The sequence below is a fragment of the Apium graveolens genome, chromosome 7, assembly GCF_009905375.1.
Source record: "Apium graveolens cultivar Ventura chromosome 7, ASM990537v1, whole genome shotgun sequence".
NCBI classification, from domain to species: domain Eukaryota; kingdom Viridiplantae; phylum Streptophyta; class Magnoliopsida; order Apiales; family Apiaceae; genus Apium; species Apium graveolens.
Window position 1 is genome coordinate 250,157,012 of NC_133653.1, and position 72,089 is coordinate 250,229,100.

Below are 72,089 nucleotides of genomic sequence, written 5' to 3' on the forward strand. Positions count from 1 at the left end.
AGAACTCTGACTGAAAGGTTATACTACCCATCCTTGTTTCCTTTGGATTATATATCTGACTTCCAACTCCAACTTCTGAAATTCCATAGGTAATTCTTTTCAGTGCAGTCTCTATGTTTACTTTCTTCTTTTTGCTTATCATTTGCCACTATATTTGCTTTTCCTTGTAAATACATACTTCAAAATCTTATGGTCCGTATAGATCTCGCACATTTCTCTATACATTTCATGTTTACCAATCTTTCAAAGTGAATATTATTACCGCTAGTTCCAAGTTATGAGTAGGGCACTTCTCATCATAAGGTTTCGGTTGTCTAGATGCATATACAATAACTTTATTGTGTTGCATCAACACATATTCTATTTCCTTATGAGAAGTATCACTATAGACTACAAAATCTCCCTGATACTTTCAAAGTGATAAAGTAGGTGCTGCAACAATTCCCTCCTTTAACTCCACAAAACTTTCTTCACCCTTCTCCATTTCATATAAACTTCTTGCTTTTCCTGGTTAGCTTCGTCAAAGGTGTTGCAACTTTTAAAAAAAAATCTTGAACAAATTTCCGATAATAACCGGCCAATAATAAAACTTCTTACTTTTTTTGGTGCTTTTGGTCGTTCTTCATTCATAGTAACTTTAATCTCTGGATCCCCTTTAGTCTCCTCCTCACTGACTATTTATGCTTAAAATTATACTTCCTACCATCAAAGCTTTCACCTTGTAAACTTTTCATACAACTTCTTTCTTCTTCGACTTCCCAGCTATCATTAAATACTTTACATGGTTCTCCTTTGACTTTAAGTAATATAAATACAACTTATTCGGATCTTCCTTCAAGATTCTGTTCATCAAGTTTAAATATTACTGGTATATCGGTTAATCCAAATGACAATACTAGAATTTTATAACAACAGTACCTGGTTCAAAAAATTATCTTTGATATGTCCATAGGTTAAATCTTCAATTGATAATACCCAAATCTTAAATCAATCTTAGAAAATACTCTGATTCTTTCATCTGATCAAACAAATCATTAGTTCGAGGTAACGGATACTTGCTCTTGATAGTAAACTTGTTGAGCTTTTACTAGTCGACACATAATCTCCTACTTCCATCTTTCTTATTAACAAATAATACCGGTACACCATATGGGGTACACTAGGTCTAATCGCTCCTTCTTCTAACATCTCTTGCATTTGCTTTGCTAACTCCTTCATTTTAACTGGCGCCATTCCGTGCGGGGCCTTGGACACTTGTTTCATTTCAGGTGCTAAGTCAATCACGAACTCAATTTCTCTATCTGGAGGAAATGTTGGCAACTCGTCTGGAAACATATCTTGAAACTCATTAATTTCTATAAAATTTTCAAATTCTGTTTACTCCTGACTTCTATTCATAATCACGGTAGTGCTTACCTCGTGGTCACCACAAAAGTCATCGTTAATAAATTCTTTACCTCATCATATTCTCTTTTGGCGTCTTCAGAACTATCTTTTCATCACGATGGTCTATCTGGGCATCACGCTTAAATAGTTAATTCATTCCTTAGAATAATGTCAAATCCTCTTATCTTAAATGATATCAATTCTTCACAAACTTATTGCCATAAATCTCAATTCTACCATTTATACTCATTTATCAATTACACGTTCTTGATTTGCTAGTCCTTTAGTCATAATCTTATCAATTCAACAGGGTAATTCATCTTATCAACCAAACCTTGAGAGATAAACAATCAAGTTGCTCCCACATCTTTTAATACTTTAACACGTAAGGTATTCACAATAATCATTCACGTCATCACATCCATATTTTGAATAACATATTTCACAAACAAATTGTAAACTCTCGTCCTTGGAGACGTATTCCTTATCGGAGTAGATTCTTGTTGTGTATATGTTATAAACTTGATGATTACATTAACAAAACACCTTGGTAGATTTTACTTAGTGAAAATGTAGCACTCGACGGACAAGGATTATAGTCCCGACGGATGACTCAATATAGTCCCGACGGATGATGATTTATTATCCATCGAGTGAGTAGCTTATGTAACAATAAGTCTGTAGCACATTTCTGCATACACATTATTTAGAATCTGTAGTAGTACTTAAGTCATGTTGACTTTAACTAGATATGCAGAATAGGTTGATTAATTGTACATAGATGATGTCTTGTAATTATGCATAAATGAAATGAAGTCTAGTGCCTGATTGCTACCCGACGGATAAACAACAATGAATTCGACAGATGATCAACAACCCGACGGATGATCATTAACTCGACGGATGATCATGAACCCGACGGATAAAGAATTTAAATATCTGTTGACAGTGACAACACAGTCACATGTGTCGAGTGTATGCAAATGGTTAGTGGTAGCCTATTCAACTGAGTTTTCGAGAACAAAGAAGCATTGCCATTTCCATGCTATTATGAAGATATTCAAAGATGCTGGAATAGAGTAATGAAGTAGCATTGTAATAGACTCGATAGTTTTTATTTTATTATCTTGTCTTATTGCTTTGTAATCTTGGTGATATATAAACCAAGAAGCAGCAAATAGAACAACTAACAAAAAAACTAAGCAACCAAGAGAGAAATATTTGTATTCTGAATTCTCAGTATTTCTCTGTATTCTTAGTTGTTCATTTGTAAGCAGCTGTGAGCTTTTTGCATACAGAGTTCTCTCGATATATATTATATATCTCTGGTGGAATCATTCAAATCCACCAGAAAGTTTTTAAAGACTCTTGTTTTTAATTACTTGTGTTTTGATTCATTTCAAGTGATTATTCCAGATTCTGCTAATCAATTCACACTGATATATATAATTGAGTTAGAACAATTTGTATTCAAGAAAAAGTTTCAAGAATTTCATTCAACCCCCCTTCTGTAATTCTTGTTATATTGTTAAGGGACTAACAATTGGTATCAGAGCAAGCTCTTGAAGAACAAAGAGTTTAAAGATCAAAACAATACAGCAAAATGAACAAGAAGGATGTTGGAGTCAAGATTCATTTCCTGGATAAAGATAATTACCATCATTGGAAGGTAAATATGCATCTTCATTTACTTTCTCAAGATGAGGCCTATATAGACTGCATAGAAAGATGTCCTCATGTACCTATGAGAGCTGCAACTCGAAATGAGCCATATGTCCCCAAGCCAAGGCATGAATGGTCTGATCCTGATATTGAACAAGTCAGGAAAGATAAGAAGGCCATGAATATCCTGTTCAATGGAGTTGATGGTGACATGTTTGACAACATCATCAATTGCAAAACTGCCAAGGATGTTTGGGATACTATACAGATTATCTGTGATGGCACTGAGCAAGTTAGAGAAAACAAGATGCAGCTACTGATTCAGCAATATGAGCATTTTCATAGTGAAGAAAGTGAGTCACTCACTGACATTTTTAGTAGGTTTCAAAAACTACTAAATGCTCTAAAGCTGCATGGAAGGGTCTATCAGACAAAAGACTCCAATCTGAAATTCCTTAGATCTCTTCCAAAGGAATGGAAACCAATGACAGTCTCATTAAGAAACTCTCAAGATTATAGGGAGTTTACTTTGGAGATACTGTATGGCATCCTGAAGACTTATGAGCTTGAAATAGAGCAAGATGAGAGGATGGAGAGAGGAAAGAAGAAAGGAGGATCCATTGCACTAGTTGCTGAGTTAGAAAAAGAGAAGGAGATGAAGATGGAAGCTGTTGAATCAACTTCAAGGGTCTGTGAAAACAAGGGCAAGGGGCTTACAGCAGAAAATGAAGATTCTTTGAGCCAAGATGACATGGAAGATATTGATGAATATCTAGCATTTCTTTCCAGAAGATTTTCCAAGCTCAAGTTCAAGAAGAACTTTGGAAACCAGCTTCATTCGTCGGTACTCTAAATTCATCATCCATCGGGTTATCAAGAGAAGCTGAAAATCAGTATAGATCACCTGTAGAAAGTTCCCCTTTCTCAAATCAAAGATCCACAAACTCGGGGGGAGTTTCTAACAATCAAAACTCAATCACACATCAAGACAACAATGAGGCCTCTTCATCTAGAGCTAATCTACCTCAACAAAGGAAATGGACAAAAGATCACCCATTTGAGCCCATAATTGGTGATGTTTCTTCTAGAGTTCAAACCAGGAGAGCAACTCAAGAAGAATGTCTATACAACAACTTTCTTTCCAAGGAAGAACCAAAGAAGTTAGAAGAAGCTTTGTTGGATCCTGATTGGATTTTAGCTATGCAGGAGGAGCTAAACTAATTTGAAAGAAATAATGTATGGAAGCTGGTCCCCAAGCCTTAAGGAAAAATTCCAATAGACACTAAATGGGTATTCAGAAACAAAATGGATGAAAATGGCATAGTAGTCAGGAACAAAGCTAGATTGGTTGCTAAGGGCTACTATCAACAAGAAGGAATAGATTTTGATAAAACATTTGCTCCTGTTGCAAGACTTGAAGCCATCAGAATCTTCTTAGCCTATGCAGCCCATGCCAATTTCAAGGTCTATCAAATGGATATCAAAAGTGCCTTTCTGAATGGAGATTTGGAGGAGGAAGTCTATGTCAGTCAACCTCCTGGTTTTGAAGATCCAAATTTTCCAGAACATGTCTATTATCTTTTGAAAGCACTTTATGGAGTGAAGCAAGCACCTAGAGCCTGGTATGACACCTTATCAAAGTTCCTTTTGGAAAATCATTTCACAAGAGGTACTGTAGATAAAACTTTATTCTTTAGTATACTTGTTCAAATTTATGTAGATGGCATTATTTTTGGCTCTATAGATGAGAAACTTTGTAAAAAGTTTGCCAAATTGATGCAAAGTAAGTATGAAATGAGTATGATAGGAGAACTAACTTACTTTCTTGGTTTGCAAGTTAAGCAAGTTAGTGATGGAATATTCATTAGTCAAACTAAATATATTTTTGATCTTTTAAAGAAGTTTGATCTAATGGATTGCACATCTGTAAAAACTCCCATGGACACTGCAACTAAACTTGAATTAAACACTACTGAAAAGTCTGTGGATATTTCAAGTTATAGGGGCATGGTTGGCTCACTTCTGTACTTAACAGCTAGTAGGACAGATATAATGTTTGCTACATATTTATGTGCTAGATTTCAGGCTGATCCTAGAAAATCTCACTTAGTAGCTATTAAGAGAATTTTCAGATATATCAAGGGAACACCAAAACTTGGCATTTGGTACCCTAGAGATTCTGGTTTTGATCTAACTGGTTATTCAGATGCATATTATGCAGGTTGTAGAATTGATAGAAAAAGTACAACAGGAACCTGTCAATTTCTAGGAAACAAGCTTGTGTCCTGGTTCAATAAAAAGCAAAATTCAGTTTCTACTTCTACAGCTGAAGCTGAATACATTGCTGTTGGCAGTTGCTGTGCACAGATTTTATGGATGAAAAATCAATTACTAGATTATGGTCTGCAAGTTGAAAGATTCCTATTTTCTGTGATAACACAAGTGCAATTACCATCACTGAAAATCCAGTACAATATTCAAGGACAAAGCACATAGACATCAAGTACCACTTCATAAGGGAACATGTAATGAATGGTACTGTGGAACTACATTTTGTTCCAAGTGAGAAGCAGTTTGCAGATATTTTTTCCAAACCACTGGATGAATCCACCTTTTCAAGGTTGGTGAGTGAATTAGGTATGCTCATTTATGAGATAATTTGCAAGTTGTAATGCAGCCAGAAATTTAATTGATTTTTTAGTCTTGGATGAAATTTTGGCTAAGTCAAAATTTACATCTCGACGGATGATCTTTATCCATCGAATTTGATCATCCGTCGGTATACAATTTGCTAATTAAAATCAATTATTTTTCTAGAATATTTTATGACTCGACGGATAACAGTTTATCCTCATCCGTCGAATTATCTTAATCTTAGCCATTAATTTCCTGAACATTATCCATCGAGTATATTTACAGTTTGTAAGCATAACACGACGAATAATGGGTGGAATTTTTACAGTTTATTTTTAAACGGCTATTTTAGGCAATTTTCATTGGTTACTTTATTTTACTTTATTATGTTTTGCAGTTATTTTTGAGATAGTATAAAAGCCTATTTCATTTCTATTGCTTTTCTTTTATCACTCTCAAATTATCTGCTCCAATTTCTTCTTCTTTCAAAGCACTTACTCTCTCTCTCTCTCTGCAAGCTCTTATTCTCTAACAATGGCGCCTGTAGTAAAGATTATGTCTCAAACTGGGTTCATTTATGAGAAGAATAACTTCACAGCCTTAGTGAACAAGGGGATTCAGCATTCTAGTGACTACCACAAAATGATGGATTTTGTGAAGAATTGCAAGCTTAGCTATGCCATGCTGGAATCACCCACAATCTTTTGTGAAGTTGTTGAAGAGATGTGGACCACTGCTACATACAACTCAACAGATAAGACAATCACACTCACCATTAAAGGTAAGGAATTATGTATCAATAGTGATGTTATAAAAGCATATTTCAAGATTCCTGATAACACTGTGACCTCACCACACACTGACACTGACATAATCAATATGCTTAATTCCATGAGCTATGCTCTTTCTACTTCTAAGTTAAGTGACATTAGGAGATTGGGCCTTAGGAAAGAATGGATTTTTATGTGTGATGTAGTGACAAAGGTCTTTTCAGGTAAAATCAGTAATTTTGATTCAGTCAATATCTACATGCTTAACATGCTCTACATGCTAGTTACATATAGGTTCTATAATTTTAGTGACCTTATTTTATTTGAGTTGGGATTCAAACTAGGAGAGTTAAATAAGAGAGGTAAGAATGTGTATTATGCTAGATTCTTAATGATGTTAGCTAACCACCTCTCTGAGGGAATTGTGCTTGAGAACCCTAACAACAAATTAGATTGTTGGGTTCAAGAGAGAAGGATCATTGCAGATTTGAACAGGGCCAATCATCACAAGAAGGTGCCACTGTTTTATTTCCCTGGAATGGAAGCACCTCAGGTAAGTGAGGTAAGTTCATTTATCCCTGCTATTCCAAACTCACAAGTTTCTTTGAGTTCCAGTGTAGTTATGGCAACTGTGTTAATGACCCAACAGTTGCCTACCCAAGCTACCAAACCAGCAAAAATTTCTAAATCCAAATCAAAGAAAACCCCCTCTGGTATCTCTCAAATGATGCCAGTTGCAAAATCCACCAAAACCAAATAGGGGAGTGTGCAGGTGGGTGTGGCAGGTGAGGGAAGGGGTGAACATAAAAGAAACCCTAAGGATAAGGATGGAGAGTTGAGTGGTTCCCAGCCTAGCCACACTGCAGTTTCCCAAAAATATGCAGTGCTTAAAAAGGATAAAAGCTCATTTCTAGCTGCATCCTCCCAAAAGGATGTAGCTATTGAACAAAGCTCTCAACCAACAGCACAGGTCAAGAGGGTTAGGGACACAAGCTCACCCCAAACTTATGCCAGAAAGAAGAAATCTAAAACCCTTGGGGATGCACAGGGTATACACACTGTGCAAACGGGTGCTAAAGACACAATCACTGCATTTCACAAATTCGGTTTGATGTGGCTCCAATAAATGTGGAGTCACAGCCAAAATCTCTAGTAATATAAGCACCTCAAACACTAAACTCACCCACAAACTCTGATGTGGATATGATAAACACATCAATTCCCGATTCCCCCTTTTTAACTTTGTTGGGGAAGCCAAAATCTAGTGCAAGTGAGCATCATCTTTTAAATGATTTGTTGGCTCACCTGCCAATTCTTTCAGGAACTGTTGAATCATCTGTGCCCAAAATATCATCAATCAGCATAGAGTCCACAATAGTTTCTATTCCAAGTTCATTCATTTCTACTCTCTCGATGGATATTGCTCATTCGTCGAGTAGTGACTGTATCCCGACGGATAAGCTTATCCGTCGGTTAGCAAAATCACTAACCCGATGGATTATAGTCCCGACGGATGACTCAATATAGTCCCGACGGATGATGATTTATTATCCATCGAGTGAGTAACTTATGTAACAATAAGTCTGTAGCACATTTCTGTATACACATTGTTTAGAATCTGTAGTAGTACTTAAGTCATGTTGACTTTAACTAGATATGCAGAATAGGTTGATTAATTGTACATAGATGATGTCTTGTAATTCTGCATAAATGAAATGAAGTCTAATGCCTTATTGCTACCCGACGGATAAACAATAATGAATTCGACGGATGATCAACAACCCGACGGATGATCATTAACTCGACGGATGATCTTGAACCCGACGGATAAAGAATTTAAATATCTGTTGATAGTGACAACACAGTCACATGCGTCGAGTGTATGCAAATGGATTGTGGTAGCCTATTCAACTGGGTTTTCGAGAACAAAGAAGCATTGCCATTTCCATGCTATTATGAAGATATTCAAAGATGCTGGAATAGAGTAATGAAGTAGCATTGTAATAGACTCGATAGTTTTTATTTTATTATCTTGTCTTATTGCTTTATAATATTGGTGATATATAAACCAAGAAGCAGCAAATAGAACAACTAACAAAAAACTAAGCAACCAAGAGAGAAACATTTATAAGCTGAATTCTCAGTATTTCTCTGTATTCTTAGTTGTTCATTTATAAGCAGCTGTGAGCTTTTTGCACACAGAGTTCTCTCGATATATATTATATATCTCTGGTGGAATCATTCAAATCCACCAGAAAGTTTTTAAAGACTCTTATTTTTAATTACTTATGTTTTGATTCATTTCAAGTGATTATTCTGCATTCTACTAATCAATTCACACTGATATATATAATTGAGTTAGAACAATTTTTATTCAAGAAAAAGTTTCAAGAATTTATTCAACCCCCCTTCTGTAATTCTTGTTATATTGTTAAGGGACTAACAATTCCCTTGACTCTTACTGCATTCCTGACTGGGGCTGGTGATTTGTAATCCTTGCCATATGCCCTGGTTTCCCTCCCATGCATAAGAGGTAGCTGGAACTTTTCCCGCTTGATTCATGATAGGTTGAATTTTGCTTGAAAAGCTTTTGCAAAGAACGACAGTATAATGAAATGACTAGAAGAATTCACAATTTAATAAACTCAGAGTTGAATAGAAAGAAGAAGTAATGATTTAAATATGAATGAGACAACCACATTGGTACTTAAGATGCCTAGTCTTTCATACCATATGGCATACAACACATGATTAGGTGGCGTCCCACCCGACTCTTCGTCATTCTGACAAAGTGTCTCACCATAACACTGTTTGTCCTAATCAGAAAGCAAAACTTGAGGGGAACAATTAAATTTGAAATAAATGCAATATCCTCCTTTTCTTATCACCGCAAAGAATTTACTAAGGAAAGAAGTTCATGCATATTTAGGAACCCAAAAAGAATATACACTGTATTATTGGAGAAAAGAACGATACTATTGGTCGCCATCCTCATTTCATTTATATAAATCTTCTGAGCTTGTTCGATCAATAAATTCCATTCGATTCATTTAATAACTTCAGAAAGTCCGCTGAAATGTCATCGTAATTTAAGCACTAGGATAAATTCTTACTTATTTATGTCTTTAGCTTCATACATGCACGTATAATACTTTAACAATTCTATCATAATTGCGCTCTTACCGGATAACTTCAAGTTTTATCTATGCCGCTTAGAATGACGATTCTTTTGTTAATAAAGTTCCTCTCTTAGAAAAGTCTGGGAATTTGCTCATCCTCCTTCGATCATGCTCAGGCTTCTTTTAAGTCAATGAATCCTTTAATCTTTAATGGTCATGGAAATTGGACAAATAGTTTATCCGTACACTGATTATGTTGTTCATCAAACAAGATTCACACTCTTCTGTTAGGACTAATCAAAACTTCTTCGTAATAGCGGGTCCACTTGGGCCTCGAAATCAACTGTACTAATTCCTGGAACACGTATTTTCTAAATAATCTGGTCTTATAACAAACAAGAAACTCAAGTAGCAACTTGACAACCAATTTTTAAAACTTATTTTATTCAAAAAGGCTTTTAGAAATTTTGTAAGGGAAAATCTTTTTCGAAAACTTGTTTAAAAATTTTGAAAGTTGTACATCTGGTCGTCATTACAATATGAGTTGGTTGTTGTCCTTCCTATCTATAACAAGGTACCAAGTTAAAGAAACGATCACTCAAAAGTCCATTCACTTCAATTTATCTCCTCTCCTTTATTAGGTCCATTTATCTTTCTTAATCTATAAAAAAAAACTCTGGTTGTCGCTGCACATTATCTTATTCGTAGCTTCATATCAAAGCTTCCATACTGGTAATACTCCCGTCATCATCTTTGCAGTTGTTAAGTAGAATAGGCTATCCAATAGTCAACAAGTCGGCAGATGTCATCTCACATTTTTACCATAAATATCACATTCAGAACGCCTTCATCTAATACCAAGAAAACTCAGATCTATATTCTTCTCTAATTCTTTCAAAACTCGCCTAGTCCATCCCAAAAACTAATCATGGGTGGCCTATTCACTAATGGCTCCATTTAACCTGCTAGCAGCTCTCATCCAGAACACTTGAATCTTTTTTTTTCTAAACTTCTTCTCACCTTTATTTATTCTCAAGTAATCACCATTTACTGTAACTCCCGAATCCATCATCGTAGGTACTGTTGCTTCATAGAACAAGTTTTAAACTGAGGGTATAGAATATGGTGTAGGGTAAACTAAAAAGATACACTCACAGCTGAATGTCCAGTAGAACAAAATAAACAGATGAAGGTTCTTAAAAAAATAGGATCATATCAAGAGGTGGTAAAACAACGTAGAATAGCTTGAAGGGGTGCAGCTGTTATAACAGAAGGTAATACCATTAATACTGATCGAAGAACAAGGTGCGAATCAAATCTGGGAGAAGATGACGATCCTCGAACGGAAGGCTCCGAATGATCAGATGATACAGGGAAAATAGGATTTGCCATTGCCGTTATCTGGAAATCACATCACAAGCTAAGAATCTCAAATCGCAACACGAACCTTATCGAAGACCTACTATACAGTCGCACTCAACCTCACGATGTCTTATCTTTCTATTTCCTATTCCTAATCCTAACCCTCTACCCAATCCCGACAATCTAGGCTTGTTTCAGTGACTTATAACCTGTGGCTCTAATACCAACCCGTGGCGCCCTCCAAACCCGGGTCAGAAGTTTGGGGTCCACAACACATATACAATATATAAACCTGTATATGAAACTTTATTTGCAATGATCTTGCTTTACATAACCACAGATCGCAACAGGTTAAAGTATGAAAATAAGCCACAACCTTAACTTTTATTACAACGTACCAAATCCTAACTAATTTAACTTACAACTGATAATGAAATTATTCTTACAATCTTACTATCTCACTACCGTGATAAGCTCCTGCTAGCTCGATCCAACTCAATCTGGAATCCTAGCTCGTATATTAAACTGGAAAACCTCGCTATCAACCGTATTCTTCCTAACTGTAGAATACATAAAAAGATTCGCAAGAGTGAGCTAACTAGCTCAGCAAGTTATAATAACAATAATTGAGGTTAAACAATGTTCAAATGGAATGATTCAGAAGAATCAAGTTTATTGTTAAACAATCGTTAGAATTGGATATTCATTTTAAGTTTTAAAACCAAGGTTAGGTTGCTGATCAGTCACGCACTAACCCCGAGCAAGACACGCAGTTTTGCTCTAATTACTGGATCCAAGGCACACATTGGCCTACCTTGACCACGAATCTGGTCTGACCACGAATAATAAAACTATCCAATTCTAAAACAATTCAGTATGATAAACAATATACTTCAATAAAACAAGATCATAATCAATGATGATAAAACACTTGAATAAAAGCATAATGCAATTCATGGGTATCACAAGGGTATATCAAGGTATGTATGAGGAATGGTTTTCAGCCTGTAAGAGAATCAGGGATTAAATGAGCAATGATTTCACAAAGTTTAGTCATTTGATGTTATAAGGTATGATTGAGTATAAAAGTTTCTGTATGTTTAGCAAGTATGTTCCAGTGTTTGGTGTGTGGTGGATATATCTTTGTTGGGTAGTATTGTATTTGTGTGGTTTAGTGTCTTGTAGATCAACAATGGATGGTTTACAAAGAATAAGGCTTACAGCTCAAAGATCAAATGATGTGATCGGGATACAGGCTGAATCATCCAAAGTACTTAACATAAAACAGGACTATTTTGAATGCTAGCAATGTCACTAGAGAATTTAGAAATATTTGCAATATATCTCGAGAAAGGTTCAAAAGTACTTGCCTTGCAGGGCTTTACAACTATTACTATTTGACTTCGACCCGACTCGAATGCTCAGGCCTTATTGTCTATCCACTAGATCACCCTGGATTCGACCTCAACACTTAAGTCCTTCGATGGGAACCTTACTGAGTTTACCGACTGTCCACCAAACTATCTTTCGTCCAATGCCAATTCTCGGGCCTTCCGGCTAGAACCTACAGAGTTGAAATATCCTAATTTAGACTTTCGATTATGTTTGACATATCCTCGCTAACAATCTACCCGTGCGTTAACAAAATCCGACTCATAACACATACATTATTGTAATACATGCATCAAATACGGTTCACGTTCTCAAAAATCGGTTTGGTATTTGTTTTCCAAAAATACCTATACTCATTCTTGTACGAAATTAGGGTTATTGGTTTTGGTAAAACGTTTCATCACAACATACAATCAGGTTTCGCATATAACATAAGTATATATTTACATATACTCGCTCGACGTCCCGATAATTACCGGATATGCTCCCGTATTTCCGTAGTTCGACTTTCTGGAAATCGGGCAACACTTCCTTTATATATCAGCTAACCCGTCGAAGCAATCCAACGTCAATCACAATAATCAACCAATCCAAACAATTAATTCAACAACGATCGCATCCACTTCACAAGTTCCAACCACAATCAATTACGTAACCAAAATTTAGATACAATCTTTATATACTCGATAAATACTTTTCATTTTGAAAATAGATTTATGAATTAAATTAATCTTTTAAAATTTTAAGACTCAGAATTAATTCATCACAGTCCACCGTCCGCTCGTCGAAATTCATCGCGGACGGCGGTAAAATCCGCGGGTACCCATTTATTTCGGGTTTCCAACACGAATCCTACCGATTAACTATTATAACCCCACAAGAAATATTTTGTTTCACGAAACTCAGTCAAGCAATTTCCTGCAGTAAATTCAGTAAAACAATTAAAATCTAATTATCAACACACGTATATAACACGCGGCCCAAACACATGACCAAAATTTTGGCCGGAAGAATAATAAAACCGGCGGCAACAGTACCATATCAACAACACACACAACAACAAATGGATATACACACACACGCATACACGCGGGTGTATGTATATACATAAAAGCATAACAACCAGAGAACAAGCAGCGAAACACTGGCGATTACCGAAATCGGAGTCGCGGCAATACTGGAAAAGCAACAGGGATCAATGGAGGAAGATTGAAGACCGAGAAAGAGAAATAAAAGGGGAGAGAAGAGAGTGATGCGTGAGAGAGACGAGAGGAGTGAGAGAAAGATGTGCGAGAAAGTTGAAGAGAGGAGAGGGAGTAAACTGTGTGTGTTTTATTCGAGAGAAATGGGATTAAACAGAGTCAAGACACGTATCCAGCCAATTGCTAATAGATTAACATGTGTCCACGAGAATAAATATTAACCGTTTAAGGCCCGATTTGTTCTGAAACTCGCAATTACGAACCGAGTCGCATTTAAAATAAATTCAGAAATTTATCAGAATAGTCTTAAAATTTTAAAAATATCCTGAAGTTTATAAAGACATAAACTTTGAAATTTTAATATAATTTTTGAAGCGCAATTTATACCCGCTTTTTAACAATTAACGAAATAATGCGCGGGTGAAATTAATCCCAAAAATTTCCGAAATAATTTTAAAATTTCCGGAATAATACGAACTCAAATATATATGAGTTTCATAATTTTTGAAGAATTCTGGAATTAAATACGGATTTTACAAATAAAAGCAATCAAAAAATCATTTAAAGATAAATAATTAATAAAATATTGATTTCTCAATTTTATAAAATCTTAAAAATAATTATTGTAATTATAAAACCATAAAAATGATTTTAGAGATAATTCAAATATTTATGCAAATAAATCTGTATTAAATCCACTTTTAAAAGTGAAACAAAAACAATATAGTTCAATAATTACTTACGCGGAGAGCCCTGAACACCACAAATCACCAATAGATAATAATAAAACAACGCATAGCTAACAGAACCTATACACATAATTCATTTATTAACAAAAATAATTACATGTCGTATTTCAGATATTACATCTAGGGGCCATGGTAGATGATCGGATTATATCATTGTCTCAATTGTGATGTCCTCCACAAAGATGATTAAGATATGAAAAAACGTTCTTGTAGTTAATCCCTTGAACTTTTATTTGTTGCATTGTCACGATATTTGAGTATAATGTATGCAGCTATGAATATGGAAGAAGTTATAGCGGGAGGTGGTAACAGTAGCAATGGTGAACTAGATTAGATGCAAGTATCGTCAAGGAAGGAGTTAAATGGTATTGTTGGCTTCCATCTTGTGGGCACGAAAGGACTAGGTTCAGAGCAACCAATTTTAGCTCTTCTGGAGTTGGACTATCATGAATTTGTAGTATTCTGGTTAATAATATAGACTAATGTCTTAGAACAAGTGCAGTACTAAAATACAAAATAGTTATAATTATTGCTATAATTTGACATCAAAAAGCATTTTTTTGGTGCTAAAACAAAACTTTAACTCTAATGTTAGATGTATTTTGAAACCAAATATTTCCTTATTTGCCTAAATTTTGTCACTTTGCCCTAAGTTTCATTTAAAGTATAACAACATACATCTCATTTGTAGTAGTATGATGATATGACTAGATACATAAATGCATGTTTTAAATTTAGAACATCCTTTGAAACCAAATATGCATATATGCATATTTGCATCCAGGTATAGAACTCCTTTTGAGTGCATCCAGGTATACAACTTTTTGGAGTTGAAATTTTTTAAATTTAAATTTAAATTATAGAAATGACATCATTTATCCCTTAAAAATGTGGTAGAATAGATTGTAAGACTATTCATGTTGTGGCAGTGGGAGGTGTTGGTATTACAGTGTGTATTATTTTGTTTGAATTTGCGGATACTTTGAGAAAAAGCTTAAACCTTGATTTCAGATTAAATAATTTGTTAAAATGGGCATAAGATTAGTTTATAAAACAAAATTAAATAATTTTATTTAATAAATTATTTAGCTGAAAGGTAATAATTTATTCATGTTTGAAAACATAAATCTTTTTCTTTTTTTAGAAATATAATAAAAATATATGTTTCAAAAGTACAATATATAATTCTTTTGATCACTACAATAAGTTGAACAAAATGTTCTACAAAAATTTTCATTTTAAAAAAAATAGCATAAATACTAACACGTAATTGAATTATAGAAGTTATTTCAAGACTATAAAATATTCATTATTATATTACCCGTATTATTATTTTAGTAAAAATCTTTGTGCTAAACAAAAAAACGGATTTTTTCCAAAAATACCCAATTTGTAAAAAGTATTTTAAAAACTAAAAAAAAAATCTCAAAAATATCCGGGTTGCAAAAAGTGTTTTAAAAATACGTTACAACCTTTTATGTAACACTAAATTCAACATTTGAAAGCTTATATACAATTTCGAGCAATCTATTATTCAATATCACGTATAATTATAAATAAGTTTGAAAATAAGAATATTTTTGATAAAGTTTCAAAAATAGTCAAAACTATTTATTGTTTTCATATTTTTTAGGGCCGAGCAAAATCAATTCGTAACCGAAAAATTGAACCGAACCGCCTTAACTGGTCTGATCCTGATTTTTCACAAATTTAGTCTATTCTTTCCGAACTAAATATACCGAAATAAAATTTGATTCAATCTATTTTTTACAAAAAAAAACTAGTCTGAATCGAATATACCAAATCTAAATAATATATTTTATATTATATACAATTTCTCTATATTTTAATTTTATATTCGCTTCGATCAGACTCAGACGTGATCCCGTCTATAATATATGTGCGTATTTGGGTATTCACGTTCTCCCCATTTTTGACGTAAAAGTCCGTTATATATTTGGGCTGCTGTTTGGCAAAAAAATTAAATGCTCATGTTCTGCTCAATAAACGTAATAAGCAGAACATTAGATTTCCTAGCATTCACCTTTTCATATTTCATGTCCCAGTTGTATCATGTGTGTATCAGTGTATGTATCGTAACTGTGCAAATTAAAATCCATTTAATTACGAGTAATTTGTAATAATTTGATGCCTAGTGAGAAATACATATCCGAGATTAAAATATTAAATTAATATTTACAGAGAATTTAAACTATTAATTCATGTAATACAGTGACCGAAATTAGAATATTAATTTCAATTATTAAATAAATTATATATTAAACTTTTTAATATTAGTATTTGTAGAGAATTGAACATGCCGAAAGTGTATAATAAATAAAACTCATGCGATATACTAAATATTTTTAATATCATATGTTTTTTTTAAAATTTAATTTGATAAAGTTTTTATGATGTAAAATTTGTTTATTTAAAATTTTTAAATGATGCTTACTTATCTTTTGATTTTAATTATGTTTTAACCCATTTTAATTATACAATTTTATTTTAACCCGAGACCATTTATAACCATAAAAAAAATCAATTTAGTTTTATTTTTTAACCCGGAAAAGTAGTATAATTTATTTTTTTCGAAATGAATAGTGTAAATTATATAGTTTTATACTAAGTCGTTATCCTTATTTTTAAATTTTCTCTTTTTTATTTATATTCATGTATTAAAATTATTAAATCTCAAATTTCAAAAAAATATAATTTTTAAGTTATAATTTACCTAACACATTATCAACTTATTAGTAAAATTATCCAAACAGCTAAATAACTTATAAGTTACGATGTTCATATTACTTATATGATAATTTTCAAACTTTAAGTTATAAGCTACAACTAGCTTAACAATCCGTGCAAGTCACAAGTCATTTTTTAGAATTTACTTATGCATCATACAATTATAATGTTTTAGCTGTTTTTTTATTTGCAAATATTTTACAATATTTAACGTATATCAAATACAAGTTGATTGTTTATGAATGTGTATTATTTTCATACAAAACATTACCAAATTACACAACATTTCAAATATAACTCATTAAGCAACATATATATATATATTCTTGTTTGTGTTGTATAATTTGTATTTAATGAAAGAATATAAATAGGGTAGTCAGTTTACGTTTAAAACGAAGCGATTAGACTTAATCTATAGAATATCACTTGTATGTTTACAAAGAAAAAACTAAAAATAAACATATATGTCGTATACACAGTTGACCAAAAAATTTAAATTTTATTTAAATAAACTATATGTAGTGGGCTATATTATTACCGAGTTCACTACTAACTTATAATTAACTTACTTAATTTAAAAAGATAAAAAATGCAGAACTGAAGTTATAATGACTTGCAATCATAATATACAATAATATAAAATTTACGATACTGTTAATATAAAAGTTGATTTTAATGAAAAATGTTAGTTTTTAAAATTCGACATATGTATGTATGGAAAAATGTTAATTTTTTATTTACACTATTGTTAACAAAGTAAGATTAAGTTATATGTGTGTGTGTCAAAATGTAATAAATAGATTGCAATAATATATATATATGGTATTCACATTATTATTGACAAACAATTCATATATATTCTTTACGCAACAGAGTATCAATCATGGTTATAACTTAAAAATAAATTATAAATTGTAAAGACTTATTATTAATATTCATGATTTTTTTTCAAGAATTTGAAGGAAAAATTGTAATCATATCGTTATTTAAACCATTTTTAAGTTTCTTTCATTACGATACTATTCTCCTAAAATTAAATATTTTTCAATTCGATAAAGTTTTATAAATATCAGTTGAACTGGTTAATTTCTTCAAATCATTGAAAAATATATTTTTTTTCTTTAAATAGCATAAAATGCATTTAATCAAATGTTACAATATATTATATATATAACTTTTATTTGAATAATTCAAAATTTTAAAATTATTCAAAATATTTGTACAATATTATCTTGATCAATGAATATTACTTATCTAAAAGAATTCTTTTTAAAAGTTAGTTTTTTTAAAATGAAAAATAAAAAATAAATCGATTTAATATATCATTATAGTTTTAACAAATCTCATTAGATCTCATATCAAATTTTGAATATTTTTAAAATCGGGACAAGTCTTAAAAACAATAATGTGCTACCGGTGAATTTAGTAATTTTAATACAAATAATCAATTGACTTGATCCTATAAAGACCTCAAACTCATTAATTTATATTAACATAAGATATTAAAAAAATTCACATTATTGATAAGATATTCTCGCCGAGCTTGTAATTTAAATCATTATAATTCGAACTTATCTAAATATGTAATACCAATAAAGATTATTTATATATAAGCGATTTTATTTTCAATATTTTATTTAAAAATTATATATGTACATTTTAATTACTTTTTATAATAAAAAATATGTTAAAAATATATGGGATATATTTTCAAACTAAAAAATGATTAATAAATAAGATAATAATCCATTTATGTACTATGCCTAACTTTATATGTGGAATTCAATTTTTTAAAATTAACAGTACAAATATTCAAGTAATTATCTTTTTTTTTTCTAGAATTCAAGTAACTATCTTAAAAGCTACAAAAATATTCACTTAGCACACTTACATATTATTATGATGTGTGTGATAAAAAACACATGTGGTAGGAGGTTGTATAGGTGAATGAAATATCTCAAGTTAGGCACGGGTTATTTTCTAGAGTTTTTTTATGCATGCAATTATAATGTTTTTAGTTGTATTCTTATTTGTAAATGTTGTATAATGTCTAACGTATTTATTTCTGTATCATTTTCGTACAAAACATTACTAAATTACACAAAGTTTCCAATATAGATCATTAAGAAATATATATATATATATTCTTGTTTATGTTGTATAATTGTATTTAATGAATAAATATAAACAAGGTAGTCAGTGTACGTTTAAAAATGAAACAAATAAACTTAATATGTAGAATGTCGTTGGTATGTTTACAAAGAAAAAGTTAAAATTAACATATATGTTGAATATAGAGTTGACCACAAATTTTGAATTTTATTTAAATAAACTATATAACTGATCTATATTATTACTGAGTTTTCTACTAACTTACAATTAACTTATTCAATTTAAAAAAATAAAAAATGAAAAACTTAATTGAGAATTACTTGCAATCATAATATAAAATTTACATTACTGTTAAAATAAGAGTTGATTTTAATGAAAAATGTTAGTTTTTGAAATTTAACGTATGTATGTTTGGAAAAATTTTAGTTTTTTTACACGACTCTTAACAAAATAGGATTAAGTTATATATGTCTATGTTAGCATTTGAATCATCGTATATTACATTTCTTAGGAAATTACAATGGTTTCAATTATTTATATGCTAAATATCTGATTTATGTACATGTATAATCATTATTAATATCTAATGAGGCAATTGATTACTTAAATAACATGTATTTATAATTATTCAAAAATTAAAATTATGTAATAAATAAATTGCAATAATTTATATATGGTATTCACATTATCACTTACAAACAATCCAAATGTCTTTTACGCGACCGGTATCAATCATGTAACATAAAAATAAATTATATATTGTAAGACTTATTATTGATGTTCATGATTTGTTTCAAGAATTTGAAGGAAAAATTGTAATTATGTTTTTTCATTACAACTCTAATATTTCTTCAAATAATAATTTGATAATATTGTATACTATTCTCCTAAAATTAAATATTTTTTAATTCGATAAAGTTTTATAAATATTAGTTGAACTGGTTAATTCCTTCAAATTATTGAACAATATATATATTTTTTAAATAGAATAAAATGTATTGAATCAAATGCTACAATATAGTTTAGATATAAATTTTATTTGAATAATTCAAAATATTAAAATAATTCAAAATATTTGTACAATATTATCCTGATCAATAAATATTGTTTATCTAAAAGAATTCTTTTTAAAATGCTAATTTTTTTAAGTGAAAAATGAAAAATAAATTGATTTAATTTATCATCGTAGTTTTAACAAATCTCGTGAGATCTTATATCAAATTTCAAATATTTTTAAAATTGGGATAAGTCCCAAAACACATCAATTTATATTAATATAAGATATCAAAAAAATTCACATTATTGGTAAGATATTCCCATCGAACTTGTAATTTAAATTTACTAAACGTAGAATGTGACAATATTTTTCGGCTAGTCATGTAGTCAAATTTCGAGTATTTTTTGAACAATGGGCCAAATTCTGATTTCAAATTCAAAATAAACTAAAATTCATTGACTCATTATAATTCGAACTTATCTAAATATTTAATGCCAATCTGGATTATTAATATATAGGCGATTTTATTTTCAATATTTTCTTTAAAAGTTATATATGTACATTTTAATTATTTTTTATAATAAAAAATATGTTAAAAATATATAAGATATATTTTCATGCTAAAAAATAATAATAAATAAGATAATAATCTATTTATGTACTATGCCTAACTTTATATCTGGAATTCAGTTCTTTAAAATTAATTGTATAAATATTCAAGTAACTATCATTTTTTTTTGCGGAATTCAAGTAGCTATCTTTAAAGTTAAATAAAATATTACTTTAGCACACTTACATATTATGTGTATGATAAAAAGCTCTTGTGACAATATGGTGTAGTGGTACGAGGTTGTATAAAAGAATGAAGTAACTCGAGTTCGATTCCCACTAAACACAATTTTTATATAAATATTAAAAACAGAGATAGTTTAGTCTTTTCAATGATACTTTTTAATCTCAAAATATTATCTCCTTGTTGTGCTATTATATATAGAAGAGATTTTTAATTTTATAAGAAACCCCAAACAAGCCTTATATGACAATGCTATTTTCGGTCCAAGAAGAAATAAATGCTCAGGCCTATTGTTTCAACAATATTGATCGGTAAGAAAAATAAAAACCGAGATGCATTTTTTCGGTTGATACGTGCTTAGAGCAACTCCAAGAGTCACCCTATACATCATTTTTAACTAAAATTTGAGGAAATTACAACAAAAATCAACTCTAACAACCTCTGTGTCCCTCCTAAAGTGGTGGGAACTCTAAATCTGTCCTCAATTGTGAAGAGCATCTTTTGCCTCCTCTTTCACTTTTATATTAGCATATATTGGAATGATGTAAAGTCTATAGCAATATTTGATACTATTGTAATCATTGTTAAAAGAAAATTGATTAAATAACATAAAGAGATGATCAATGAGGAGGCTTGTAGGAACGATACTATAAATTTGAACATTAAATAGCTAATTTCTTGCTCCCGAATTATAAAGAGGAAGGGAGTGTAAAAGAAGTCCAACAGCTTCCTTATATGAGCTCTTAAATTCAATTATAAGTATTTTGACAAAAAAATGGTGCTCCAACAGTGTCTTAATACTTCCTTGAATCGCTAAGCCCCTGTTTGGTTGGAAGAAAATAGAGGGGAGGGTTTCTACAATAAAAAATGTGTTTGGTTCATAATTTTAGAGAGGAGGGGAGGGAAATGAAGGGGCCTAAAATCCCTTATGGGTCTTATTTTGTTTCATTCCAATTTGGGGTTTTTTGGAGGGGAGAAATTTTATTGACAAAAATAACCTTACACCTTCTTAACACTTACATATATTCTAAAGGACTTATATGTAATTTTAATTATAAACTCCTCCCTTCCCCTCCTGTACCAAACATAAAAATGAGTTAATTCTCCTCCCCTCCCTTCCTTCAACCAAATAGAATTAATATTATATCTTTTCCCTCCCCTCCCCTCTATTAAAATTCCTCCCCTTCCCTCCCCTTCGTTGAACCAAACACAGCGTAAGACATGACCTTCCTTTTTTATCTTTAAGGAACTTCTAGTACTCCCTTATAATATTTTTAGCAATAAAAAAAATCATCTCCCTTTCTTCTTTTTACTTTTCTCTCTCTTTCTTCCACATATATTTTCAAATTTATTAATATAATATTAATAAGGAATGAAGATAAGGATCATTGTTGGAGTTTAATTTCAAAATTTTGTCTTAAATAACTAAAAGCTAATATTTTATAATATTTATAAGGAACCCACTAGAACACTATTGGACTTGCTGTAAGGTAAGTAAATTAGTTTTAATTTCATTCGTAGTTGTGTTCCTGAATTTTAAAAAGGAACGGAAATAACTGATAATAAATGTAAATTTAGTATAATTTTATCCCAAAATTTTTACTCCAAAATTGAAATGAAAGAATTTTACCTTATAATCACTTAATTTATTCTTTATAAAAACTCCGTAAATAATTTTTATAAGAAGAATGGTAAATGACTCTTGGAGTTGTCTTACGTAGTCATGAATCTGGGGGTTTTAGAGCAAGAAAGAACTAATTGGGCCTATACACACACCTAGACATACACACCTCGATCTCTGTAATCTCCCAAAATGAATCGCGCATCTTACAATCTCGCCTCTCTCGCTCTCTCCCGTTCTATTCTCTCCGGCGGCCACTCCGCCGCCGTGCTCCGTCCACGTCTCCTCCTCACTGCCAGGCTCTTCTCCTCTGCCGCCGCGCCGTCGATGTCGCCGGTGTCGTCGAAGTGGTACACGCCTTCAATTGCAGTCGCCGGAGGTACTGTCGCCTGTGCCGGAGTTGCTACGTTTTTAGGAGAGCAAGTTTATGCGAAAGAGATGCCGATGTCGCCGGGAAAGATGCCCAAGGAGGTCGTGTTGTATCAGGATGAGGCTTGTCCGTTTTGTAACAAAGTTAAAGGTATAAGCAATACTGTATTGCACTGTGTGTGTGTGTAATTATTGGAATTTGTGTGAGTTCAGTTTTCGATAAGTTTATGATTAGGAATCGATTTTAGTATTGAATAACAAATTTCGGTAACACAGGCGTTGAAGTTGATGCAGAATACTTATTTGGGCTTCTTTGAATTAGATATTGTTATGAGTACATTTCATGGATTTTAGTGTTTAAATTATGAGTACATTTCATGGATTTTAGTGTTTAAATGTTCCGTTAAATTGTGTTATACAGTCAGTTAAATCAAACTGATATGCTATTGAATACATTGAGGTTAAATTGTTATTAATTCAGCTGTGATGTTTAATTTGAGGGACATACATGTAAACTTGAAATTCAAATGTTAAGTAAAATTTATATTAGATGATTAGTTCTATGCGTGGAATTTACTAGCCTAATTGTTTTCGGGTTTGTTTATTTGATTTAAATGTTTCGTGTGGAAATGTTACTTGTTATGATAAATAAGCTAGAATAATATTGAGCATTTTTGCTTTAAAGGATCATATTGATGTGATTTGATTTTTATGTAGTATTGCAACACTTGACTATAGTGCATATGCATATTATTTGTGTAAGCATAATATTCTTAAGAATCATGCCTATATAGTTAGTTTGGTTTTGTTAGGATTATACATGTTATTTGACGTTTCTTGCATTATATTTAGTCCAATTGTAAGAAGGTATACGACAAGAACTCAGAGTTCTTTTGATTCTCAGCTTTCATGGATTACTGTGACGTTCCGTACAAAATTGTGGAGGTGAATCCACTTATCAAAAAGGAAATCAAATGGTCTGATAATAAGGAGGTGCTAATTTCAATGGTGGATGGTCAACAGATGAATGATTCATCAGGTTCTTAGCAGTACTACTGGAAGTTGAAATAATAATTTAAGTAATAGTCTAGTAACTGAGATATTTTTCTTTTGCAGTGATTATTGATAAGTTGGACAGCATGATTAATTCTGAGAGATCTGCTAAAGAAGTCCCATATAATGATGAAGAGAAACAGTGGAGAAGGTATCAGTGGTTGTTTTCTAAGCAAATGTACTTTTCTTAAATTAAATCTGTTTCTGTTTGCATATATTTTATTATTTTTATCTGAGCCTATACTGTGAATTGCAGTATATCCACCTTTAAGATCTATAAATGCACAGCTCAGGCAAGGCTGGGGCCTGCATATAAAAATAGAGTAATTAACTTGTATGCACAGCTCTTTTCTTAAACTAAAGCAGTTATTTTATATGTTTGCTTATACCTTATGATTTTATTTAGCCTCTATCGTAAACTGCCGTATATTTACTTTTAAGATTTATAAATGCTTTGTTTAGCACAGCCTGCAAGGCACATGCTTGTATATAAAATAATGTAAAACGTCGATGTGTCTTTAAACCTTTTTTTAAATACTCCGTGTTTGGTATAAACACACACACGCATGCATGTTATATTATATCCAGGACTTTATTATTAACAACTTTATATTTGTATGCTATAGATAATTTTATATATATATATATATCCAATTATTTAAATATCATGTTTTTTCAACCAAAATAAGTTTTGTATGTTGTTTAAAGATCTTATTATTAACACTCGAATCCTTTTTTAAACCTATTAATTTACCCGTCCCATATTTCGTATGACTGACGACGGAAAATCTTTAGTTCGGATTTAATAACATGGTATCGTAAATATTATTTCTTATTTCATGCTTGTCACTTAAGATGACATGACTATGAATATATAAAACTGTCAAAAAGGATATGTATCATTATTACCCGTTAGGGCCTTGAGTTTTTTGTATCTTAATATCCTTGTTCCCCATGATCAATGTAGTGAGATAGTAAGTAAGGCTGCCCAAATGATTTATTAAGCTTTGGCTGGCTTTATTATGGTTATAATGTGCTAGTTAAACAATAATTACCGAGTGCTCTGTGAATGGCTTTATTGATGTTCTTGTAAGCTAAAAAAGTGGAAAACACATATTTTAGATGGTGTCCTGCCTTTTGGCTACAAAGTTCACACAGGATGTGTTAATCATATCCTGCTTCCCAGCAATGTAATTAGAATTTAGAAGACTTAGATAGTAGGCAAGATAAATTCCGAGGTCATATGCTCAAAGTAGCAAATCAGATGGCTCATGTGTATATATATATATATATATGAGTTAAGTTCTATGGAGTCCTTGTCTTTTGTAGATTATTGGAGTCCACATACGTTCTGTAATTAAAATACTACATAAAATGTTGTAGAACATATTATTTTGCGAATCATCTTGCATTAACATCACTATTTTAATGAAAATATTGCAACATACATACAATTTACTAGTAAGAAATTGCAAAACATATTATTCTACGGAATATGCTTAGTGTGCGGAACATACATGTTCACATTGCAGAACATACATGTTCTACTTATAAAATATACGTGATTTGCAATATTTTCATTTAAATAATTTAAATATTGATGTTAATGCAAGATTTTATATGTTCTGCAACATTTTACGTAATATTTTAATTACAAAACGTAGGTGGACTCTAATACTCCACAAAAACAGATGACTACATAGAACTTTCTTCTATATATGTGTGTGTATGTTATTCAAGTTTAACATATCAGCGAGTAATGGAAGAATATCTCCCAACAGACACGTATAGCTCCCATCATCACAACTACATTGTTGCCGTCGTCCTATATAGAACTTACAAGCTTAAGTGCATATGCCCACAACCTTGTGTCCCAACTTTACAAATTAAAGCTTAATTATCTCGTGTAAAAAGAGCATATGCTGGTTCATTTAGAAAGAGATTTCCCTTCTCTTGAACATGAAATCACGATGAAAACAGAATTGGACATATAAAATATGAGAATATCGCACAATTAGGGTAAAATCAGTTGTTATTGGGTTTTTTTTGGTGGGTTGAGTCCCCCGCGTCAGAGCCGTGTCCCCTTCCGTTTTTGTGTTGACACGCCACATGCCATGTCGGACACGTACTCAGCTGTGTCGCACAATTTGGAACACAAATTTGGAAGATTATAGTTATAGGCATAAGAATGATTAAATTATAATGTAGAGGAGACAGATCGAGAGTGATTAGAGTATGATGTGAAAAGGAGATCAACTGACTTAGTTTAGAGATAAAAGAATGTGTCGTGTTTTTACCAAAATTTGTGGGTTAAAAGCTAAGTCTAATACGATTTAGTGTTTAAGTAATTAAAGCAAGAAATTAAAAATAATAAGGATAAACATAATCGACACAAGTAAATGGTGACGCGGAAAACCCCCGTGAAAGGGTAAAAACCGCGGGTGGGACGATACCCAACCGAAATAATTTCAATATAACAATGTCAAGATGATTACAAGCTATTACTTGAAGATACAATACAAGAATTATGGAAAATATGCTCTCGACGCCAAGTTCTTGTGTATAGCTATAGAGATTGAGTATTAGTGATGTTGTAACTTATGTAGGTGATGTAGACTTGGTATAATTGTATAAAATATATGAATTATGCTGGATAATATATGAAGTACCGTGGCTAGATGAGAAAATGAAGAGAGTAATGGTATAAGATGAAGTTGTAGAATGTAGTCTAAGTAGAAGTGTGTAGTGAAATTGTAGATAATGAATTCATTGTGTTTTATCTCCTCTCCACCGCTTATGTACGTTTTTGATTGTTCTCCCATGTTCTTCACTCATTCCTATAGTTTAGGGATGAGAAATAACCCCCTCCTAGCTTTTAGGAACGTTTCAAGACTAATTCTTCATGCAGTCCGTTCCCGTCGAGTACCTTCACGTCATGTTTCAACTAAGGCGTCGATCATCAACTTTGTGTATAGATTAAATATATGATGTGGAGAATGATTAATTAGTTTGTAATTTGATGATATATTACTCCCCTAACTTCTATAAGCACATGCCTTAATTGTAGGAAACTAGGAGTTATATTCTCCATGATCCTATCTTTTAGAGATAGGATGGTTATCACATCCTATTTTTTAGGACGGTTTATGACCAAGTCTTGAAGCATGTCTTTGAACTCCACTTCCATCATGTCGACTCAAGTTCACGTCGAGTCTTCACGTCCACTTCCTTTGTGTCAGCAGCAACATTTCAAGTCAATAATGCAGTCGTCATGTTTAGAAATCTTCATGTCATAACGGGTGAAAATATGGCCACAACATGTCGTATTTGTGACACCTTTAATATAGTTTAAGTTAAGAATCAAATGGGACACATGGAGTATTTTATAGGCTAACAATAAAGGTGTTCCCCGAGAACTGGGGCCTCAAGCATGTGGTTCACGGCCTGGAGGCCAGGCCTTTATATGTACAATCATTGTTCATATAATTCTGGTTACTTGTATTTATTGGAATCTATTTTATGTTGTACGTATTTTGTGTATAAAATCAGTGCCGGGTTTTTAGTGGCATGCAATAGGACTTGTATAATTTTGTATGAGTTTTCTTAACCATGCCTTGATAGAGAACTATTTTAATTTATACATTATTCAAATGGTAATGCCTAACTGGTAGTTAGTTTGATAGGCAAGTATAATTGGATCTGATGTGTGAATCTGTTAATAAAAACTTCCAAGAGAAAACATCAAAAGACGCAACTACGCAAGAGAAAATATCGCAATTCAAATGTATTAAAACCGAAATCAGAGTTAATAAGAAATTCAATAAGTAAAGAAGAAGAAACATCATATATATATTGTTGAGCAATTTTGAAGCTTTATGTACAACTCAACAATCCTAGTTTGGATAATTCAACATAGAACGAGGACTTGCAAATAATTTATTTTTCACTTGAATCAGTAAAGGTTGAAGATTAGATATATACACGTACTGTCCTGAGAATTGCAGTGAAAAAGTCGTCAACAAAAATCCGGGTGAAGTTCATTAATATGTTCAACGCTTTGATACATTTAGATTGCAATGTTTTCTCTCGTGTTGCTGCGTCTTTTTATGTTCTTGGAAGTTTTTATTTGTTTTGGATTCGTGACTCTTTTATAGGATGTTTTAAATGTATGAATATCAATATTTTATCACATGAAGTACGGAGTTTAGTAAATTAGAGTATAGTGTCGATCAATTTTATTACATTAATTTGTTACCCATTAATTTGGATTATGGGTGAATGTTTAATATATATAAATATATATGACCTTTAAGACTTAAACTATACATGTATTCTGTTTCATTCAGTTCTGGACCGGATTTTTTCAGGTCTTGTACCGGACCAAACCGAAGACCGAATTTTTTTAGTTTTAAGGACCGAGGACCGTACCAGTTATATTCTGTTCGGTCCAGGTCTTGGACCAATAGACCATGTCCGGGTTACCGGAGTTGTGTGCAACCCTAGTTACAAGTAATCTACTAAAATCTCTAACCAAATTAAACTTTGTTTTAAAAAAAACTTTATAATATTAGTAAATTAAATATATTTTGACATAAGTACAGTTAAATCGTTGAAAATAAATTTTAAAACTCGTTTGACAAAAATAAAGTTCAGAACTTTCTATGTTCAATTTTTAAGAATTAAACATCCTTTGATGAACTCAAGCTTCATACCTCTCCTTTATACTCATGCCACAACGTGTGTCGTGTTTGTTGATATGTCTTAAAGAGGTTTATTTTTCTATTATCTGACTATCTTTAATATGTTTGTGTGTTTTTAATCTCAAAAGTGTTTCCAGTCAGCATAATTGGAGCTGCTGTGGGGGTGTCATGTTTCTCCGTCGAGTTGCACCTGCATTGGCTCTTTCAAAGAGGTTGTTTTGCACTACTACTATTAGAAGTAGCAACATCGAAAGTGCTATTGATGAGCTTAATAAGGTTTAAATTGCCCCCCCCCCTCCCCCTCCCCCCTCCCCACACATTGTTCCTATATTTGACTGTGAATGTTTATTACCACTGGAGTCAAACTTGCTACTATTTTGTCTATGTTTCCCTATGTTGCAGTATTTGTTTCGCATGTGCTTGCTTCCAGTATTAGATTCACAGTTTTAAAGTTTAAAGTTTTGCTATTACCCCAACATTGTAAATCAGCTTGTTGTTAGTATAACAAGATAACTGTAACATCTTAATTTAGATTTTCAGTTGGATAGTCCTATATGATTGCTGACGTAGGTTGGTTGAAAGTGTCAAGAGGTGAAGCCAAAAATGCTGGCAGATATTCATATATCTTGATTACCATGTAATTATTCTTGATTAGTGCTTGAGTTAATTTACTATAAAGTATAAACCAAATAGTAGGCCTCGCTGAAAATTGGTTCTGTTCTCTTTATGAATCACCCAATTTTTCGAATTTTAACATGAATAAAATTAGCAAGTGAATATTTGAAATGTATGCTAAAGTTGTCTTACCAAATTGTTACATAAATTTATTATATAGAAAAAGAGAGTGCATCCGCCACAGAGTTAAAAAGGATCCTTATAATTAAATGCCTTGCTATTCACATTTTCTAACAAGTCTTAAAAGGTACTTAGTTATATTACTATCTTGATTTTGCAGGAAATGGAATTTGTGTTTGGTGAAGCTCCTCCAACAAGTCTAGCAGGTACTGGTAGCAATCAATCCATAGCTCAAGATTCACCGACATTACCCTTGGATACAATGGCTAGTGAATCTCGCTTGACCCACATTGGCAGCAAGGGTGAAGCACAAATGGTGGATGTCTCCCCCAAAGATATTAGCAAGAGAGTTGCTATTGCTAGCTGCAAAGTCATTCTTGGGAAGAAGGTGTTTGATTTAGTTTCCGCCAATCAGATGGCAAAAGGTGACGTTCTTAGTGTCGCAAAAATTGCTGGAATAAGTGGAGCGAAGCAAACAAGCAACCTCATCCCCCTATGCCATAACATCTCTTTGAGTCATGTTTGTGTGGATCTAACATTGAACCCTAGTGACTTCAGTGTCGAAATAGAAGGAGAGGCTGCTTCGACCGGAAAGACAGGAGTTGAAATGGAAGCATTGACAGCAGTATCTGTAGCAGGGCTAACAGTTTATGATATGTGTAAGGCTGCTTCTAAAGATATAGAAATAACAGATGTAAGACTTGAACACAAGATGGGGGGTAAAAGCGGAACATGGTCCAGGGAGAGATGAGTGTAATTTTGGTCGAGTCTGTTGTATTATACTCCTATGTCATGTGATACGGATCAGTAGTAGTAGTGTGTATCGTGTTTGAGTTTAATCTTGACTTGACAGTTGGAAAAGTTATTATGAGTAGTGTTATTTCAATTGTGTACTTGACTTTGTATTATTTTCAAGGGTAACATCTAAAACTGTTAGCTGCTAGCTAAAACATGGTTAGCTAAAATTTTATTGAACATGTAACCATTTTTACTTAAATGGCATTAGCTATAATGATTAGCTATATTCATAATATTACTCATTTTATTAATTTTAAATATATAACTAAAAACTTTAATTATTTCTTTTTTTGATAAGGAGTTTAATTAATTATGTTATATATTAGGGGGAATAAAATAATATATTTGATAAAAAGACAGTATTATAAAAATCGGGAATCGGGGAAGATCGGTCGAGTTATTGATTTAGGATTAATTGAAAATCGGGGATTAATCGGGGTAAAAATCGGATGTATTATAATATTAAATTATATTTAATATATTATTATGATTATATTAGTTATTTATTAACAAATATATATTTATTATATCATAATTTCTATAATTATTCATATTTAAATTAATATAGTATTTTAATTTTAATAAATAATTATACATAGTGCAATAAAGAAAAAATCATAAAAATAAATCGGATTTCAAAGATCGAATCGGTCGGATACTTTGTAGGGGATTAATCGGGGATTTTTTTAAAAATCGGGATTTTTTGAACACTATTAAAAGATATTTATTATACTATTATAATATTTTTATATTTATATCAATATTTTAAAGTAAACATTATAAAATAAAAATGAGTAATTATTATGAACATTACTTACATATAAAATAAAATATATGACTAAAACATATATTAATATATTAGAATTTTTATAAATTTAGTTGACAATTAAATAACTTTATCACACTTAATATTACATAACATTTTTTTTATAAATAAAAATACAAGCAGTACATCTATACATATAATAATTATGAAGGTATATACATCATATTCATATTATAATATTATATATTTAAATCTTAAACATGTTATAAAAAAATACAAATAATAAAACTGAGAATATAAATTTAGGGCTAGATTAGGGTTAATATAGACCGGAGATGACGTGGATTATTATAGATGATGGGTGAACAATCAACAAATGTGGCGTGCGTGTTTTTCGTTATCTAAATCTATACCTAACAGTGTTCCATTTTTTACATATTAGGTATAATAAGGTGACACGTAGATATTATACCTAACAGGTGGATAGCGTTGGCGATGCTCTTAGTAGCTACAGCTTGAACCTTTTATAAGTAGTTGTGAGCTGAACTATTATTTTATTGAGCTGTTTGGGATTGTAAACAACCTATATATACGCTTCTTATGAAGTTAGACTTTGATTATATATATAACTTCTTCTCCGAATATTGATAATATATCAATTTGGGGATATCTTGGGGTAGAGATTGTCCTGCGGTTCAATCTCCCGAGGTTTATAATCAATGTTCTTGTTGTGTTTATCATTATCTTGTTACTATAATCTTATTCCTGTCATTGTGCTGCGTCAAATTGGCATCAGAGCTAAAAATTCTAGTTTTTCGCATTGTTAAAGTCCATCCTAGTGTTACTATCCATCCGCTGTTATATTCACCTTGTTCATCAGCCGTTATATTCACCCTGATTCCTATCCAAAACCTGATTTCAGTGCCTAAATACCATTCCTCTTTACTGAAAATCATGCACATACCACCCTTGTATCACCACCATGGCACCATCAGATTCCACCACCTCAATTTGCTGCCCAGAAACCTACAAAGATGCGCCTTTCTTATTTTTATAAACCCTTTAAGGGTTTATAATATATATGTTTTGAATATATGATATTCATGAGAGTTGTATAATCATATGATGATTATATAATATGTATATATACGGATATATAAATATTTTGTGTTCTTATTATAAGAATCATATATGGTACGATTCTGAATCGAATGCAGCGGATTTGCTGAAATCTGTGTCTAGTGTCCAATTTTGGCGAACGAATACACTATTTCATATGGAATCGAGCGTCTGAACGTAACGGATAGCTAAAGCTATTATCGAATGATCTGTAAGGCGTTTGACGTCGTTTAGACCCTGTAATCTGCGATTTAATGTTATCAGATTTAATTTCGAATTATCTAATATTTGCTATATTTGGTTTTTATGATTAGATCATGATGGGTATGATAAGTTAAGATCATATTATGTGTTTTAACATGTTCTTATGTGTTAATTGAGCATGGTGGATGGTTATGGTTTATGACCTTAGGTTAATGGTTTTGGTTTTTTAAATACGGCTTGCATGTCGTTTGATCTTGTAATTATTAAATCTCGAATGTAACTCGAGTTCTTATTGTAAGTATATTAGATTAGTTTTTATTTTTCATTCGCGTAATGTACATGAAGACATGAAGATTTGAAGATCAAGGAAGGGTAATCTCACATGGAGGCCATCCAAGGAATCAATACAAGAAAGAAGACATGTAATAGTTAGCCTGTATTTATTTTTCACCTTAGATTGACCTAGATCTTTGTCATTAGCTTGATGAAGATCACATAGGATAAAGCCATAACCAAACACGTTTATTTATTGCACTTTACATATATATGAGCATATGATGAATGTATGTGTAGAGTAGTTTATAAAGATGCATGCTTAATTAGATTAAGGATGTATGTATTAGATACAACACTCATGCCATGCTTTCTAAACAAGATAAAATCTGTAATGACTCAAGATTTTAAAATGAACAAACGATTATGAGATTCTCGTGTTTATGAAACACGGAATAAAATACAAATTTTCTTCATTTCTGACATGGGGCGATTTTGTCAAAAGCGAGTTCTTTGAACTTGTAAGGTTGTGGGTTTTAAGCGAGACCGTTGTGACTCCCTCACTACCTGGAAATCAAATCATTGACGAATATTGATTTGAAGTATTTTATTCAAGGAAAAATTGAGAATCTCTTTATGATGGGATCATGATCGTTTTAAAATTAACAAAACCCTAAAGTTAATATTAAGTTGATCAGATGCCTTCCAATGAGACCAATGCATTAACCCCTAGATCGACCAGGAGTGGGTTCGCCAAAGCGAAGTACTCCTATATATCGTGGGAGATGTGTTGAAGTATATTGATACTTTTTGACTATTGGGTTAGACTTAACTAAGTTATCACAATAGGATTGTGAACTTAGAGGCATAGAGTTTGGCGAGATTTATTAGATAAATATGAACAAATGTTGTTCCACCAAGCTATCCAAGAGTTATATAGCTGATATAATTGATAAATGTTGTCTACCTAAATAATCATGTTTTAGGAGAAAAGCCAAAGCTGACCTAACGCATGGTGAAATATGGATCTTGGCTCACTAGAAAGGATATAGAAGATATTTTTTCCGAATTAATAGTTAGGGCTATTGATTTGATAAAAATAGTGGGAGATATATATTGTGAATATATATATATAAATAATCACTTGAACATAATTTAATGATCATCTGTAGACTAAGTCATTTTATGCACTTTAATATTGTAGATATCAAATGACAAATAACACAAATAACTTCTCTATGTAATAGTCTTTGAGAAGGACAAGCTGACATGAAATAATTTCCTCGATTAACATGGGAACTTGAGGATTGTCCTCGGGTTCAAGGATGTCACTCAAACCCCTCCCTTATTTCTTCTAGCTGAGAATGAAACATGTGCAGAACAAAATGCTTACCAGAAGTAAATTAATTATGCAACTGATGTTTCATGTCTCATGCTTGTAATTATGAGTGCTGAGCTTTAGAAGCAACAAGAGCATAATGATGCTTAAGATATGATTGAGCACCTTCAAAAGATGTTTGAAGGATAGGCTCGTCAGAAAGATTTGATAATAATAAGGCACCATACTTTTGCATTAATGGGAGAATCATATCCGGTTGGACCACATGTTCTAAAGGTGATAGGCATATGTACCTTGATATTTTGGGTTTCAAGAATGGTCTAGAGACTCAGCTTGATTTGATCAAACGATCTTTGAACAACTTATATTCTCAGTTTGTTAAGAACAAAAGGAATGAGATAGACAGAACACTCACTGAGTTGTTAAGCATGTTTAGAGCTGCTGAAAATAACACGGTATAGGCATGAATTACGTCCATATTGATGATGTACACATGGAATGCAAATGGGAAAGGAAAGTGGACAGACAAGGTGAAGATTTGATCTTATTCGGTGCCAAATCAAAGTCCAATCCCAAAGGGCTTTTGAAGCCTAATAGTGGTGTTGCTAAAGGAGATGATTGTAATTTTATGGAAATAACTGGATGAATGGAAGTTAAATTGTCGAGCTTATTTGGAAGATCTAAAGAAGAAGACTAGTAATGGTCAAGCTTCAGGTATAAGGTTAGAATTGGAGCAAAAGTTGTTGATCTAGTTGAAGGAACTCCATACCTAATGTTGCCCATAAGGCGAGATTGAGAACTTGATAAATTTCTATTACATGTCTGCCTTTAGCGGATACATTAAGTCAATTTCTTGTCAGGACAAGAAAGGTTTTCATTTTAATTAAATAAACAATAGTTGTTTATTCTATTTCAATGATAAGACTTATAATATTGCACAATTAGTTACCAATTTATATGTTCTAAGTTGACTCAAATCAAACATTACCTCTAGCATTGTCGTTAAGCCATATTAATGAGAAACGCATTTCTGAGTTACATATAGATGAATACTTTGATAAGTTTGATTTTGAATCATACGGAAGATGCGAACTTTGTCTCATTGGTAAAATGACTAAAGCTTCTTTTACCTGATCAGGTGAAAGGGCCACCGAACGATTATGACTTATAAATAATGATGTATGTGGTCGAATACGTATGATGGCAAAGGGGGGCTTATACTTTTCCATAACATTTACTGATGATTTCAGTAGATATGGATATGTGGTTCTTATGAAGAACAAATCCGATACTTTTGAAATGTTCATAGAATATAAGGCCAGAGTAGAAAAGAAAACAAGGTAAAAGTATAAAATTTTTATGATCAAATCATGGAGGAGAATACTTAAACCTCAATTTCAAGAGTTTCTTGAAGGAGTGTGATAGTGTATCATAACTTACTCCTTCTGGAACACCTCAATGGAATAGAGATTCTGAGAGGAGAAATCGTACCTTGTTGGACATAGTGCGATCGATGATGAGTCAAGCGGATCTTCCATTCAGTTTCTAGGGTTATGCTCTAGAAACGACTGCATATACACTTAACCAAGTTCCGACTAAAGCGGTTCAAAATACTCCGTATGAGATATAGAGTGATAAATGTCAAAGCATGTCATTTATGAAAATTTGGGGACGTGAAGCGTTTGTAAAACGTTTAGCCTCTGACAAGCTTGGACCAAAATTAGATTGATGCTATTTTTTGGGATACCCAAGTGAGACTAGGGTATAGTTTTATAATCCTTCCGAGAATAAAGTGTTTGTTGCTCGGGCCGCTGTATTTCTTGAGGGAGAACTACTTTCTAAGAAAATCAGTGGGGAGATAATACATCTCGATGAAGATCGAGAACCACATGATAACATTGAACCAGAGTTGGAATAAGATTAGGATGTACATCAAAATGTTAAAAGTAATCATGTCCAAGAAACACAGGTTATTCGTAGATCTAGTAGGATTCACCATGAGCCCGGGAGAAATTATGAATTTCTTTTGACTCAAGATGGTGATGTGATATTTACGGATAATGATAAGCCTCTCACCTACCAAGATGTTATGAACAGTTCAGACTCCAAGAGATGGCTAGAGGCCATGAAATCCGAGATGGAATCCATGTATCAAAATAAAGTACTGACTTTAGTTGACCTACTCGTAGGGGTAAAACCTATAGGGTGCAAGTGGGTTTTCAAGAAGAAAACTGACATGGATGGTAAAGTACAGACTTATAAGACGCGACTAGTGGAAAAAAAGTTTCAAACAAATTCATGGTATAGATTATGATGAGACTTTTTCATCAGTTACTATGGTCAAGTCCATCAGGATTTTGTTAGCAATAATTGCTTACTTTGACTATGAGATTTGGCAAATGGATGTCAAAACTGCTTTCTTATATGGGAGCCTTGAACATGATGTATATATGATACAACCTGAGGGTTTTATCGATCCAAAGTTTGCTAAGATAGTTTGTAAGTTGCTTCTATCTATTTATAGATTGAAGCAAGCCTCAAGGAGAATGAATATTCATTTTGATGAAACGGTCAAAGAGTTTGGCTTTATTCAAAATGAAGATGAACCATCTGTTTGCAAGAAGGTTAGTGGGAGCCATGTGACATTCCTAATATTATATTTAGATGACATATAACAAATAAGAAATGTTATACCTTCTTTACAGGCTGTTAAGACTTGGTTGAGAAATATTTTCTCGGTGAAAGACTTAGGCGATGCTACCTGATATATTAGGGATCAAGATCTATAGAGATAGATTGCAAAGATTAATCAACCTAGTCGAAATACATACATTGATAAAATATTGCATCATTTTAGGATGCATGAGATAAAGAAAGGATATATTTCGTTGTCTCATGGGATAGTGATCTCGAAAGATAATTGCCCCTACATCATTAGATGATAAGGGCCGTCTTAGAAAAGCTCCATATGCTTCGGCAATTGGATCTATAATGTATGCAATGATATGTACTTGTCTTGATATTTCGTATGCTTTGAGCATGACGAACATATACCAGTCTAATTTAGGTGAGGGTCACTGGATAGTTGTCAAGAATATTCTTAAGTACTTAAAGAGGATTAAAGATTTATTTTTGGTGTAAGGAGAAGATAGAAAACTAGTTTTAAAGTATTACACTGATACAAGTTTCTTAACCTCATTTATGGATAGACAAGGATAATTATGTGTCTATGCATGCTTTGTGTTTTGTCTACATTTAAATTAATGTTAGCTTGAATAGTTCACAGCAAGAACATTGATGATTCTATGGAAGCCGAATATATTGATATTTTTTTAAAACAGCCATGGAGACTGTTTAGGCATGTCCTTAGGCAATAACGCCTTATTAATGAGATTAATAATTAAGGAGATATGAATGTAAAGAGCATAGTAATGATAGTGTTGCGGACCCACTGACTAAGACTTTGTCGTAGCAGAAGCACGATGGTCATACTAGTTCCATGAGTATTAGATACATGGGTGATTGACTCTAGTGCAAGTGGGAGATTTTTAGTATTTGTGCCCTAGAGACAACACTATGATGTTTTAGTTTAAGACATTATGATTATTAATATTTATGTTCTATCGATTATTCTCTTTATAATTTATTAATTCTTAATTTACTGCGATATAAATGTTAGATTAATAAATGTCCTTGGAATATGATATGCAATTCTATATCTCTAAGTACGTGACTTAGAAATGAGATTATGAGAATAGTATCAATATTCCTAAAGGTCCCTAGTCGAGTATTATTATTAAGGGACAATAATAATGCATTAAGACTAGTGTGTTTGTTGAATGATGATCACATCTCATTGATCATAGGTATAGTGATACTAAAGTAAAAAACACAGGCAGATGTATATGTACATGGTGCTGGACAGGCCCAATATGAGATTCTACATGTCTGTTGTGTCATAAGTAATTCTCACAGTGATAATGATGTAATGGTCCTTAGACCTGAAGTCATTATATTTCTATACAAGAATTAATATACACTGATTCCATTAAAAGTTATCCTTGACCGGGTAATGATAAAAGTGGACATTGGGTATATTATGAATCGTATGAGAAATATGAATGATCTAGATGGGATTTAACCTTCCTATTTTAGGAGTGATATAATTGGCCTCTTGTGTGAGCTAGACTATGAAATGCGTGGCCACGCTCAAATGTTGATTTGATATGATAGTCTACTCATTGATCAAGGAAACTTGAATTAAACTATAATGAGGATGACACATTACATGCCTCTAGTTTAATCTATAATATTTGGTTAAAGGGATTATTTTACATTGTACATTATTCACAAAAGGTTTAATCGATCACTGATTCGATTATTATTACTTGGGTAGCAATGATGTATTACTAGTGCCGCTCATTGTTTATGGTTTTAAATTAGATTTAAAATTCATTGTCAATGTAATAATAATCTATAGGGTCACACACTAAGAATGCTTGAAGGATTATTTAATTTAAATTGGATTTAAATTATATTAAAGTAATTCGAATTATTTATAATATTAATTATGTATGACTTAATTAATTAGATAAATATTGATATTCGAATTTATTAATATTAATTATGAAATTTATTTGTTAAATAATTAAGTGAGACTTAATTATAATACAGATAGAAATTTCGAATTAATAATAACTCTTAATTAGTTAAGAGTTATAATTCGTTTTTCCACTCTCTATATAATATCTCTTGTGTGGCTGATTTTGAATGCAAAAGACTTTTACTAAAACCCTAGCCACCAAGAGAGAAAATGGAGAGAGCAAGAAGAAATCAGTTTGTGCTTGTACACATCCAATCCTTGAGTTCAAGCATTCGTGTGGATACCGATAGAGCGTAGATTGTGAGAGCGGGATGCGTGGTGATTGAACAAGCTTTGGATCTCCATTAGTCAACCAATTGGTAAAGCTTCTTAAGGTAAACGATCTGATCTTCGAATTAAATATATGTTTTTTGTATGGATCCTGCGGCGGGTTTCGAAAATTATGATATTTTTTTTACGTTTTAATTACTGTTTTCGTTGCGTTTATGTGCTCGAAACCCAACAGTTTGAGGTCACATGTGATGCTTCGGGAGTGGGAATAGGTGGAGTGTTAAGTCAAGGTGGTCATCCTATAGCTTTTTTCAGTGAAAAGCTTAACGAGGCCAAGAAGAAGTAGACCACCTTTGATTTTATGTTGTAGTTCAAGCGCTTAGGTATTGGCGACATTATCTGTTGCCCAAGGAGTTTGTTCTTTATTCTGATCACCAGGCGCTTCAATATATCAACTCCCAGAAAAAGTTAAATCATAGACACGCCAAGTGGTTTGAGTTTGTTCAGGAGTACACCTTTGTACTTAGACATTGCAAAAGTACCGAGAACAAAGTTGCTGATGCACTTAGTAGAGTGACCCTTATTCTCAACACTATGAGTGTCGAGGTCGTAGGGTTCACACATATGATTCAGAACTATCCTTTGTGTCATGACTTTGGACAGATTTATGCTAGCTTACAGGATCCTAGTTCACCACCTTCCAGGGATTATTGTATTCATGATGGATACTTATTTCGCTGGATCCATTTGTGTATTCCTAATAAATCTTTGAGAGATTATCTCATGAGAGAGTTGTTAGTGTAGGTGCCCTAGAGGCAATACATTATTCTTTTAAATCTTTATGTCAGTTGATCATTCAATAAATGTATTTATTATGACCTTAATTACTGCGATATTTTGTTAGCATAATAAATGTCCTTAGAATCATGATACACATTCTATAGTTTAAGTACATGACTTGAACTTGAGATTATATAATATATCATATTCTTAAAGGTCCCTAGTCAAGTATTATTATATAGGACAATAATAATACATAGATAGACTAGTATGTTGTTTGACAAGATAACCACATCTCATTGGTTATAAGTATGGGATTACTAAAGTCAATACATAGGTACATGTGAGAGTACATGGTACTGGACAGACCCACAGTGAGATTCTTCATGTTTAATAAAGTCATAAGAAAGACTCACAGTGATAATGGTGTAACGATCCTTTGACTTGAAATCATTATATTTCTATACGAGGACTAATATACTTTGACTACATTAAAAGTTACTTTTAATCGGGTGATGATAAAAGTGGACATCGGGTATATCATGAGTCGTATGAGAAATATGAATGATAGATAAAGGATATAACCCTCCTATAATTAGGAGAGATATTACTGGCCTATTGATTGAGTGAGGAGGTATATCATGGTCATGCTCAAATAATGATTTATCTTGATAGTCTACTCATTGATCAAGTAAACCCGGATTAAATGTTGAAGAGGATGACTAAATACATGCCTCGAGTTTAATCTATAATATGTATGGTTAAGGGGATTATATTACACGGAAAATATTAATCACGAAAGGTTTTATCTAATCACGATTTAATTATTGTTTAATTGGGTAACAATGATGTATTACTAGATACCGCTCATTGTTTATAATTTTATTAGAGAATAAAATTATTGCCAATTAAATAATAGCCTATAGGGTCGCACAAATAGAGCACTTAATGGAATAGTTAATTTAAATTATGGATTTAAATTAATTGATGATTATTCGAATTTTATTATAATTAAGTAAGACTTAATTGAGATAATATAAATTCGAATTAAAAGGAATGTTTTTTCCCATAATAATTAAGTATGACTTAGTTATTAATTAAATAATAGAAATTTGTTTTTATTATTTAATCCAATACCTACTAGGGTTGTGCTTTGCTGTTATGGGCCTTTTTAATCAGCCATTATAAATAGATAATGATAGGTTAAAGAGGGGGTACGTTTTTTGAGAAAACCCTAGCAGCAAAGAGATGCAGAGTCAATTCGGATCGTCAAGAAGGAGGCTAGTACATCCATTCCGTAGTCAAGTTCGTGAGACGTTCTTGGAGGTGCTCGCGTGGATACCATAGAGGTGTTTCTCCGAGAGGTAGACACAAAGCGTGATAGCTAGGATCTCCGTTGAGTTCGTGAAAGTTAAGCTCTTGAAAGGTATGATTCGTTATCTTCATAATCTGCCCATAATTATACATGGATCCTGTTTTTGGGTTTCAAATTTTTTTTTTGTTTTATTTACGTTTATCTGCTGTGTTTTATGCCTCGAAACCCAACAAGAGTTACATGCGGGAGGTTTAGCTGGTCACTTTGGTCGAGATAAGATCATTGCTATTGTTGAGGATAAGTTATTTTGGCCTAGTTTGAAAAGGGATGTTGCTCGTATAGTCGCAGAGTGTCGTACTTTCGAAACGGCCAAGGATAGGAAACAAAATACGGGTTTATACACTCCTCTTCCAATTCCCCATGTTCCTTGGGAAGATGTTAGCATGGATTTTGCGTTAGGATTGCCTAAGACTCATAGGAGTCATGATTTGGTCTTTGTTGTAGTTGATCGTTTCACTAAGATGGCTCATTTTATTCCGTGCAGCAAGACTGACAATGGTGCTCATATTGCCTTGATCTTCTTTAGTGAGATAGTGAGGATACATGGTGCCTTGAGTATAGTATCTGACAGAGATGTTAAGTTTGTGATTTATTTCTAAAGGACTCTATGGAAATTACTCGGTACTAGTCTTAAGTTCTCTACAGCCTATCATCCCCAGATCGATGTACAGACTGAGGTCGTTAATAGGAGTCTAGGTGATTTAATTAGGTGTCTTGTAGGTGAACATGTGTCTTCATGGGATAGGGTTTTACCTATAACCGAATTTGCGTATAATAGCTCTGTTAATAGGTCTACAGGATTCAGTCCTTTTCAGGCTTACATTGGTCGTCAGCCTAGGAAACCCATAGATTTGGTTCCCCTCCCCTTGTTATAGGTCTAGCGATTCTACAGAGTCGTTTGCACGTCACATTCATAAGTTGCATGCTGAGATATGACAGAAAATTAATTTAAGCAATGAAAATTATAAGTCTGCTGTAGATGTTCATCGCAGGTTTTGAGAGTATAATGAAGGTAATCATGTTATGCTACGATACCGCACAGAGAGGCTACCTCCAGGTGCTTGGAAGAAAGTGCATGCTAAGATGATGGGTCCATTTCGAATTCGAAAGAGGGTTGGTATTAATGCTTATGAGTTAGATCTTCCGACTGATATGACTATTGGCCATGTATTTAATGTAGAAGATCTTACTCCTTTTCATGGAATCTCTGATATTTCTTCACTTTCTTCACCTTTTAGTGTTCATATGCCTTCTAGCCCCAGTCAGCCTATATCTAATCCTTCGCTACTTGTACCACCTATACCTCTTTATGTTTTGTCACAACCAACAGTAGATGTGCCTGTTGATGTTCTAGATGAGAGATTTATGCCAATACGGTGTGGTGGTTTTCGACAGTACTTGGTTTACTGGAGTAACATGTCAGATGATGAGCGTACATGGATTAGTGCTACAGAGTTTTAGCGTCTTGCTCCTGATCTTTTTGAGCATTACACACAGTTCAGTTCTACAGAGCTAAACTTTTCCTAGTCGGGGAGAGTTGATAGGGATCAGTAGTTGTGTGTATCCTGTTTAAGTTTAATCTCGACTTAACAGTCGGGAAAGTTATTATCAGTAGTGTTTGTTGTATAAGACATGCTTGTACTTTAACAAGACTAAGACAATTTGTCAACCCTAAGTTGTATTGTTATCTTAGTTTGTATTTGTACTTGTAACACTTTAAAGTCTGTAAAAATGCAAAGGAGCGGACTGGAGTCTTTTTCCTAAAACAGTATCAAGCCTAAGGATTCTATCTGGAAGAAGATCAAGAAGATCATGCCTCTGAAGAATTTTGAAGAAGCTTGGAGTTGAATAAATTTGTTTGGATAAAAATACTCTAAGTCAAGATCTCTACAAGTCACAGATTTAGTGTTATAGAGAAGTCATTCAAGAACTCCAAATGACTTATCGAGAAGTCAGGAAAGCTACTAAAGAACTCAGAGAGATATTGAAAAGACAAGAAGATATGAAGGTTGGAGATATCGACAATGTCATTTCTTCACTAGAAAACTCAGAGTTATCGACAAGTCTACATTCATTAGAGAACTCTGAGTTATCGATAAGTAAAAGGCCACTAGAGAACTCAGAGATATCGATAAGTCAAAATTCACTAGAGAACTCTAAGTTGTCGACAAGACAAAGTGAAGACATGATGCTGAGAGATCTCGACAAGCTAAAGTTTCATTCGAGAACTCAGATGCCTCTATAAGTTAAATTCACCAGAGCATTAGAGATCTCGATAAGTCATTATACTTATCGAGATGTCAAGATCTCTATATGCCTAATTGGAGATCTCGAGTAAAATTCTCAAAGTACAAAATCACAGACCAGTTCAATATTCAAGATTAACAATCAACAAATAATCCACACAGCTGGATTGACAAATCTACAAAAAGCAGCTTGAAGAATGTGCAAGATCAATGGTGAAGATTAACTGACAGGGGAAGATTAAAATTATCACAGGATGCTAAAGATATGCTAAGCCAGAAATGAAAAATTTACTTTTCTATAAATAGAAATGACAAGTGACAGTTTAGAAAAGCAAATAGCATGTCTTATTGTACATTGTGTAAACCAGCAGTTTACTGAATTATTAAGTTAACACTGGTCCTTCAGTCAGTTGTAACAATTTAGATAGAAATTCTTGTAACACTCTCAAGGAGAAGCTAAGCTCTTTATCAACAAAGAGCCTAGAAATTTTATAGCAAAACATTCTTAATTTTAATATAAAATTAAATGAGTTTTGAAGATTTGTGTTCTTTATTTTCTGCAAGCTTAATTTCGACATGAACATATTTTACTACAAGATTTAATTTACTTTGTTCAAATATAAACATTCAAAAAAAGCCCAAAAATAGTAAAACACATTCACCCCCCCTTGTGTGTTATTCATTTCCTAACAAGTGGTATTAGAGCAAAATATGAAAGTAAACAGATTCAAGATCTTGGAAGAATGAATACAGAAAATCAGTAGCATCAAAATTCCTACCTTTGACAAAGCTAACTACACTCTTTGGAAAAAGAAAATGATGTTGTTTATCAAGATGGCCAATCCACTCTACATTCAGATCCTTAAGAATGGGCCCTTCACTCCTATGGTTAGAGTTGAGGAATCTACAAATGGAGATATGGTTATTCCAACTCATTATGCTCCCAAGGACCTTGCAGAATACTCTGAGCCTGAGAAAGAGAAAGTCTCTCTGGATAGTGGATTACAATTAATCTTAATTGAGTCACTTGACAATGTAATGAATAACAACATTGTCAACTGTGACACTGCAAAATAGATCTGGGAAAAGATAGAGATATTGTGTGAGGGAACTGAAGAAGTTAGGTCAAACCAAAGAAGAATACTGATTTTACAGTATGGGGGTTTTATAGCAAAGCTAGAGGAAAGTATAACAGATTTGTTTGAAAGGTTTAACAAGCTGATAAATGATTTGCAGCTTCATGACAAATATTATGAAGCGGGAGAAGTGAACCTGAAGTTCTTGCTTACTCTCCCTGATCATTTGGAACATAAAATCTTAGCAATCAGGGAAGGGAGAGACTTGAGTAGAATAACACTTGAAGTTCTGTATGGAATTCTTAAAACATATGAACTTGAAATGATTTAGAGAAAATCATTGAGATATGGCCAAGGACATGTTGTAGATGGCTCAAGTGCTTTAATTATCAATGAAAGCCAAACATCTACTGATGAGCCAAGATCTCAAATTCTAGTTGCCTCAACAAGTGAGCAAATAATGATTCACATGAATAAGTCATTCTGGAATTGGAAAAAGATGAGTTCTACACTCTTGAAGAACTGGATGAGCTAGATCAGTCAATGGCTTATTTGGCTAGAAAATTCTCTAAAATTAGAGTAAAGAAGCCAAGATTTTTCAAGAGCAAAGGACAGTCTTTCAACACAGACAACAGCTGGAAAGAAAAAGGAAGTACAATTCTGATAGCAAGAATGGCTACAAAACTGCATCTGTTAACAGATCTAAGATAAGGTACTTCAATTGTGATGAACTTGACCACTTTGCTACAGAATGCAGGAAACCCAACAAGGCAAAGAAAGATAAAGCTTATCTTGAACTTGAAGCAAAGTATGAAGCTCTTCTGAAGAAACAACAAAGCAAAGCTTATAATGCAGAGGGTAAAAGTTGGGATGACTCTGAAAATGATGAAGATGAAGAATTTGGAAATTATGCACTCATTGCCTTCGAGCAAGGAGAATCATCCTCTTCTAAATCATATGTACCAACTTTTACCACCATTGATTTAAATGTGAATCAATAAAAGGAAACTGTTGAAAAGATGAGCATGGAGATATTTCACATTCATACAAGCATGGTGGCTGCAAATGAAGAAGTGAGCAGATTGACAAAAATGAGCGAGAAGCTTGAGAATGAAAAATAAGGAACTAAATTGTTGATAGTGGAGCTTGAAGCTTTAATACAAGAAAATGTATATCTAAAGAACAAGCTCAAGTGTGCAAATGAAATTGAAGCAGTGCTAAGGGAGAAGCTGGAAAAGAATGAAGTAAAGTTGAAGTCCTTCAGGAATGCATCTGAATTGGTTGGTCAGTACCATGAGAAAAACAAACCATGTGCAAACATTGCTATTGGTCTTCATTATGATGCCTTGAACAACAAAAAGAAAAACATAAGTGACAAAGAAAAAGAAACAGAGAATGAAAATGTTCCAGCAATGCTGAAAAAGGTTGGGTCACCTGTGTTCAAGGCTTGTGAAGTAAACTTCAGTGAAGAAGAGTTGATTATCAAGCAAGAAATTGCAGATGAGGATAATGAAAGGAAAAGTGCAAACTCAACTCAATCTTCTAATACTGAAGAAAATCTCATGGATAATCAAAGCACCAAGACTCCTGTCAAAGAAATTAAGATTGAAGATACAATAAAGAAGAAGAAAAATAGAAATGGGAAAATAGGGATAAATAAAAGTAATAATTTTGCTTATGTTGCAGATGCTCCTAGAAATAAGTGAGAAAATATGGCTTTGTAAATCATCTAACTCACCTTTGTAAAAAGGTTGTTAGCAAGCCAACTGAAGGAGCAAGCAAATACAATGAAGCACATTCAAATAATCCCTACTCATTCCGTGACAAGTTTGACTGCATCCCTTGCAACTTGAAAGTGATGAAGAGTTGCCACAAACTGAGAGTAGACCTTAAAGAAATAAAAATTGGGTCTACATTAGATAGGGAAAATGCACAACAGTCATTGAACTCTATTTTATCTGAAACTACTCATTCTACTTCTGCTAAATCAGTTAACAAGAAAAAAGTACCCAACACTGCTTGGGTTGCTAAACACACTTAAAACTCATTGTGTGCAGGGCAAAGTGAAAAAAGTCATCTGGATCATAGATAGTGGATGTTCCAGGCATATGACAGGTGATAAAACCCTGCTATCACAATTTAAAGAGAAGGTTGGCCCTTTGGTGACCTTTGGAGATAACAGCAAAGGATTCACAATGGGATATGGCAAGATTGTTTCTGAAAATGTTGTCATTGATGATGTAGCACTGGTAGCTGGTCTTGAAGTGAATCTTCTCAGTTTTAGCCAATTTGCAGACAAAGGCTTTGAATTTTTATTCAACAAAGAAGAATGCACTTTTATCAGCAAGAAAACTGGTGAAGTTGCTCTACAAGGAGCAAGGAAAGGAAGCTTGTTTGTTGCAAATTTTGACTAAACAAATAAGGATGGTGTTTGTTGCTTCTACACCAAGGTATCAGAAGAACATAGCAAGATCTGGCATAAAAAGCTGTATCACTTGAATTTCAAGGCAATTAACACATTGGTCAAAAAGGAGTTGGTAAGAAAATGCCTAAAATGGAGTTTGCTCAAGTTGAAGTTTGTGAAGCTTGTCAAAAAGGAAAAATGAAAAGATCAAGTCACAAGTCAAAAACTGTGAATTCTATAAGTACTCATTTGCAACTAATTCATATGGACTTGTTTGGGCCAGTAAATATCTTATCTATTTCAAGGAACAAATATGCACTTGTGATGGTGGATGATTTCTCAAGATATACTTAGGTAGAGTTTATGCACTCTAAAGATGAAACTCCACATATCTTAATTGAGCACATCAAGAAGATAGAAAAACATGCTGAAAATTACAACTGTGTAAAATGATTGAGAAGTGATAATGGAACATAATTCAGAAATGTTACCTTGAGTGAATTCTGCAAAGGCAAATGCATTTTTCAAGAATTCTCAGCTTCTAGAACACCTCAACAAAATGGAGTAGTTGAGAGAAAGAACAGAATATTAGTTGAAGCTGCTAAGACAATGCTGCAAGAGGCCAAGCTGCCAACAAGTTTCTGGGAGGAGGCTGTTAATATTGCATGTTACACTCAGAACAGATACCTCATTAACAAGGCACATGGCAAATCACCTTACTCAATCATGTCTAAGAGAAAGCCTATTTTAAAGCATCTTCATGTGTTTGGAAGCAAGTGTTACATTTTGAAAGACAACTCTGAATATGTGGGAAAATTTGACTCAAAAGTTTTTGAAGCAATTTTTCTAGGATATTTAATTAGAGAGAACTACCTACAAGGTCTATGTGTTAGATCAAAAGAAGATTATGGAGAGCACAGATGTGAAGTGTCCAGGCTTGGAATGCCTTGATGATAATGAAGCTGAAGCCCTGGCATTTGAAAATCTCAATATTGATAGTGATTTTGATGGGGAAGATGAAGTTAATGCAAAACATATATTAAATGAAGAGACTACTTAACAGGAAAATCATGAAAATAGAAGCTCATCTCAAACACCTGATTTTGATAGCACAAACTCATGGGGAGAAAGAGAAGAAGGATCTAACAGTCATACCAACAATGAAGAAAATGATGAAGGCACAAGTCAATAAACTCATACAAGGCAGTGGGATAGAAGTCATACTAGAGAAGAGATTATTGGTGATCCTACTGCTGGTGTGAGGACTAGAAGTGCAACTGCTAATGAGTGCCTACATGCATGTTTTCTGTCTCAAGTAGAGTCTAAGAAAATTGATGAAGCTCTACTGGATTCTGATTGGATATTTGTCATGCAGGAAAAGCTGGATCAGTTTGAAAGGAACAAAGTTTGGAAACTGGTTCCTGCACCAAAGAATAGGAGCATAATTGGAACAAAATGGGTGTTTAGGAACAAGATGGATAAAAATGGTATAGTCACCAGAAACAAAGCAAGGTTGGTTGCAAAAGGCTACTCACAAGAGGAAGGAATTAATTATGATGAAACTTTTGCTCCAGTTGCAATGCTTGAAGCAATAAGAATTTTTCTGGCATTTGCTGCACATCCAAATTTTAAAGTGTATCAAATGGATGTCAAGAGTGCCTTCCTGAATGGTGAGCTAGAAGAAGAAGTTTATGTGCAACAACCACCTGACTTTGAAGATCCAGAATTCTCCAATTTTGTGTACAAGTTACTCAAGGCTCTATATGGACTAAAACAGGCACCTAGAGCTTGGTATGACACACTGCCAGAATTCCTACTGAAGCATGGTTTTACTAGAGGTACCATAGACAAGACTCTCTTCTACAAGAAACATGGTGAAGATATGATCCTAGTTCAGATTTATGTGGATGATATCATCTTTGGTTCCACTAATGAGAAGCTTTTCCAAATATTCTCTAAGCTTATGCAAAGTGAATATGAAATGAGTATGATGGGGGAACTAAGTTACTTCCTTGGACTTCAAGTCAGTCAAAGAAGTGATGATATCTTCATAAGCCAAACTAAGTATGTCAAGGTTCTATTGAAAAAGTTTGGTATGGTTGATTGTTCACCTGCATCTACACCTATGTCCACTGCAACAAAGTTGGATGAAGATAAAAAGGGCAAAAGTGTAGATATCTCAAGCTATTGAGGGATGATTGGATCATTGCTTTATTTAACAACAAGTAGACCAGACTTCATATTTGCAACATGTCTACGTGCAAGATTTCAATCCAATCCAAAAGAATCACATTTGATGGTTGTAAAGAGGATTTTCTTATATTTGAAGGGAACTCCAAACTTAGGATTATGGTATCCTAAGGGAACTGGTTTTGAAGCTGTTGGTTACTTTCAGATGCAGATTTTGCTGGATGCAGGGTTGACAGGAAGAGTACTAGTGGAAGCTGTCAATTTATTGTACAAAGACTTGTATCCTGGTACAACAAGAAACAACATCATGTATCAACTTCTACAACTGAGGCTGAATACATAGCTGCAGGAAGTTGTTGTGCTCACGTGCTTTGGATTAGAAATCAGCTAATGGATTATGGCCTAGTGTTACATAAAATTCCTATTATGTGTGACAATACTAGTGCTATATCCATAGTAGCTAACCCAGTTAATCATTCTAGGACAAAGCACATTAATGTAAGATACCATTTTATTAGAGAACATGCTACAAATGGTACCATTGAGCTCATTTTTGTTCCAACAGAAAAATAATTAGCTGACATTTTTACTAAACATTTGGATGAAGCAACTTTCACTAGACTTGTAGGTGAAATTGGAATTCTTAATTCGTCATCCTAAGGCAAGAACTCAGCTAATGTTTTGTAGCAGATTAATCTCCAGTAAATCAAAATTAATTTGATTTAATTAAAAATTAACTGAAATATGAGTTATAAATATTTCAGAAATCTCTGCATATTTATTTTTCAAATTCAAATTCAACTTGGAATTTTTTAAATTCTAAGTAAACTGCTCAGTTGTTAATTTACATCTTTATTATGTAAAAATAACACAAGGCAGAATTGCAATAATCAAAAGTATATAGAGAACTGGGTCCTCGATAAGTCTAAGTGACTTATCGACAAGTCATTTTAGAACTTCTCGAGTGAGTTCTCGACAAGTCAATTTACTGACTTCTCAAGTGACTTCTCGATAGGCTTAAAAATGACTTATCGATAAGTCCTTGTACAGTTCTCTAGTTTTGTTAATTCACAGAGTTCTCTATAAGTACAATTTTTTACTTATCAATAACTCAGAACTGAAATAATTTAATTTAATAAATTATTTTGGTAAAATACTTTTGGAAAATTTATTCTAATTTTATTTTGAATTTATTCAAATAAAAGTTGAAATTAATTCAGTCCATTTTTGGACAAACTGGGTATTTATTTGACATCTCGATAAGTCAATTGTTAGTTCTCTATAAGAGTAATTTAAAATGACTTCTCGATATGTATTTCATTTCTTAAAATGACTTCTCGATAGACCAACTCCAAACGTCTATTTTTGAGTTCTCGACAAGTCATTTGCTTTTACTATAAATACCCAGACTTCTTGATACATATACATACTTACAACTTTCGAGATCTAAAGTGACCTAGCTTTTAATCCAAAACTGATTTTTCTCTCGTTTTTCCTTCTTTCTCGAAAATCTCTTTTACCCACCAAACTTCGTACTCATATCAATGGCAGCCAACAATCTTGTACCCTTTCTCCCCAAGAAAACCAACTTTCTTGCATTTCTAGATGCAAATCAAGCACCTGAAGTTTTTTAGTGCTTTGTTAAGTTCCTTTCCGAGACCTACTTTGTAGGTGCTCTAATTGCTAATCATGTGTTGTATTTAGATGTGCTAGGTGATTTCTGGAACACAACAACAACCAGGACAGTTGTGCATGAGAATCAAGCTGCAACTATAGTGATAAACTGCACAATTAAGGGACATCAAGTGGAAATTCTTGAGAATGATGTCAACAAGGCTTTGGAATTCCTATTGACAATCTGGTGGAGGCTCAAACTCAGGATGAGCTGTATCAGTTCATGGACTTCATAAATTATTCTGAGAGGATTAATCTGGCCAGCATGAACAAGAAGTATCCGAGGAAGGAATGGTCATTCCTATTTGACTCTGTGATAAGGGCATTTACTTGTAGAAAGTCAGGATTTGAAAACATATCCAGTGTTGTCCAGAAGCCGGTCTACTCCATGGCTCACAACAAACAGATAAATGTAGGACACTACATATTGGAGGAGCTGAGCACCAGGTTGACTATGCAATTGGAATCAAGAGGTAAAGAGATCTTTTGGCCTAGATTTATTATGTCAGCTTTAAATTATAAAGTAAATGACATACATATGCTAGAAGGTGTAAACATGACACTAATTGACAATTGTAAGCAAGTATCCAAAATTCGATTTGGATCACTTCTTACTAATAATAAGGTTCCAGTAAGTCTTAAGTTAACACCTTTCATGATTGAAAGATTTAATACTTATCCTTATTCTATGCCAGATATGAGAAGTAATGGTAAATAATCTAGCACAGCTATGATCCCTGAACCTGTGGAAGTACAAACACAGGAACACCCACAGGGATCTTCCTAAGCTGCAGCCATTCTTTCAAAACCCTTAGAAGCTAGGAAACCAACCACCTCATCTTCTCAAAAGGGTGAGGTGAGTAAAAAGAAGAGAAAGGGGCAACCTTAACTGTCATAACTGAGAGTGGTGAGGACATAACTGAGAAAGAGTCACCCTTGGTCAAGAGATCCAAAAGGAGTAAACAAACTGAGCTGACCACTCTAGCCACCTCTGCATCCTCCCAACAGGATGCAGTTGTAAAAACAACTAGTAGTGAGTCTGCACAGCCTACACGAGAAGCAATTCAAGTGTATGGTAGGAAAAACAAGGAAGGCACACACTGTGAGGATACATCTCTTGACGCTCCCTCATTCATTCAGGGGGAGCTTCCAACACTCACAAATGAGCACCAAATTCTTATGACTCAAATTTCTTTTATTCCAGTTCCACTTGAATCCACTTCTCATGTGCACCAAAAATCAAGTGACTTAGCTCAAGAAGCATTGCTCACCACCCAGACACTCCATTTAGATTGTGAGAGACTACATGCTGGGGTAGACCTTGATGACACCATCACAAACATGGGGGATTTATCAGTTTTTATTGAAGATCCCATGAATACTACTAATGCACCTTCATGTACAAAACAATCTTCACAGACTGAAAGGTTTGAGGGTAGTACTCCTAAGGGGGAGCTATCTAAATCCTCTTCAATTCAATTGGAGGTTCCTCATGTAGAGACAACTCCCCTTACAACTCTAGCAGAAATTGCCTTGGCAGTTGAAGCTAGGAGTACAATTGCCCATGATCCTGTCATAGGGGAGGAAAGTATAGCACATTAAAGTGCTAGTGTGTTGCAAGATACACAAGGGTTTGAGGCTGGTGTACATGACAGTAACTCAGTCAAATCCCTCCAATTCAATTAGAGGTTCCCACTACAAGTAGAGGACAACACACTGTCAAAACCACAGAGCAATCTGTGAGTCAAACTATGACTTCAGTCACAGGTGTTTCTGAACCATCCTCCTCACAACCTCATATTCTCTCTCAGTGGCTGCAAGAATCTCGCTCTCAATCAACTTTTGTAGATGATCTACTAGTGGAGTAGATTTTTGGACTGGACAACATCTCTCAGCATCTTCTGACTTCCAACATGAGCAATCAAGATTATCAAGCTATCATGCTTACATACAATGAAGAAGTTGAGAAGCAGAAAGAGAAAATTGTAAATGATGCAGAGTAAGATGGAAATGTGGATGTATGGTTATCTGATGACTTTGTCTTGGAGATGGATCAAGTCTTGGTCAGATTCAGGGAATAGTATGTTACTATCCTTGGAAGCAATGCAAAGGCCTTGACTCCACAAGAAGTGTATGATGCAGTCACAGAAGTGCACAAAGCTCAACTCCAGGCTTTTCACCTCTTTGGTAAAGCTCTTGAAGTCAAATTGACTGGTCATGAAGACAGGATCAGGAAGATGGTAAGGGAAAAGCTGGATGAAATCATTCCCTCTCAAAATGAGATCAAAAATCAATTTAAACACTTCTCAGACCAAATGTCCAGATATGATCTTAGTGGGGTAGATAACGGTATGACACAACTCAAGGAATCTTTTGTTGCCTTGCACAAGCAAGTTCAAAATCATATCATTAACTCTAATGACACAAGGTTGAAGTTGGATCAGATGCACACTGCAAGATACACTCCTTCTCCTTTGGTCATGGATGAGATTTAGAAATTTGTGCAAGCTACATTTGGGTCGTCTACTGCTGCCTCTACATCAAGCTCCCATAAACCTGCATCTACTTCAACAAATCTTCAGATTCAATCTCTACAAGGTCAAGTCACAGCATTGCAAGACTCCAACTCTTCTCTCACTGCACAAGTTCAGGCCTTGACATCTCTTGTCAAGAGCCAATAAACAGATACCCAAACTCAACATACCACTACCTTCTCTACCTGAACAAGTAAGGCCCGAAATTTCTACTCCCCTTCTCATGCCTGTCAACACGACTAAGGGGGAGATAGAGACTAGATTGGCACAATCAAGGTCATCTCATCAACAAGTCCAGGGTGCTGAAAAGAAATTATCTAAAGAAGTTGATCTTGACATGGAGAGACTTATTATGGCTGCTGAAGGACCTAGCCTTAGCAAAGAGTTTGATGAACTACTCAAAGCCTTAAAATCTTCTTTCAACAACAATCAATTCACATACAAAAAGGCCCCGGACAAGACAGTTAATTTCATAAGAGTGATCATGGTCAATCAGGACAACTTTTTGCACAAGAGAATAGTGATCAATACAAATGACTCAGGGACAGACATATGTATGCAGGTGTTCCTCAATTACCTTGTCTCAAGGAGGGCATCTGAGTTGATATCTTCATCAGCAAAATTAAATTTATAACTCGTAAAGATACCATGCTATTAACTGAATTGAGAGATGCTCAAATAGTTGCCTTTCCTGAAGCATATCTACAGCCAAGCAAGGGTATAGCATACATCTGTCCAAATACCAAACAATTCAAACATTTTAATATCCCCAAACAGTGTGCCATGAGTAATAAGAAGCTTATCATGATCCTTGGAACTGGTTTAAAAACCAAGAAGAACAAGAACAATTATGATATGGAAATGATAAAGCTACTGAGGAGATATCTGGATAATGCAGAAGCCAACTCGCCCAAAACACAGATCAACAAGGATGATTTGGATGATGATGAACAGAAGAAAGATGATCAAAATCCTTCTGGCTCAAATCCAAGTCAATCCAGTAAGCCATCTGGCAGCAAGAGTGGAGAGAAGAAAAAGGAAGATGACAAGAAAGACGAAGAAAAGAAGAGAAGAAGTGAGAAAAGAAGCAAAAAGTTTCATGATGGCTCAGAAACACATCAAACCCTAAAAATCCAAACATAACTAGCTCAAACCTCAGCTCAACCTAAAACATCAACTATCTCAAACATCAAACCACCTCAAACTTCAAAGCCAAAGTTTCTGTACAAACAAACAACCAACTCCTTCCTAAAAATTCCAATCACCTCAAGCCAAACTAATCTCAAGAAAATGACAACCCTACCTTTAGCCAAACCTTCACTAAAATTCAAACACAAATCTGTTGGGAGAAAACCTAAGAAAGTCAAGTCTACAAAGAAAGAAGAAGTCATTGAAAGGGCCATCTGGAATTGCTTTAAAGAGTCTGACTTTCTACCTCTAAATTGGTGCACCTCAGATAAAGACTATTTCCAACATCTAGCTGAGGAAATTGTTAGAGTCTGGGTTGTATCCCTAAGAGAAGTTAGAATTTATTTTGAAGATGGGACCTTCACTTTTCTTGGCAATGGCTTAATGGATTCTTTGTCTCCAACAAAAATTAAGAGAGTGATAAGTTTGTTAAAGGACAAGGATACTGCTACAAGGGCATGGAGATCAGTTCTAGCTGAATGGTTGATTGAAAGGGAGGAAACAAAGAAAAGAAATGAGGCTGAAGCTGAAGAAAGAAGAAGAAGGTATGATGAAGAGATTGAGATGTAGATCTGAAGAGTTGAAAGCAAAAGAAATGAGTAGAATCTCAAAAGATGGAAGATTTCTAAACATCAAAGCTGGTGGATTCTCAAAATTCTGCATAGAATTTCTAGACAGTGGTTATCCTAAAGCAGCAAGACAAAAACTTGTAGAAGCTCTAAGTGGAACACCTATTATAGAAGAACTTGAACTTCTTGACCACTTAAAGGATCACCTTAGAGAAGAAGCAGACACAAAAACTGTCTTTACTTGATACTTGTAACCATTGGATCTTGTAAATCTTATGTTGAACAAAAGTTGTAATTTCATCAAGCTTTGTGTATAAATGTTATTTTCCATCATTTTAAACTTGGGGTTAGTCTTGTTAACAGACATGCATTTGTGTTAAGCAATCTTCTCACAAATTGGGGGAGATTGTTGTATAAAAAATGCATGTACTTTAACAAGACTAAGACAATTTGTCAACCCTAAGTAAGTTGTATTGTTATCTTAGCTTGTATTTGTAATTGTAACACTTTAAAGTTTGTAAAAATGCAATGGAGCAGACTGGAGTCTTTTTCCTAAAACAGTATCAAGCCTAAGGATTCTATCTGGAAGAAGATCAAGAAGATCATGCCTCAGAAGAATTTTGAAGAAGCTTGGAGTTGAATAAATCTGTTTGGATAAAAATACTCTAAGTCAAGATCTCTACAAGTCACAGATTTAGTGTTATAGAGAAGTCATTAGAGAACTCCAAATGACTTATCGAGAAGTCAGGAAAGCTACTAAAGAAATCATAGAGATATCAACAAGTCAAGAAGACATGAAGGTTGGAGATATCGACAAGTCATTTCTTCACTAGAAAACTCAGAGTTACCGATAAGTCTACATTAATTAGAGAACTCTGAGTTATCGATAAGTCAAAGGCCACTAGAGAACTCAGAGATATCGATAAGTCAAAATTCACTAGTGAACTCTAAGTTGTCGACAAGACAAAGTGAAGACATGATGCTGAGAGATCTCGACAAGCTAAAGTTTCATTCGAGAACTCAGAGACCTCTATAAGTCAAATTCACTAGAACATTAGAGATCTCGATAAGTCATTATACTTATCGAGATGTCAAGATCTCTATATGCCTAATTGGAGATCTCGAGTAAAATTCTCAAAGTACAAAATCATAGACCAATTCAATATTCATGATTAACAATCAACAAATAATCCAAACACCTGGATTGACAAGTCTACAAAAAGCAGCTTGAAGAATGTGCAAGATCAATGGTGAAGATTAACTGACAGAGGAAGATTAAAATTATCACAGGATGCTAAAGATATGTTAAGCCAAAAATGGAAGATCTACTTTTCTATAAACAGAAATGACAAGTGACAGTTTAGAAAAGCAAATAGCATGTCTTATTGTACACTGTATAAACCAGCTGTTAACTGAATTATAAAGTTAACACTGGTCCTTCAGTTAGTTGTAACAATTTAGATAGAAAATCTTGTAACACTCTCAAGGAGAAGCTAAGCTCTTTATCAACAAAGAGCCTATAAATTTTGTAGCAAAATATTCTTAATTTTAATATAAAATTAAGTGAGTTTTGAAGATTTGTGTTCTTTATTTTCTGCAAGCTTAATTTCTGCATGAACACATTTTACTACAAAATTTAATTTACTTTGTTCAACCATAAACATTCAAGAAAAGCCCAAAAACAGTAAAACACATTCATCCCATGTGTGTTATTCATTATCAAACAGTTTTATTTCAACTGTGTACTTGACTTTGTATTATCTAGTTCTTAGTAGCTACAGCTTGAAACTTTAATAAGTAGTTGGGAGCTGAACTATTATTTTACCCAGTTGTTTGGGATTACAAACAGCCTATATATACCCCTGTATCAGCTTTTTATGAAGTTAGAATTTGATTATATATATAACTTTTTCTCTGAATATTGATAATGTATCAATTTGGGTCTAGCTTGGGGTAGAGACGGTTCTGCGGTTCAATCTCCCGAGATTTATAATCACTGTTCTTACTGTGTTTATCATTATCTTGTAAATATAATCTTATTCATGTCATTGTGCCGTGTCATGATGTAATTGAAGGCTATTCAAACCAGCTGTACATAATGGGACATATATTTTATCATTATTTTTATTTAACCAGTTTGCTCCGTAATAATAAACTTACTTTGTAACCAGGGGCGGACCACCAGAGGGGCTGGAATGGGTAGTAGCCCGGGGGAAATAATTAATTTTTCAAAATTACTACTAATACATGGCAAACAATCATATCTAGCCCATGTGTAAAATTTTTTGAATTGTTTATTTGAATATTAAATAACTTTTTATTCCATTTCTTCCCATTTATTTCCATTCTATTAAAATAAATCAATCTTTTAAAAAGTAGTTTAATGGAAGTGTTACAAAAGTGTTACATTAGCTAAGAAATTTTTGTTCTATTATAACACCTCTCGATTAGTGTTACAATAGCTATGCACAGAAATATTAGTGTTGCATAACATGTAACACCAGCACCTGGTGTTACATTAGTTACTATTTTATTTTTTTTATATATTTAAATGAAGACATTATCATAAAACTTGTATTAAAATTATATTCTCAATTATTAATTAAATCAAGATTATAGTATAAAATATTTTATAAATACTAAATTTTATTGTACATAAATATAAAATATACTTTGTTAGTTCATTCTTTAATAAATAAGTAATAATTTAATAAGTAAAATAAAAATATCAAATATGAAAAAATTAAAATATGTACACACTTAACTAGTTAAAAAATGGGCGCTATTTTACCCTCAACGAAAACATATCTGGACTTGTAAAAAACAAGCTCAGACGAATATACACAAACTCTCTCTCTCTCTGGTCTCACCTCTATGAAACACTATTTCTCGACTCTCAAAAGATGAATTGGACAAGAAATTGCAGATTTGATATTTGAATACACATATATATATATATATCTAATTTAAAGGTTGTTTCTAACTTTTTGATTTATCTTGCAGGTTTCGAGGGCTTCAAATTGGGGGTTTAGTCCTTTTTCTTAGGTTAGCCGGTAAATGTTTACATATTTGCTCTGATTTAAACATATATACATATTTTCTTCGATTAATATATGTTTAATGTTGAAATATCGGGTGATTAGGGCTTTAAAATTAGGGGTTAGGGCTTTTTCTCATATGTAAGCGAAAATGAAGGTGCGAGACATGACAAGTCTAAGGAGGAGAAGAAGAAGAATAAAGACTCAAGAAAAACAAAGGATGTCAAGGTCTGGAACATGTTCATCTCATTTGTAAAATGTTTTTATTTTTTGTTATTTACCTTAGACATAAAGTCTGTAGGTCTAATAACTTGCTTATTCTGTAGACTATTGCTAACAATGAGCTGCATATGCGTCCTAAGGAGATCGGCGAATTCAAGTATGCGCCCTGATATTAAAGATCACACTCACTTAGATGTCCTTCCATTTTAAATCTGAATATATAACACATTCTGAATATATCGTGATTATTTAAATTTTGACTAACCTTGTCAATTTTGGGGTGGCAGCAGCTCCGTGTCATTGAAATGCGATGAAGGCCATCTTTACCATGGGCTATAGTTCTAGGAGACCCTCTGGACCCTGCTCCTATCCAGCATCTGGCTCGGGAGTTTATGGTGAAGACCAAAAGCAAAAAGGTATGTCTACATTGACATGAAGGAGTTATCAAGTATGTCTACACATCCCATATCAACTCTGAGATCAACAACTTGGAAAAGGTCTTTCTTTTCTTTATTTCTTGATTATTTAATTGTTGGTAATTTGTATGCGTAGTTTATGTGACTGGTTTTTATGTTTTCTTTGCTTTAATTGATTGGATGTTAATTAGTGAAAAAAAGTATTGATCTTTATATTCAATTCAACTAAAATAAAAAATTGAAACTAGAGATTCTTGTTTTCTAGATAGATTAAGTTATGTGTTGTATTCATTCGTGTATAATTTAGTTTTGTTAATAGGTTTATCATACTTAAGTGTTAAATGTTTTTGTTAGTAATATTTTTTTATATAGTGCAAGTGTTTTTCTGGTTATCTCTTGTGCCATTAATTTTGTAAGTACTGAATAAGTTGAGTTGAATTTTCTATATGTACATATAGAATTATCAACAAGTCTGCATAATAAAAAGTTGAAACTAGAGATTCTTGTTTTCTTGATAGATTAAGTTATCTGTTTGATTCATTCATGTATAATTTAGTTTTGTTAATGGGTTTATTATACTTAAGTGTTAGATGTTTTTGAAAGCAATATTTTTTTATATAGTGCAAGTGTTTTTTTCGTTATCTCTTGTGCCAGTAATTTTGTATAATTTTGTTCAGATATTGTAATCTGTGTCGGTAAAGATTGTAAAGAACCAAAGAAGAGCTAGGGACTTGAATGCATATTATCAGTCCAGGTCCTTTAGTACCAAATAGTTGATATATCATTCATTTATTTTTGTACAGAAACCAGTGAGCTATCTTTGTTTACACAATACACTTGTAACAAAAAATTAAAGTTTGCATAATAGAATAGAAAACACGTACAGTCGTTGTGACGTATGCACTGAATAAATTTAGTTGACATCATTTCAATTATATGTATTGGTTATTTTGGTTGATACTGTTAATTTATAGGTTGTGGTTTTGTGAACCGGAATAGGAAGAATAATAAACATGTTTCCATAGCTCTGTAAGACTTCTTAAGAAAACACTATTTTTTATTCTAATATTGCAATGAAAGACAATGGAATTTCATTCTAATACTGGATCTTGTGACCTTTGTTGAGGAGATTGAGGTTGTCCCATGACAAGGTTGGGTTTTCCAGCAGCAGCGGGTCGAGACCTAGTCGCCTCTGTTCTTTGCTGATTGTACCATTACGTATGACAGGATTCCAAGAATGACAGTTGTGAGGGATAGAATAGCAGCTGCAGCAAATACTATGGGCTTTATAACATAGTAAGAGTAGTTGTCGTAGTACATGTACTTTGCATGTTCACCATTCTTATTATTAAGTACCGCACCGCGTAGCAGTAGAAGGAATGCTACAAGAAATGTTAACCTGCAAAATGTTTTCACTTACAAGCCCAAAATTCCTCATTGTAGAACAATCCTTTATATTAATACCTTTAAAGTAAACATGATTACCAGGACACACCAGAACAGAATTGAGCCACCATCCAGCTACAGTCAGATTGATAAGGTACTCTTCTGCGAGAAAGAGACCCAGCCGCAACATCAATTATAGTCTGAGCCATCACAAGAGCCCCTGCAGCTATCAATCCTAGAGCTAGAGCTGGACTCCTAGAATGTGTGCAGTCAGATGAAGATGCGTTAGAGTCAAGTACCTCACTCATCTGCCATTTTATTCAAGAGATGTTATGATTCTCCATGACGGTTCAATCAACTTACAAAATACATAGCTCAAAGTTTATGGTTGTCAATGTACTTGTAGTAATCTGGTAGAATTATCAATTACACTTGGTTTGGATTTTATGTTGCTACTGGTAATGTTTAAAAATAACATGTATTTCAAAATATTTTTAAAATTAATCCTTATATTTGTCTATCCTATATGTTTAAATATAGTATTACATTACAAAACTTGTGTTGCTTAATTACAATAAATTGGTGTTGCAATAGATAAAAATACTGTTACAATATGCTATATGGGCCCATAGGTGGATCCCACTTATGCAATGTGAATCAACCTAGTGTATCATTCATTTTGCGTTACATTTGGGCCTTTTAGTGTTACATTAGTTGCCTATTATAACGTTTTCTTCTCTGTTACAATAGATTAGTGAAGTGTTACATTAGGGTGTCTATTGTAATGCTCGGATACGTAACGCCCCTTGGTGTTACAATAGATCTAATGTAACGTTTTTTGGTTCTATTATAACACCATTTAGGCAATACAATAGCCCACTTATGGCGTAGTGAAAAGTTGTAATTTCATCAAACTTTGTGTATAAATGTTATTTTTCATCATTTTAAACTTGGGGTTAGTCTTGTTAACAGACATGAATTTGTGTTGAGTAATCTTCTCACAAATTGGGGGAGATTGTTGTATAAGACATGTCTGTACTTTAACAAGACTAAGACAATTTATCAACCCTAAGTAAGTTGTATTGTTATCTTAGCTTGTATTTGTACTTGTAACACTTTAAAGTCTGTAAAAATGCAATGGAGCAGACTGGAGTCTTTTTCTTGAAATAGTATCAAGCCTAAGAATTCTATCAGGAAGAAGATCAAGAAGATCATGCCTCAGAAGAATTTTGAAGAAGCTTGGAGTTGAATAAATCTGTTTGGATAATAATACTCTAAGTCAAGATCTCTACAAGTCACGGATTTAGTGTTATAGAAAAGTCATTCGAGAACTCCAAATGACTTATCGAGAAGTCAGGAAAACTACTAAAAAATCAGAGAGATATCAACAAGTCAAGAAGACATGAAGGTTGGAGATATAGACAAATCATTTCTTCACTAGAAAACTCAGAGTTACCGACAAGTCTACATTCATTAGAGAACTCTGAGTTATCGATAAGTCAAAGGCCACTAGAGAACTCAGAGATATCGATAAGTCAAAATTCACTAGAGAACTCTAAATTGTCGACAAGACAAAGTGAAGATGCTGAGAGATCTCGACAAACTAAAGTTTCATTCGAGAACTCAGAGACCTCTATAAGTCAAATTCACTAGAGCATTAGAGATCTCGATAAGTCATTATACTTATCGAGATATTAAGATCTCTATATGCCTAATTGGAGATCTCGAGTAAAATTCTCAAAGTACAAAATCTTAGACCAGTTCAATATTCAAGATTAACAATTAACAAATAATCCAAACAGCTGGATTGACAAGTCTACAAAAAACAGCTTGAAGAATGTGCAAGATCAATGGTGAAGATTAACTGACAGAGGAAGATTAAAATTATCACAGGATGCTAAAGATATGCTAAACCAAAAATGTAAGATCTACTTTTCTATAAATAGAAATGACAAGTGACAGTTTAGAAAAGCAAATAACATGTCTTATTGTACACTGTGTAAACCAACAGTTAACTGAATTATAAAGTTAACACTGGTCCTTCAGTCAGTTGTAAAAATTTAGATAGAAAATCTTGTAACACTCTCAAGGAGAAGTTAAGCTCTTTATCAACAAAGAGCCTACAAATTTTGTAGCAAAACATTCTTAATTTTAATATAAAATTAAGTGAGTTTTGAAGATTTGTGTTCTTTATTTTCTGCAAGCTTAATTTTTGCATGAACACATTTTACTACAAAAATTAATTTACATTGTTCAACCATAAACATTCAAGAAAAGCCCAAAAATAGTAAAACACATTCACCTCCTATGTGTTATTCATTTCCTAACAGTTTTATTTCAAATGTGTGCTTGACTTTCTATTATCTAGTTTTTAGTAGCTATAGCTTAAACCTTTAATAAGTAGTTGGGAGCTGAACTATTATTTTAACCAGCTGTTTGATATTCTAAACAGCCTATATATACCCCTGTATCAGCTTTTTATGAAGTTAGACTTTGATTATATATATAACTTTTTCTCTGAATATTGATAATGTATCAATTTGGGGTTAGCTTGGGGTAGAGACGGTTCTGCGGTTCAATCTCCCGAGATTTATAATCACACGTTCTTATTGTGTTTATCACTATCTTGTTACTATAATCTTATTCATGTCATTGTGCTGTGTCATTATGTAATTGAAGGCCATTCAAACCAGCTGTACATAATGAGACATATATTTTATTATTATTTTTATTTAACAAGTTTGCTCCATAATAATAAACTTACTTTGTAACCAGGGGGACCACCAGAGGTGCTGGGGTGGGTAGTAGCCCGGGGAAAATAATTAAATTTTTCAAAATTACTACTAATACATGGCAAACAATCATATATAGGCCTGTGTAAAATGTTTTGAATTGTTTATTTGAATATTAAATAACTTTTTGTTCCATTTCTTCCCATTCATTTACATTCTATTAAAATAAATCAATCTTTAAAAAAAGTAGTTTAATAATAATAAAAACTAAATAAAAAAGTATTTTATTGTTTAATATTTAGGCATATACGCCTTAAAATGAGTTTATAAAAGATAAGAAGATAATTATCTTATGTTTCATCGTTCGCAACCAAATGAACAAGTTGAGATTATGTGTTTGAATTATTTGAATTTCAAAAAATAAGTAACTTCGTGTATATAAATGTGTACTATTTTTTCCGAAGTAAGTTCTTATTTTAAAAAAAAAAATCAGTTAACATTTACCTTAAATTTCTATAATAGTTACTTTTCTTTAAAAAAATTGTATATAAACTTTTTAAGAAAAGTAAGTTAATTACTATTTATTTTAAAGTTTGTGAAACAAATATAATACTGACAATTAATCTTATTTGGTTATTGGTTGTTAAGTATTCTTATGGTTATAATGTTAAGATACTATAAAATAAATTAAAGCAGAATAATTTGAATCTCACTAACCAATGGTCATACTTTTATAACGACCATGTAATGCAATTAAGATGATTGAAAACTAGATGTTTTTGCAACTTATTTACTATCAATAAAATTAAAAATTTATAAAAAAAATTAAATACTTCAATTTTACTAAAAAATTGATGTCTTTTTTTGTCAGAAGATATGTTGATTTTTACTTCCCTGAAAACTTAACTTCTTTCATAGCTCCCATATAAAAAGAAGTCAAAATAATGTTGATTACACATACTAGACAAAACAAGTATGGTAAATAATAAATATCATTTAACGCTTTATTGCCTCTTATTTTACAAGACCTTTTTTTTATTTGAAAAATTGTATCTTTATATTTGTAAGATATCGTTAATTTAAACTATTGTTAGAAATTTTTTTAGGCCCGGTGATCTTCCAATTCTGGGTCCGCCCCTGTTTGTAACCCGTTCAAGGTATGTGTACGTGCTTGTTCCAAATATTTTCATATTTTTTTAAATTAATTTTTAATATAATTTTGAGATATTTGAAACCACATTTGAAATGTATATATATATAGAGCTACTCCAATAAAAACCAATTTAGAATAGAAACTAGAAATCAAATAATTTTTTTTAGGTATGGAAATCGATCGTTGAGAGATGTAGAAAAATACGGTGAAATCGGATTTTAAAAAAAAATTACAGTTTGACGGGAAAAATCAAATTAAAAAGGGAGGGGAAAAGCTAAAATTGGGTGTAGGAGGGTGCAGAGTAGTTGGGTGGGGTGATTTAGGGGACCCTTAGATTGGATAGATTTAATAGGGAAATGATCAAATACAAACTAAAATTAAAATAGAAATTTAGAACTAATCTAAGCCATTAGATCTACCTAATCTAATGGTCCCCCTAAATCACACCACCCAACTACTATGCACCCTCCCACACCCAATTTCAGCTTTTCCCCTCCGTTTTTAATTTGATATTTCTCGTCAAACCGTAATTCTTTTTTAAAATCCGATTTCACTATATTTTTCTACATCTCTCAACTATCGATTTGCATATTATATGTGTTATATTTTAAATTAATTTTTTTAAAAAATTATTTGATTTCCAATTTTTATTGGAGTAGCCGTATATATATATATATATATATATATATATATATATATATATATATATATATATATATATATATATGTGTGTGTGCAGGCCTCCTTCTCGGAGGGAGAACCAGGCGCGGCGACCATACATAGAATCATTAATCTAGTGTTAATTCAAAGGTGGAGATAAATCAGCAACATAAATTTAAATAAATTCAAGAATACTATAAATATACTTAAAGGGTAATGCTGGAACATAAAAAAAACTGTACAATTAGTGATTATAGTTATTTAATAAAATCAATTGTAAATGACTTAACCAAAGATTACATACAGTTTGTATCCATTAAAAAAAAACTTTAGTTTACACGCCAATCAAATAAATATGATTGAATTACAAATATTTTAACTAAAATTTTGTTTTCCAAAACATTCCATCATATTAGATTATTCGAAACTATTTTTTTCGGACAAAATTTATAGTCTGCATAAAATATTTATTTATAACGAATCATATGAAGTCGACTGATGTCATTAAGAAGTGAAACAAAAGAAATTATTAATTTCACAATAGTTAATTTCAAATTTTATTTTTAAGTTTGAAATTATTATTTCAAAAAACTAATATATCCTTACTCATAGTAAACCAGTAATCTAGGGAAGTGATCTGATCGCTAAGTGATCAGACTTATTAACTGATCTTGAGTTGTGTTAACTCTTAAGTGATCCATTGATCTTGAATTATATGCCTTAATTTTTTGTTGTATAAGTATATGCCGACTACTAATCTTCTCACGAGTACACAACAAACAATATTTTTATTATATAAAAATCAAGTGATCAAGTTATTTTAATAAATAATGTATTTCTCAAATAAAATATTTCAGAAAATCCATGTAAAGAGCTATTCTTTAATAACCTAAAAACCTATTCACATTTTTTTAAAAGAAAGACTAGGTATCGAAAACTGTTTTAAAATGTCACGTCGCATGTTTAGATTTGATTGGTCATCTCGTAATTAATAAGATTGACCACATGCATTCACATCAATATCTCCCATTAAAATAGATCAAAATGACACTCCACCAATATCACAACATTTTTGGAACTATTTTTTGAATCCAATTTTGATTTTTTTAACTCTACTCTTTTTAATAAACTTTTATCTTTCAAACATTCACTAGAGCTCTTATAAATAAGAAAGATTTCTTAAGTGGTCTACTAAAAAATCACTCGATAGTTTATTATGATATGTTAAATGTTTCATTAAAACAATATTTATTAATTAAAATAACTTTGATACGTCATTTTTAAAAATTTGTGTCGTAAGTGTTTTATTTAAAAATAAAATAAATATATAGAATAACAAATTTTGTAAACAAATTATTTTTGAAATATATGAATCTTACAGGTGATCCGTAGGGGTTTTATCAAAATTTAAGTTTAAGTGATCTACTAGAACTTAAGTATAATATCACTTTTATTAACATATATTATTTAATTTAGATTTTATACAATTTTAAATTTGTTAATAATTTATTTATAAATTTAACATAAATTCACCAAAGTGTTCCATTAGAAATATATTACTCATATAAAATAACTCACTATTGTAACAAATTTGTTTTACAACTAAGGAGATACTACTAAATATGGTATTGAAAATTCTTAATAATTTTAGATCACTTAAAAGACGTAAAAGATTATAGATCACTTTAAATATTAGAGATCACTTAAAAAATTTTAATCACTTAAAAGATTATGTTAAACGAACACACAAAATATCCATGAATATGTAAAACATAATTATTATTAATATTAACATTCTGATATGACGTATCTCATTGATGTATTGAACTTTTCCCCATCATCCATTAACATGTAAACTCTAGAAAGATAAACGGATAAGAAATTAGTAAATGATTTTATTTTTTTAACAAATCAAATCGAATCAAACGTCAAAACACTCAAATTAGGAATACGTGTTTATACCAGGGTAGGAAAAGATGGGAGAAGACATGATTTATCAGGAGAGAAAATTGTAAGTATTTTTTAATTTAAAAATAGGTTAGTGTATGATATGAATCCGTAATTGGAATGATATGTGGGTCCTTTAATTGTTTACTAATTTTTAATTGCAAGAAAATGATTTATATTTTATTATATGTATTACAATCTATTTTTAATAAGTTTAAAATAGCTAAACGGATCGATACATTGCTAAATCTAAATTTGTCTGACTTCTTTTTTAGCACACGCTAAGAATACTAACTTAAAACCTGTGCGATGCACGGATGCACATTTTTTTAATATTATATAATCTTTTAAACAAAAATATTTTAAAATGAAAATTTTAAATTTTTTTCATTAATATTTTTTATTTATACCTTTTTAAATGATATGAATTCGTGATAATTATATTAATACATGTATATGTTCATAGTTTTTAAAAGATAATATTATAGCGATTTTATAGTTTTCAGAATAAAAATATAATATTTCTATTATGTTGAAACTTTAACAAAAATATTATTTTTGAGAGGTTATTACTTAATCGATAAACTATAAGAGATATTTGAAAAAAACAATAGTACTTATTGAACGATATAGTTTTATTGATTATTTTATGTGTGTTTTAAAAATAAGAATAATTATGTTTAAATAAAATTTAAGTTTTGGTTCATATCAACAGGATACAAATTATGTTTAATCTGATATTAATTTGATTTTTCCTGATTTACTTTATTTTATTTTAGCCCGAGGCCTATTACTACGACCAAATTCAACTAATTAAATTTAATTTACTTTTAATTTTTTATGTCCGAATTAATAAGATAATTTTATTTTAGCGTGAATAATTAATATATATGATTTTATTTTGGTTGGTTGAATTATATTTTAATTATCTTGGATGACTATATATATTATTTCGTTTATCCTATTTCAATATAATATAATTTTTTAGACGGATCTATGGTGTTTATTATTTTTTTTCTTAACCCGATGTACATTATATCAATTAAATTCAACAATTATATTTAGTTTGCTTATATTTATTTTAGTACGAAATATCAATTAGAATAATAAAACTAAATATGAATTATAATTTAAAATTGGTAGAAAAAGTTGACTTTAATATAAATTAATAATAATATAGAGTTGGATATTAAATATAATTTAAATTGATAGAAGAAGTTGACTCCAATATCAATAAGAACTGGATTTGACCGATCGACTAACTAACCAATTAGATATAAATTAATTAATTAAGGATATTTAAATAATTTCAGCAAGTAACGACCAATCGACTACCGAATTTTTAATATTTAGCCTATTATAACATAATATTTTTTTTTTTGACGAAAAGCTGGGAATTTTTATTACTTCAAATCCAACTCAATACAATTTTGAATAGAAACAGGAACAGAACACCTGTCAAAGCTACGACCTGGGTAATCATATGATTCTCGAGCTAACTGATGAGCAACCATATTCGCAGATCGTTTAACAAAAAACAAAGAAACTTTGTGAAACTGTGTCAATAACCTACGACACTCCTCAATAATTCCTCCAAGATGTGACCTCATTGGAGTTTTACTGCGAATGGCCTGTACTACCACTAAGCAGTCTGACTCCACTGTGACGTGTGGCCACCGCATATCATCAATCCAGCTTAAAGCTTCCTTGATTGCCATTGCCTCCGCAGTGACAGGAGACACCAGATGGGGGTGCACTATGGACTTTGCTGAGATAAGCCGACCATCAGATCCTCTCGCTATCAATCCAAAACCAACTGCATCCCGGTCATCGAAAACAGCTGCATCAACAGACACCTTAACTTTGTTTGGTAAAGGACGAGCCCAAACGGAAGCACCATCTCCTTCAACATCTGGACGGAGACTGGCCTGTGACCACCTACTCTGGGCAATATTCCACTGTGTAAGGTGTTGCATAGCTTCTGCAACTATTCTACCAACCTTTGTATACTTCTGGTTCCAGACTAAATCGTTTCTTACTCTCCAGATGGTCCAACAGACCATGAAAACCTGAGCACACTTTGAACTGTCTTCCGAATCAAATACCATGTTTATCCAACTCATGAAATCCATGTGAGCATCCCAGTGTTTACCTGACAGAACGATAAGCCAACAATGTCTAGCAATAGGACAATTAACTAAACTGTGCATGATGGTTTCAGAGGCAGACTTACAAACTGGGCAGTTGCTCTGCACTGGCACATGTTTAATTTGAAGTTGCGTCAACGTAGGAAGGCACTGAGACAAAGCCCTCCATATCAGATTGATGGCCTTGGGGGGAGCTTTGATCCGCCACAACTTCTTCCAGATACTGTTGTTGTCCATAGCATTCCACTGTCCTTTCTGAACTTGCAGATGTTTATACGCACTCTTTACAGAGTACACCCCTGACTCCTCGAACCTCCAGTACATCACATCCTCTCTACTCGAGCTACTCAGACGGGTGTTTAAGATGCACTCTTGATCCCTTCCATTAAAGTGCTCACGAACCAGATTTTCATCCCATTGGTTTTGCCCTGCAACCAGGAAGTCCTGTACTGTTTTGTCTTCGAGGTACTGGGTCCTGGTCGTAACAAAAGGGTTACCTTCCTCCTCCAACCAAGGTTGATTCAGGACCTGAATGGTTGCTCCCCGGCCTATTCTCCAACGTACACCTGCAAGAAGTAGCTGCTTAGCTTCAATTATGCTCCTCCAAATGAAACTTGGACTGTTGCCAGCTTTAGCATGGATGAATTCAGTATTTGCAAAGTATTTTGCCTTGTACAACCTCGAGACTAAGCTTCTAGGATTTGTAATAAATCGCCACCCTTGTTTGCCTAGCATTGCGATATTAAAATCTCTAAAATTTCTGAACCCCATACCACCTGCTGTTTTGTGCTTCGCCATACGATCCTAAGCCATCCAGCTGATCTTCGAGGCACTAGACTGTGATGAACTCCACCAGAATTTAGAAATACTCTTCTCGATGTCTCTGGTAATCTCTAATGGAAGTAAAAACACGTTCATAGCATAAGAGGGCAGAGCCTGAACAATAGACTTAACCAAAATTTCCTTTCCTCCACGCGATATACATTTACCATCCCAGGTTTTTATTCTTGCATTAACTCTTTCTTTCAAATAACCCAGTAGTGCAGATTTGTTTCGACCCAGAAGATTAGGGAGTCCCAAATACGTACTGTGTTCATTTGCCTCGGGCATTTGCATCATAAAGCAAATTTCCTCCTTATTGTATTGAATCACATTTGAGCTGAAAAATATAGAAGATTTTGCACTGTTCACCTTCTGTCCTGAAGCGTGCTCATAGACCGTCAAGAGCTCCAACACTTTTCCAGCTTCTTCTGTATCAGCTTTACAATAGAAGTAGCTGTCATCAGCGAAGAACATATGTGATATTTTTGGCGCTTTCCGACATATTTTGATCCCACGAATCCACTGCTTGGCTTCATATTTTCGAATCAAAGAAGACAAACCTTCAGCACATATAATGAATAGATAAGGTGAAAGGGGGTCACCTTGTCTAATCCCTCTACTTGGATAAATAGGTCCCATTTCATGCTCACCATGCACAATCGAATAAGATACTGTAGTCACACATTTCAGAACTAACTTCACCCACCACTCAGAAAATCCCATCTTCCTCATAATAGCCTTTAAGAATTCCCACTCAACACGATCATACGCCTTGCTCATATCAAGTTTTAGCGCCATAAATCCATCTTTGCCAATTTTCTTTTTTTTCAAGTAATGCATTATTTCATAGGAAACCATGATATTGTCAGAAATTAATCTCCCCGGGATAAAGGCACTTTGAGACTCAGAGACCACCATCTCCAACAAGCCTTTCATCCTATTAGCCAACACCTTAGTAATTACTTTCATCAGAACATTACACAATGCAATAGGCCGAAGATCACTCACCTTAGTAGGATTTTTCTTCTTTGGGATTAGAATGATGTTTGTTTCATTTAGACCCTGCAAGACCTCACCACTGCAGAAAAAATGACTGACCATTTTCACAATATCTCCCCCTACAATTTCCCAATGCTTTTGAAAGAAGGCCAGAGTCATGCCATCTGGGCCAGGCGCTTTGTCCGGGTGCATTTGAAATAACGCCAACTTTACTTCCTCCTTGGTAATCTCCTGTAGCAGCTCCCTGTTGTGATTCTGTGTAATAGATTGAGGGACAGCATCAATTACCTCCTCGTGGTTTGTTTGAGCAGCTGTAAACAAGTCTGTATAATACTGTGTAATATGATTCTGCAACCCATTCTGCCAGTCAACCCAAGCACCCTCCTCAGTTTGCAATCTGTGAATACTATTATTTCGACGTCGACCGTTACAAGCTCTATGAAAGTATCTGGTATTTTTATCTCCTGCCTCCAGCCATAATTGTTTAGACCTCTGACGCCAAAAAATCTCTTTCTGATCAAGAATTAAGAACAACTATTTTTTTAGCTCTCTAAACTCCATGACAGATTCCACATCCCGTTTATTCCGCAGCTGTTTGAGTTTAAATTTACATTCTTTAATTCTCTTACCAAAACAACTTGTAATTTCTTTCCCCCATACACTCAGATTCTCTCCACAGGTTTTCACCTTCTGCAAAATGGTGCCCTCCCCTTCTGCCTCCCATGTATCACTGACAATATACTTACACAAAGGCTCTGTAAGCCATGCATTCTCGAACCGAAAACGTTTTTTACTCCCCATCGAACTCCTGTTCACTGGTACCATAAATATTGGACTATGGTCTGAAGGGGTACCCTCCAGATTGTATAGTCTTGCCAACGGAAACAACTCAAACCAATTCCCTGTTGCCATTGCTCTGTCTAGCCTGATCTCTATCCAAGCCTCAGTGCCCCTCCCTTTTTCCCATGTGTACTGATGGCCGTATAGCTCCAGGTCCGATAAGCCTGTTTCTGCGAGTACTTCATTAAATCCATTTAGTAGCCACTGAGGATAAAGAGCTCCGCCCTTCTTGTCTGCTTGAGCTACAATGTTGTTCCAATCACCCATAACACACCATGGTAAGTTAGAATCTCTTGATAAATTTCTCAACAAATCCCACGTTTTTCTTCTCATGCTTCTATTCGGTTCACCATAGAAACCTGTGAATCTCCATGTCTGCAACCCCGCAATATTCACTATGACATCAATGTGATACTTCGAGAGACTCAGAAGCTCTACTTGGTTTGTTTCCTTCCATAGTAAAGATAAGCCCCCACTTCGTCCATTAGCTTCCACAACAATCATCCCTTGAAAACCCAGTCTAGTACGAATCCATTCCATTCTTTCTTTATTACACAACGTTTCACACAAAAACACTATCGTAGGCCTCTCTTGACGAACTACGTCCTGAAGGAACTGAACTTTCCAAGGTGGCCCCATACCTTGGCAGTTCCAGCTTAAGCAACTCATGGCTGTTGGCTAGCTTGCAAAGCAAGCTTAGCCAAAACAGTTTTGGAAGAAGTTGAAAAATCCATTTCGGAAATGACAACCTCATGGTTTTTGTTACTTGTATCGACTTCTGGTATAAATTTGAGCCCACCTTCAGTGTCCATCACCTCATAGCTACTTGGGTCACCTCTCATTCTTTTTCTCTCC

At 33.0% G+C, this 72,089-nt stretch overlaps 1 protein-coding gene and 1 long non-coding RNA gene across 14 annotated transcripts; both read left to right on the top strand.

Annotated features, from left to right (window-relative positions):
• Window positions 1-22,618: 22,618 nt before the first annotated feature.
• LOC141671687 (cyclic pyranopterin monophosphate synthase, mitochondrial) lies at window positions 22,619-30,372 on the top strand. 2 transcript variants are annotated; one of them, XM_074477991.1, is made up of 5 exons: window positions 22,619-23,067; window positions 23,821-23,955; window positions 24,033-24,120; window positions 28,798-28,945; window positions 29,625-30,372. In XM_074477991.1, exons 1-5 carry the CDS (start codon window positions 22,740-22,742, stop codon window positions 30,213-30,215), a joined length of 1,290 nt encoding a protein of 429 aa, XP_074334092.1. In that variant the 5' UTR covers window positions 22,619-22,739; the 3' UTR covers window positions 30,216-30,372. The 2 variants fall into 2 exon arrangements, with proteins under 2 accessions (XP_074334092.1, XP_074334093.1); XM_074477992.1 differs by having other exon boundaries at window positions 28,807-28,945.
• A 27,291-nt stretch (window positions 30,373-57,663) lies between these two features.
• Window positions 57,664-60,438, top strand: LOC141671348 (uncharacterized). 12 transcript variants are annotated; one of them, XR_012555092.1, is made up of 6 exons: window positions 57,665-57,925; window positions 58,016-58,138; window positions 58,237-58,289; window positions 58,420-59,577; window positions 59,675-59,844; window positions 60,037-60,438. It is a non-coding gene; the product is annotated as an uncharacterized LOC141671348 (long non-coding RNA). The 12 variants fall into 12 exon arrangements; XR_012555089.1 differs by having other exon boundaries at window positions 57,666-57,925; window positions 59,678-59,844; XR_012555085.1 differs by having other exon boundaries at window positions 57,668-57,925; window positions 58,420-58,629; window positions 59,226-59,844.
• The last annotated feature ends 11,651 nt before the right edge of the window (window positions 60,439-72,089 follow it).

Excerpts from the sequence above, each read along its gene's own strand:
- LOC141671687 (XM_074477991.1), top strand. The coding sequence starts at position 22,740 with ATGAATCGCGCATCTTACAATCTCGCCTCTCTCGCTCTCTCCCGTTCT. Across the intron at positions 23,068-23,820 it reads GTTTTGTAACAAAGTTAAAG|CTTTCATGGATTACTGTGAC; the intron begins GTATAAGCAATA and ends TTTGATTCTCAG. Across the intron at positions 28,946-29,624 it reads CTATTGATGAGCTTAATAAG|GAAATGGAATTTGTGTTTGG; the intron begins GTTTAAATTGCC and ends TTGATTTTGCAG.